Raw genomic sequence first — 72,089 nt, 5'->3', positions numbered from 1 at the left:
GGGGTCTCAGGTTCGATACCTGGTGGAGGCACATGGCCCAGTGGTTCGGATCCCACTTTAAACCGTAGATGTAGTCCCGATTAGCGTTACGGTGCATAAATTGGACTTAAATCACCAACTCACACATTGCAGTGCTTTTTGCAACAATGCGACCTGGGCTTAAGCAGTAACTAACACATTGTAAATGGCATGCCTGTTGAGTTGAAACTGTACCTATCTGCAAGATTTAGAGTATTTTTTCTGAAATAATTTTAAGTTTAATGTATGACAGTGATGACAGTATTGAGTGTCAGTGAAATGGCGAAGCCAGGTAAAAGCAAGCTATGGAATGCAGTAAGTTGTTCCAAGGAAGATTTCATCGAAATGGATGGTAAGATTACTCGCTGCATTTTACCTTCAAGAAAAGGAAATGAAAAAGGGCTATAGTTTATTTTTGCACTACACTATAAAAATATTTGAAAGCACAATATCATTCACATTCTTCCACTGAGATATCTCCACTTTTGTCCTTGTCCACTGCCTGCAAAAGAAAATCCGGTCTCTGCTTATTTCATTGTTCCAGTTTGCCTGCAGATGACTTGACCATGAAAAACACTGCATAAAAATTATTCCAACTCCTACATTAGCTTTTGTTTTTAACACCATATGCTCAGGGCTGGATTGAGATGAAATTGGGCCTGATGCTTGAAATCTTCGGTGAACTATAAACACAACAACGTTATAGTTACGTCACAGCGCAAAGAATAATAGTAACTGTATAATAAGTAACGCTGTGTCTAGGCGTCCGAAATTGGGGCTCCAAATTTCATTCTAAGATTTATTTTCAGGTGAATATAGCAAAAGAAAACTGTTCAGCTTTCGGAAAATTCTTGTTCGTTTTCATCTGGGCCTATGTCAGGAATGGGCCTAATGCTGCAGCATCAATAGCACCCACCTTAATTCGGCCCTGCATATGCTTAATTTGTACTTGTACTCCCTCTGTCCCATAATTATAGTCCGGTATGCCAAAATGGTAGTACAGGAATGACAGACAAATGGGCAGATGGAAAGCACAATTTGTACTGATCCTTGAGTAATAAAGTTGTATGACTCATTCCTGTGTTTCATGTTCTTCTGTATACACCAGTGTCACAGTTTGAATATCGGGCAATTATTATGAGACAACAAACAAAGGTGTACCGGACAATAATTATGGGACAGAGGGAGTAATTACTTTGTTGCGTACCTTTAATGTGGAGATAAATTCCTGTTGTTGTGTCGAAGATAAGTGTCCAAGATCTACAAAGCGGTCAGCCATGAGCTTAAAATCATCCCACGAGACTACTCCATCTTTGTTCACATCAAGCAATGCGTGAACAGTTCTCATCTTTTGCCGCCAAAATGGACTGATTCCCTAAAATAATTCAAGTACTTATTTAGTACATTATAGTAGTAAGTTATATTTTTATACCCTCAGTGATTTTATCCACACACACACCCATAAAATTTTACTCAAAGGCCCAATTTAGTTACACTTTCTCTAAATATATCCTTACACCCAACATGATCTTAGGCACCCGAAATGAAAAATTCTGGATAAGTCCTTGGTTTATTAATTGTAACCAAATCTGAAAGTACTGCAAGTTTCGTTGAACCTCAGAGAACCCATTGTATTTTGCAAGTCTAGCCACCGTGGAGTTTTCCATGCCCTTTTAATCAAAGGCGTATGGAAGAAAATATGTAAATAAATAAATAAATGTCAGTCTATATCTTAACAAAAGAGAAGTAGTGCTTGAAGTGGGAAACCCAAGGGAAAGGGGTGGGGCGACTGAGCTGTTTGATTCTTCCGACTCTCATTTTGGTACATGGTACCAATTTAGTATCAGATGTCCTTGTATCACTTTTTGGAATTTATTGGCTGTCGGCTCTCAGAAGAAAGAAGGATGGTAGTTTATACGCAACACTTCAGTGTAACTGACGTCACAAAAGTTATTTTGTATTTTCTGTTGTTTTTTTCTCTATTCCTCTCATTTTATACAATATTATTCATACTGACAAGCAGAAGAAGTGATTGGGTGCCAAAACTGAGGAGTGGAAGAACAGTTTACTTTCTCTTTATACACACAGGGCTCGTTCCGAAAGTCGCACGACTTGAACGCGTTAAACGAGTCATGGTAACTGGCTGTCCCATAAGTGCTTCCGTGCGTTTCGTGTGTTTCATTATGCTGTCCCAAAAGTCGCATCCCCTGCATTTCGTGCAAGAACGAGATTAACCAAACGCACTTGCCAGGAGGCTGGTTTGTTCGGTGAGAATCGTCTGCTGCTTTCAGACATGGCGCGTTCTGATGGATTCAAACTGCACTGGTTTGGAAAATATATCATAATTTTAACAGATAGCGATATGAAGCGACATGCACAAGATGAGTATGCCTTAACCGTTCTTAGAATGTGATAAAAATGAGTAAGAGTGTCCACAGTAGAGTTTATTTTTGCTGTAAAGACAATCCTTCCACTGGACGCCACGAGGAAACTTTCTCTAAACAATTCGCTGCGCCTGCGCTTTCGCCTAGTGTCCCATAAGTCTGTAAATATCTGGTTTCACCAGATTCACGAGCCCAGTTATTTTCGTTGAATGCGTTCGTTTCGTTAAAACTTTCGGAACGTACCCAGACTTAGGATTATGACGTCATACTGTGGGGCGAAAGTAGCAAACAGTAGAGGGGAAACGGTCCCCCACAATCGCCGCCACTGCTTAGAAGGGTTTGTTGTAAGAACAGAATGCCCCTTGAGGCAGAGATGCGCACTAAAGGCAATTTGCTATTGCTTACTGAAGATTATTATTGATTTTAGACGTCTCTGGAGCAGTGGTGTCCGCAAAGGATTTTCGAAAGGGAGGGGTTACATAGCCTACGCATTTTTTTTTTTGGTAGTTGCCCCTCATTTTGTCATCTTTTTCTAGCTTTGACTTTTTTTTTTAGAAATGCTGGGGCAAAGGGGGTGTTATATACCCCCCACCAACCCGCCCTTTGGCACGCCACTGGTCATAACCCCCCCCCCCCTTTGGCCCAGTATTCCTTTACAAAAAAAGTTAAGGCAGGAAAAGAGGTAAAATGAGCCTGGGCACGCCACTGCCCACTTCTCTGGAGTGCGGTCGCCATGGTCAAAGGAGGGAAATAGTGAATTTTACAGGAAGACAACAAACCGGTGTGTGCGCCTGAGGGCAGACGAAGAAGTAAAGGGGAGAGGCACCTCTGCACGTGCCGCAGCCAGGCATGGATGACCTTGAACTACTTAACGTAAGAGGTCGCCCCGGGCCTAGACTGCACTTCTATCAGTTTCTCACCGTTACGTGGCGCTATCGATGCACGTTATAACACACGTCGGTATTACAGACGCTGTTCGTTAACTTAAGTGAAAGGAATTTGAAACCACGAATGCACGTTACGCACAGAGACTAATCGTGAACATAGACGCGCGCACCGGGGAATAATACTCTCACTTCGAACTTATTGCCGTTATTAAACAATATTATTCTCTTTTAAAAAATTAAATATTTTCAAGCCGACGAAATTTTCAAGAAACTAGGACGAGTTGATTTTCTACGTATTAAACTATCTCCAGGCCCGTAGCTAGAATTGATCTCGGGGGAGGGGGGCTTTGTAAACCAGGTCGACTTTTCAAAAGTTTAGCATTATTAAATCAAGTAACTTGGGGGGGGAGGTGGCATTATGTTATTATAAAACATAAAATTTAGAAATATGCAAATACTACAGTTTCTTCTAAAACATCTATTGCAGTGTTAATTGACTGCTACTGACACCATCCCTTAATACACATACTATTTTTGATGATAAAAGTAGAAATGCAAGATTCACTTCAATCAGTGCCTATCGTGTCCCGGCCAAAGCAATAAAACTCCCCTTCGTTCCCAAAACTATGGATCTGTTGGCATTTGACGCAGCTGTGGAAGAAATGTGGATGATGACGTTAAAAGTCCCAGATATTTGTCAAACGAGAGGCTGCAACAGGGGCAGGGAAGGTACAGATTAAGAAGCTCCCCTAGGAAATAACTTTCTAAAGTCTAGAGAATCTTCTAAACACTTGCCGGTACTTAGATTTCTGCTCACAAACACGATGAACAAATCGAATAGCTGCTGTTCATGTTCTGTGAATTTATCCGTCGCGAACTTGTGAACAAAATAATATTTGCTGTCTACATTTTCACTCTTCACCTCAAAGAAATTATAATACAAAATAGTTTATCTAATGTCAAGGGGGTTGGGGGCAGTGCCAGGGCGGGCTGAGCCCCCCTGGCCCCTCCCTGGCTACTGGCCTGTATCTCACTTTGTTCTCCAGCAAATTACTTGTTATTAAGACGTGCATTTTGTTCGTTAGCCTACTTGTGTTACACTTATGTGGTCGCAGACTAAATTGGTCACACATTGGGAATGAATAGGAATCTCTTGATTGGTCATGGAGGCACGAGTGGCAAAGTGATATTTGACCAGCTTTGGTGTTGTGGTTAGCCTCTGACATAGCGAAAGGTAAGGGACCTGGTTTCAACGTCAGGCACGAGATTTTCTTCATTCTTCTCCCAGCAGTAGATTAACTATACAGACTAAAACGTGGCTATTTATGTGAGCAGTACATTAAGGTTCAGAACAAACAATCACACTTACAAGTTCGTTGGTGGGTCTTTCGTCGTCAGAATCGGAGTCACTTGATGACTCGTATTTAAGGCCCTCATCCGGCCGTGGTCTGGCTTCTTTTGTGAACAGCATCATCTGAAAATCATGGTCGAAGAACCATTAGATCGTCACAACATCCGAAAACTAAGTTAAAGTGAATTTTGGCGAGAAGAGCCTCTATCTGGGGAGAAGTTGGGTGTAGTCTGTAAAACCCACTTTGATGTTCAGACACTGAATGTGTATACTTTGCGTATTTTGCGAAAGGTTATGCATATTCCCAAAATAAATATATTTGTACTGTACTTTTCCAATAGCCAAATTCATTCTGAGAAGTTACTTAGCAAAGTTGAGTAGGAGTGGCTTAAAACGCGTTTTCTGCTTGACATGCCATTTAAGGGAGCTTTCAGGCCGAAGCCACACGTGTCACTTGAAAACGAACCTTCAAAAATGAATGCAACCTTTCGTACCAAAGTGACACGGTCTTGCCTCTGTTCTGAAAGCTTCCTTTAATTCCTCCCCCCAAGTACCTGTCCAGTGTACCAATTAGAATACCGCGTACCTGCTGTGTCCAAGGTGAAATCCTGATCCAAAACGGTTGCTGCAGCTTCTCTCCATATCTCCACTGACAATTCTGAAAGGAGACAACAAAGTTTAAAATTAATAAAAAATGGATGCATTGCATATAAGCTCGATTCTGGACTGGGCATGATTCTTCTCTTCTAACCGTGAGTGTTCCTTCAGCAATTTATATGTATTTGTTACACACTCCTATCTATTTACATTACATATGATAGAAATAATACACCAATATAGGCATGCAAGTAAAATAAAATCTGGAGTCGGACAACTTCAAATTTTTCGGCATTTTCGATATTTTCATAAAATTTCCCTTTTCACCGATTTCACTTCACCACGGGAAATTTCCCTTCGTGTAGCAACACTGCTAGACATGGGTCTTGACCAGTGGCGGCGATAAGGGAGGCGAGGGGGGTCTGTTGGCCCACTCTATTCTAAACCTTACCTGCTAAGAGAAATATACTGTCTTTGCCCCCCCCCCCCCAGTTTTGGCATCTTGCCGCCCCTGTTTTGGAACCCAATCGCCGCCACTGGTCTTGACGTGTGGTTTCATGCAAACTTGTTCGAAGCTGTTGATAGTGAGGAAAGCGCATGAAGGGATTCTTATCATTCTGTGCACACAAAACATTCGTCCAACCAACGTTTCATCCATTAATCACGTGAATGATGAATCTGGTTCCAAATTCCACCAAGCGAACGTGGAAAGGGGGCTCATTCACCCACACACATTTATGCGTGTTTTTTTAAAAATTATGCTTCATGAGCATTTTAAAAATATATTGCCTACCCTTGATATTCTTATTCCATAAACTTAAGATCACTATTGGAACACGGTATTATCATTACCAACAAAATGATTCATATATTTTAAGGGATGATCTTCGAATTCTAATGAAACTGGAGATGTCCGTATTTGTTTGGCGTAGCCAAAGTTGAACGCTCGCCCCTCTGGTGCGACGGGCTCGGGTTCGACTCCCGGTTTCAGTCCACAAAATTTTGGCGTTGGTCCAGCGTCGTGAGGACAATTGGTGAGCTACTTGCAAAGAAGATAGCGGGCTCCGGTCTGGAAAGCCAAAAAACAGCGGCGATGAATTTCGATGCGCTGACCACGCTTCACAAGTGAAAAAAAACCGCTCTTGCAGCTGTCTCCTTGCCAGCAAGTTAAACCATAGGAGCACCCCCCACCCCTCAGCTAACCCCAAGGCTCGACCAAACATCCCCCAAGCACACATTTTCCACTTCAGTCGCTCATTTTACACACACACATACATACATACAGGATGGTACTTGAAAGAGGGTGAGAGGAAATTTCCCCTTCTGTTGCTAACGTTGGCACTTGGGGGGGGGGATATAAGGTTAGATGTGGACCCAAACCAAGGTAGCTTATATTCAGTGTTCAGACAACCTAATAATTTCGGTTACCTTTTTGTGGTCCACCCTGTATAATTATACCGATGCTTCAACAGTAGTTTCTGGAATTTCCCCCACTGGACATTTTTCATATATATCTACTCTTGGGGTGGATAGTGCTTAAATTCTGCATCAAAGGCGTAACTTGGCAAGGGCAAGGGGAGGCACTTGCCCCAACCCCTTAAAATACAGGCTTATTCATATTTTCAAGTTAATGGTGTTTTTGTTAACCTCCTCGGACCTGAGATGCAAAGTAATGAGTAATTTTTATGACTTAAAATTTAACAGTTATTCGGCAAAATAGTCTTGGATGCTATTTTTATGGGATAGAAAACTTGTTGATTCTGCCTCCCCCCCCCCCTTTCCACAGATGTTAAAAACCAAGTTTGATTCTGCTCCCCCACAGTGTTGTCACAATCTGAGGGCATAATTTCCCTTTCTAAGGTGCAAAATTTCCCTTTTTGCACTGTTTTTCCCTTCACTAAAAACCTTTAAAAATAATAGTAATAAATAGTACACAATCTACTATTTTTGAGTTAAGTGTCTTAAAATTTCCATGGAATTTTGGTATTTTTCATCCCATTTCGTTCAAAATTTGGTTCGAATTTCCCTTCAAGTGGCAACACTGCTCCACCAAAGTTAGGTCCCAAGTTACGCCCATGTTCTGTATGCTTCCAGGAATTGACACATTCTTGCATTTACGTTCGCAGGATTTTTTCCAAGGAGGGCCAAGGAAGGTTTTTTTTTTCCAGGGGGCGAACAAGACACATTTTCACCCCAAAATAGTGTTATTCCCTTAAAAACATTGCTTACATTTGAATTTATCGTGTTCATGCAATAATTAGCACATATTATTGTGGCTAAAATAAAATTATATGTGTGCAATGCATAATTTTTTGATGAACTTCCATTTTCCGGGGGGTGGGACACGGCCCTCCTTGACCCCCTTCCGAACGCCCATGCATACTTGCTATCAATTGTCCATAAATCCCCATGAGCGCGTCATGCCACCACTATGTGAGAAAATAGATGATGTTCATTTAATTAACAAAAGAACCTTAAATATTAACGTATTATGACCAGGCCCGTAGCCAGGAATTCTTATTAGGGGGGGCAAAGTCAATCCTAGAGGGGGCAAATTTTTAATATACTGTGTTGCATTGGCAGATATAGCAGGGTACAGACGGGCACTTGTCCCCCTCCTCCAAAAGTGATATTTAACAGGAAAGGGATGATATCTTGGAACTCCAATGAACAAAAAAAAGTTCGAGCAACATCAAATAACAATATTTCGATAATGACTTTTCGGAATACCAAAGAATACACAACTAAAGTTTAACATAAATAGCGACTGTATCTACTTTATAATTACAGGTCCAAAAGGTTAATAGACGATTAATATGTACCAACAGTTTTGGGCTTCTCTGCAGAACTGATTAAGGAAGTCCATTATAAATCGTCCTTCATAATGTTTCCCTCTAGTTTCCAGTATGTAAGATTTTTACGCACAAAGGAATCTAATGAGAATCCAACAACACCATTGTGTTGTGCTATGCAAGAAAATTCAAATTAATTAAATAATAATGGTTACATATTATCTACACTTTGATGAATTGTGTAGGTATTTAAAGTTTCTTTAATATATATATACGTACATGTGTTGCTATGAAGTTTGAACTGCTTAATCTTTAGTCACTTCGCTGTGCGAACAGTGATGCAAGCGGCAATACTTCTTTCATTCGGCACCAGAGTTCAGCATATACAAGGGATATATATATATATATATATATATATATATATATATATATTATTTAAATACATTACATGATCAATTCATACGCCAAATTGTCTCTCAAATATGCGCGCTCCTTTTCCTCAAAATAATTGTTCGTGCATTTAAGCAGCAACAATCTGAAGTATATATTTGGCCTTACTTCTCTCTCTGGTAATTTAGAATGCATTACAGAGAAGAATCATATTGAAATCGAAGCGAGCAGGAAAATCTTTAGATCAAAATATTTGCAAACTGAAAACAATATTGATTTAATAGGACGCAAATAATTTCACGAGGTGCCATGGCATCCTCTTTAACATGTTTTTTTCAATTAGATCGTTTTGGCTCCCAGAGCTTTGGACTATAAGAATAGCAGAATTCGCACTTGCGAGCGAAGCGAGCAAGAAAATTTTACGGAATGTACTTTTATTTGTATAAAATTTGAAAGCGAGGGGGCAATTGCCCCTCTGTGCCCCCTGCAACTGCCCTTTGGGCGTCTGGATGAAAAATTCAAGAAAAACTTGAAAACTAATTCCATCTTGAGTATCCATTTGTACTGCTATCTTAGATTCTGCTAGTCATGTTTTCTTACTTCAATGTTTGCCCCCCTAGATTGGAGTTCCGACCAAAATTGGGAGGGGGGGGATAATCCCCTTTCCCCCTGCTGTGGTTGCAGCACTGTTTGTGAGTGTCTCTTCATCAATTTCACGTCATCACTCATTGTCACGATTAGCTCGAAGTGGCAGAAAGGCAACGCTAAGTAACAAAAATCAAATATCCACTCCCTCTCTCTACCACATGAATCACTATTACCAATAGGTAGACTTCGGAAACTAAAGATTAAGCAGTTCAAACTTCATAGCAACACATCCAAGAAAAACATCCAAACACATTAGGCACCTTTCATACAAGACTTCTCAAAATGTCACAACTGTTCTAGATACTACAAATTACGAAATCATTTCCGGAAATCTGAATCAGGAAGAGATTTTCTCCCCCTAATCCTAGTACGACATTATTTGGAATCCCACACACCTTAATAAATCACAAAATCAATAAGTCTTTTTGTTATGTTGCTAGAGTAATAGAGGATATAATTGTAAAGATTAGTGAGAATTCCAGGTAGGAATATGTTCTGTATTTTTCACAGGGGGGGCAAAGCAGGCTCTCAGGGGGGGCAGTTGCCCCCCCTGAGAGCCTGCTTTGCCCCCCCTGTGAAAAATACAGAACATATTCCTACCTGGAATTCTCACTAATCTTTACAATTATATCCTCTATTACTCTAGCAACATAACAAAAAGACTTATTGATTTTGTGATTTATTAAGGTGTGTGGGATTCCAAATAATGTCGTACTAGGATTAGGGGGAGAAAATCTCTTCCTGATTCAGATTTCCGGAAATGATTTCGTAATTTGTAGTATCTAGAACAGTTATGACATTTTGAGAAGTCTTTTATTAAAGGTGCCTAATGTGTTTGGATGTTTTACTTGGATGTGTTGCTATGAAGTTTGAACTACTTAATTTCTTGTTTCCTAAGTCTACCATTGGTAATAGTGATTCATGCAGTAGAGAGAGGGAATGGATATTTAATTTTTGTTACTTAGCTTTGCTTTTCTGCCACTTCTAGCTAATCGCGACAATGAGTGATGACGTGAAATTGATGAAGAGGCACTCACAAACAGTGCCGCAACCACAGGGGGGCAGGGGGCATTGTCCTCCCAACCTTGAACGGAAGTCCATTCTAGGGGGGGCAAACATTTAAGTAAAAAAACAAGACTACCAGAATCTAAGAATAGTAGGACAAATGGATACTCAAGATGGAATTAGTTTTTTCTTCCAGACGGCCAAGGGAACTTGCAGGGGGGGACACAGAGGGTCAATTGACCCCATTGATTTCAAATTTTCGTAAACTTTTCTTCCTCGCTTCGCTCGCAATGTCTGCTATTGTTATAGTCCAAGTTCAGAGCCATAGCTATGGGGCCAAAACGGTCTAAATGAAATATAAAATGTGTTAAAGAAAATGCCATGGCGCCCCATGAAATTATTTGCACCCTATTAAGTCAATATGTTTTCAGTTTGAAAAATTTGGATCTAAAATTTTCTTGCTCGCATCGATCCCAACATGATTGTTTTCTGTAATGCATTCTAAATTACCCGAGAGAGAGAAGTAAGACCAAATATGTAGCTACTTCAGACTGTTGCTGCTAAAAAGTTTTGTTTCAAATGCACGAATAATTATTTTGAGGAAAAGGAGACAAAATTTGTATTCGTTTTACTGTTGATTTGTTACGAGGTGGATGAATTGATTATGTAATGTATTTAATGTATTCTCATAAATAATATATACATTAAAGAAACTTTGAATGCATACAATTTAGCGTTAACATGTTGCATACTTATGTATTTTCTTATTTTACGTCGTTCCATGTTGCATAAATAAAATATATGTTTTATACATGTCATACAGAGCATTCCCTGACATTCGCTACGAGACTCAGCGGCAAGTGGCCCGGCATCAGCGCTTCTCTCTCCCGGTAAACGGGTCCGCGACAGTCGCACGCTACAGTCTGTTTTTTTCGCTCCCCTCCCTGCCTTCGCTCTCTTTCCCTTTCTGTTGACATTTCAGACTGAAGTTGTGTTGTGTCGTGTCCGTGTGTTGAAAATTGTGGCTTAATATGGAACCACAAAAGTTTACATTCCAACAAAGGATTTATCTTGTCGAGTGTTACTTCAGAAAGAGGAATTGTGGAGAAGTGCGACGACGTTTTGCAACGAAATTTCCTGGTGTTCCCGTTCCACATAGGACCACTATATTAAACCTCGGAAGAAAAATGGGAAATCTAAAACATAAAGTATACAAAGACAATCCGCACCATCCGTGAGTTAAAATAGAGCATTGTACGAGAAATCGGGAGAATTACAGTAGACGAACTTGCACGTGTAAATGCCAATTTCCTTCGGAGATACCAGGAATGTGTTGCAGCAGAGGGACATCATTTTCAACTCCTTCTGTAGTCAAGGTTAGTACACAATATGAAAACTGTAATTTTAATAGCCGACTCTACCGACTGTCGCGGACCCCGTTCACCGGGAAAGACAAGCACTGATGACGGGCCGCTTGCCGCCGAGCCTCGTAGCGAATGTCAGGGAATGCTCTGTATATACACAAATAGAATTATGTTCATCATGCATTTTGTGTCTTTCAAAAATATAGTTGTGTGCTTGTTTTCCAGTATTAGCTAATGTGAAATTGAACGTGTTGGAAAAATATTTCCAAATCATTTGTTCCATCACAAATGCTTTAGCACCGACTTCTAACCCCTTCTTGCGTGATTTTTAATAACGTCTTTGATGGTACTATTATTACTACCACTACCACCATTATATTACAATTATTATTATTTGCATGTTTGTCCTGGTACTGGCCCCCCTCCAGACAAAAATTCGTGGTTGCGCCCACTGGCGTACGCAGGTTTTTTTTTCTGGATTGGCTGGAATTGTAAAGATGGATGCTTTCAGTGACGCAAACTTATAGGGATCAGTGGGAACATAGCGCACCTAATAATTTTTCGTGTTATTATTATTATATTTGTTATTGTTATATATTATCGTATTAAAATGAATAAATAATATTTTTAATATAGCGAGTATGGTGCGTATTAATATCATAATACATGGAAGGGAGAATTTGAGATTTTTTAAACTTATAAGAACCCAATGTTTTTCAAAATTTGGCATCCCTGTCTGCTTTCTAGTGGGCGGCATACACAATAAGATATATCGTATATTTACAACATTCCACTCTCAAAAATGTCACCTGGGGATAATTTTATAGGGCTTGAATTTTCCACTCTGGTTTATCCAGAATGGTGCTTTTACTTGAAAATGTCGATTTTTCAAAATTTATGAGGGGGCGGTAGCGTACGCCAGTGGTTGCGCCTCTGCTCAGGCACGTATCCAGAGGGGGGGCTTAGGGGGCTCGAGCCCCCCCCGAAAGTTTTAGTTTTTCACTAGATAAAAAGAGGTTTTTGATTTCTTGTGGTGTGAAATAAAATAATGTGACAATAATTAAAGGAGAGAAATAATTATCGAGGCAAGACGGAGAATGTTCCGTAACCCTGTTATTGATAATAGCACGTATCCAAGATGGGGCACAGGGGGCTAGACCCTTAACCCAGGAAATTTTTCAGTTTACGTTAGATAAAATTAGGTTTTTGGCTTCTTAAATAATGTGAAAATAATGTAAGGAAAGAAATAATTATCGAGGCAAGACGGAGCATGTTTTATACCCCTGTTATAGTTAATGGCTCGAGCCCCCCCCTCCCTCCCTCAGGAAATTTTTCAATTTACACGAGATAAAATTAGATTTTTGGCGTCTTGAATAATGTGAAAATAATAAATTTATAAATCTGAGAGAAATAATTATCGAGACAAAACGGAGAGTGTTCTATAACCCTATTATTGTCAATAGTACGTATCCAAGGTGGTAATCAGGAGGCTCGAGCCCCCCCCCAGGATTTTTTTTATTTTACACTAGATAAAATCAGGTTTTTGGCTTTTTGAATAATGTGACGATGATTTACGGAGATAGACAATTATTGAGGCAAGACGGAGAATGTTCTATAACCCTGTTGTTGATAATATTGCACGTACACTTTTCTTGTGCTTTCGGTGTTCTCGCAGCGCACTTGAGCACTATGTAGATACTTGTCAGCATTTGGAAGCTGCACAACAAAGGTAGCGCCACACTTAGGGCGATTCGTTGTAATTTCTAATCTCTGGAAGGCGGGAAGGTGTACGTTCTTGAATGAGAGAAGGAGTCAACTACTGGCGATATTAACGAATCGTTTTATCTGCGGAACGTTCTAGAATATAATGAGAATATAAATACGCGGATTCAATTTTTCGGTTGATCTGTACAAAGAATCGGTTAATGAGATTTCAGAGGTAAGTGTGACAATTCATACAGTAGTTGGTGATCAGATCAGTCAGCGTCCTCTTTGTAGTGCTAGTTCGGTTCGAGGGCCGAAGAGATCAAAGGTCTCTCTCTAAAGTGAATATTTCAGCAGTACCGGATATTGGAGTGGTTTATTAAAACAGAAATAAACTGCATAGATCAACTGAAAAGCAAAGCTTTGAGTGATGATTTAGTTTTGCCAGAACTAAATTTCGTATATGCAGTCCGAGAATTTCATGGTATAAAAAAATACTTTTGTTTAAGCCTACTGGGTTCAAAATACATTCAAACACTTAACTACCATAAAGAGACAACCGAAAATTGTATGAATGTTGAGAAGAGAAAGCAAGAAGATGTTGCATATGTAGACATTTTAGGCGGAAATTGCAGGCTCTACCAGGTCCCAAATCAGGGCTCTACCAACTGAGCCACCTAGCCATCCTTGACTTCAACCGATTTTTCGTTAAAATGTCTACATAGTACATGTCCTGTGTATATCAAATCGTAACAAGCACAGAAAATATAGGAGAGAGAAGAAAACTGAGGAGCATTATCACCGGTTGAGGATATTTTTTCTGTGGTCAACAAGAGCTACTACTTCGAGGTGACAATGACAGTGGCCTAATAAGGGAGATTTCACACCCTGTCGCCTGAGGATTTCACAAATCGAAATTATATTTGTGCGGCCTTTTGTGTCGCTACGGTGTGAAACGTTGCTGTTGATTGGCCCATTCCAATCGACATGTATCGCGTGTCCCTTCGGTCTGAAACCTTCCTAAGTCTTGAAAATCCAAGTCACAAGGATGGAAAATTAGGGTCTTGTTAAGGTTAGCTGTGAAAGCAGGCAGACAACAGCACCCTAAAGGATCATATCCAAACCTGCAGGAAGAACGCATCTTACTTCAATCTCCAATACGATGATAAAAACTTCTGGTGAGTTGATTTTAAAAAATGTCCGAGATAAAGAGAGGCGTGCCCAGGATTTTCGGAAGGGAGAGGGGGAATACTGGGTCAAATGGGGTTATTACCAGTGGCGTAGCATGGACATTTCGGGTGGGAACGCCAAGTCCGAAGGAAGAGTCGGCCCTTTCTTGCTTAATAATTTACTTATGGTATTAGTCGCCACAGGTATTATTTGCCTGAAGTAAGCTCGGTTTTCAATAAAACATCATCATTGCATGTTTTAGCTAGAAAATTAGATGCCTCACTATGCCACAGATGTTTTGAACTCTGGTGTTCTATACCTTTTTTTATATCTTTCTGCATGACGCAAGTCATTAAAAACCTACCTGAATCACAAGCGCCTCTGCACAACAGTAGACGTCATTGTTGTGGGCGATCCAACTACTGATTGATTTGGTTTATTTTATTTCGCTTTTCTACCACTTTTGGTTAATTGCGAATATGAAGATGAGTGATGATATTGATGAAGGAAGGGACACTGACAAAGAACACCCGTGCTCACGCCGGGATTCGAACCAGGGACCTCTGTCGTCTTGGCGCACTGTGAAAAGCAGAGTGGATGATCCAAATATCGTACACTCTACTGACGTAACAGTGCCGATTAGTAATTCAGACCACTGTTTATTACATCTTGAGAATGCTGATAAACATTTTAAAATAATTTTCTCCAGAGACCATTCGATGTTAAGAGTTTTCAAATGAATGCTAAACATTTCCATTCACACAATATTAAGTAGTTAGATAATAACGAAAAAATACAATAAAAAAATAATAGTTTTGCGGGTTAAGTGGTAGAGCAGCCACAGGCTGAATTTCTACCACGAGGACTTCACCAACTTATTTGACAAAAACTGTGTTGATCTTTTAGTTTCTAATACACATCGCTGTTCGTGCGATAAATTATACAATGCAGTGGCCATTAAGAAGCAGTATATTTGAGATTGGTAAAGTTACGTCAGTCAATATTGTGTATTGTAGCATCACATAGCACGCGTTGCATGAGCGCGAAGAGCGAAGAACGGGTAGGAATTCTGCCGCTGTCGTCTGCTTCAGAAGGCAGGAAGGGTCACATGAACCAATCACGGTAGACCTCTCGTACGCGGGCGTAAGAGAGGCCATTTACACACGTGCTGTAGAAATCGAAGCTTTCCCTCCATAAAGGCAGCAAGGAATATAGAGTTCTGTACGCCGAACCTGTTCGGCGTCCGGCCGGGAAAGGCATTGAAAAGAGATGCTAGAACGAGTGTTGAGAGTGGAGCGTTGCAAGAGGATCGCGAAAAATAGCTATTATAATGTCATGAAGGTCAAACATATATGAAATTAGTCACGTTTTACTTTATAATCACAGCATTTAAGCATTTTTGAAATTTTAAATCTGGGAACGCCGGGCGTACTATAACGCTACGGCACTGGTTATTACCTCACCAAACCTCCCTTGGGCATTACACTGGAGATATATGAGTAAGCATTTCATCATACTGGGAGACGAAACATTAGATGTGTTGGGAACGGAGGGGTTTTCACTGTGCATTAATTGTTTCGTGATCCACCTGTATTCGAGAAGACTTCCTTTGTTTCGTGCCGATATATGACAAGACAGCGGAAACTGTGACAGGCATTTTTGAACACTTGTGAGTGCTAAGGCCTGAATCTGAACAATTTGGTGGGTTTCGGCTTTTATAAGAGCTGAAAAAATGGGAGGGCAAGACACGTTAGTGGTGTTCAGGCTCGAATCAGAGAGAAATATTCGAGAGCTGTCTGCGTCCAGTTCGCAGCCCACAATTTGAATCTCGCGTTGTCGAGTGGATTGTCCATCCCGTGCATGTGTAACAGCTTAGTCAAAACACTCAAAGACACCATAGATGTTTTTATGTCTGATGAGATGAAATGGACAAACACACATATTGAGATGGTTCCGGCACAACAATATTAATGCATGGAAACAGAGAAGTCGAGTGGTAAAAAATGTTCCGATTTCACGTTCTGATTAAAATGACAGCCTTACAGTGACAACGATTTAAGAGATAGTTGTTCCCCATTTTTTATTTTTTTGCCTGAACATTATGACCTCTTAATGTTAAGCCTTGGCTACCAAAATAAAGTAAACTTTCCTTGCAACGCCCTCCGCACCCTCCCCCCTCCCCCGTTTTGGAACCCAATTGCCACCTCTGGTCTTAAACACACAATTGTGAGGTTCTTACTATACCCCTTAAAAAAATGGTGTTGAGCCCCCCCCGAAAGGAATTCCTGGATACGTGCCTGCCTCTGCTCACAAAGAACACTCATTCCCAGGTTCGAAACTGGGACCCTTGGCTTCGTAGTGTGTTGTGTAACCATCCCACCCTAGAGGTTGGCTGGTGAAAGATGTAGGACATCTTAGTTGGTCAAATTATTATCAAACATGATGAAAATGTGACAGTGTTTCAGATTTATTATTTTGGTTAAAAAGCGACAAAATTTGTAGTTGGATTCTCATTAGATTCCTTTGTGCGTAAAAATCTTGCATACTGGAAACTAGAGGGAAACATTATGAAGAACGATTTGTAAAGGGCTCCCTTAATCAGCTCTGCAGAGAGGCTCAAAGCTGCTGGTACATATTAATGGTCTATTAACATTATCGACCTGTAAATATCAAGTAGATACAGTCCCGACCAGACTTTATCTTTGTATTATTTGGCAGCCCGAAAAGGTCATTATCGAAATACTGTTATTTGATGTTGCTCGAACTTTTTCTGTTTCTTTGGAGTTTCAAGATATCATACCTTTCCTGTTACTTATAGCTTTTGGGGGAGGGGGGCAAGTGTACCCTGCTATATCTGCCAATGCGACACAATATATTAAAAATTTGCCCCCTCTGGGATTGACTTTGCCCCCCCTACTAAGAATTCCTGGCTACGGGCCTGACTCGAGTTCAGAACCTTTGGTATCGAGATCTTAATTCGAGTACTTGAAGCTTTGACATTTCTAGACCCGAGACATGAACAGAATTCGGCCTCGTTCATACTAATGTTTATTCTCTGCGTTTACTTTTCTTCACTTATTAAGACAAAACTGGCTTGGGGGGGGGGGGGGGAACAAATTTACATTGCTTGTAATCAATTACAAATTAAGCCCATGGCATCTTCTTAAACCATCTAATTTAACAGATCAAATGTTATCAATAATTACAATATTTTTATCCGTCTTTGAGCTTATCTTAATACATCCACATATTGATCTGCACAAAGCGTCTCTGGAGCTCATTCAGCCTCTAATCAGTAAGTATCTGGGCGTAAAGGCTCCCGGAGCGTAGTGCTGATCACATCTCCGAGGTTGGTAGCGCTGCCGATTTCCTCGCCTCAGAAATGAGATGAGAATGGTTTGCTGATTGTGTCCTGTTCTCAGGTGGATTAGTAAAGAAAAAAGATAGCGCTGTGCCGATAGCGATGCCCACCGATACGGATACTTGACAATTATAATAATTCATAATTATTCAAAATATTAGTGTGTAAGTATTCGATTCTAATTATATGCATCAATTTAACAAGATATTTGCTTTAAAATACTTAGTAATCACATCAGAATATTAAATTACTCGTACATGCTATCAGAATTCAGTTTTTCGCACAAAACTGCTGAAAGAAAAAAGATACTTCGACTTTTGCATAACTTCCAGGATATTTCTACTCCGCTAAAGTGTCGCGCGTCAATTTTGCGGAACCCATGAAGAACCAAAATGCCAGAAAAGCAGTGAGGACGATTATGGGGATCTTTATCGGCCCAGCCCTACATAAAACCTTGCCCTTCTATTGCTGTCTGACGGTAAGTGAAGAATCCCTTCCTGTATAACCTGTTTTGTTCTCGGTCCTATCTCAGTATGAAAACTCTACTCTCTTTGTTATCATGGCTAGATATTCATAACAACACATTCGAGCATGTTTTGAAAGTTCACATTAAAATAATTTGAGGTCAGCAAAGCATACCTAGGCGTTATTTACCCAGTTAATGAGCGGTGACAAGATAAGAAATTCACATTTGAATGTGACCAGGAAATTCAACAGGCTTATGAAAGTTTATGGTCCAGCAGTGGAGTTTGTCCTATTTTTAGCAATGTCAAGTTCAATGGATGGACGCGACATGGATTTGTACTTTCTGCATGGTGGGGTCAAGGGGTGGTTTTAAGGAAAAATTCGCAACTTCATCCTCCCTCTCTTCTATTCATATATTTCTATCCTTGTATCTTCTTTCGTCTTTGTTCCATGTTCACTTCCTCTCTTCTTGATAACTACTTTTCTATGTTTCTTGTCCGATTTTCTGTCTGTTTCTTCTTTACTCTCTTTTTTCAAGCGATATTCCGCTATTCCTCTACGTTCTCTTGATTCTGTCTCTTTTTCTTCTATATTGTTCCTTCTCTCGCTTGTTTCTTTTTTCCATTCGCGCTTCACTTTCTTTCTCTCTCTCTCTCTCTGTCTCCCGGCCGCCACTGCATGTAGTACGAAAACCCATTAGAAACAGCGTAGACTTATTGAGTAAATAATGCACCTAATTCCACAAAGATTGTCCCTCTCACTCCTTCCACAACAATGATGCCTCTCAAACTACCGTTTACGTCATCTAATTAGAATGTGATGAGGGCACTCGTGACACTGAAAGTCAGCTAGAGAACACAACAGGCCAATATTTTAAATACAGTGTGTCCGGATGAAAATATACCAATAACAAATTTGAATAATTCGGCAACAGTTGGTGATAGAAATGTCCGGTTACGTTTATTTGGAAGAGGGAATCATAGAATTTTATGATAAGCAAAAGAAAATTACAGTTTTACACAAATGCAATTCAATATTGTGTGTGGTTGCTAGCATTCAGGCAGCAAAACGGGATTTTTTTGAACGACTGTAGCGACGAAATGATGCACCAACAAGAAAAATGTTTCTGAGAAAAGTTGTTTGTTTTGGTGTCCTTTATATGTTTCCGTGGTCCGTGGGTGCCATTAAAATGACACCCTGTATATATGTATGTATATACTAATACCTGAAACCAATACTTCACAGAAATGAACATTTTTAATCTTCATTGACTGTCTGAACCCAATTTTATATCTATTATTACTTAGTTTAATTAATGAATGGCGCGAGACACTGGACAAAAAAAGCAATTCCCTAGTTGGATTAATTTCCCTGGACGTATGCAAAGCCTTCGATACCGTTGATCACAATTTGCTAATAGAAAAATTAAAGAACAGATTTGGTTTCAATACCAAAACAATTCTCTGGATGGAAAGTTTTCTCGCAAATAGAAAAATATCAACGAAAGTAGGATGTTCACTTTCCACCGAGCAGTCAGTGTCTGCAGGCATTCCACAAGGCTCTATACTTGGCCCAAAATTATTCAACCTATTTATTGACGATATCACACTAATAAATTCAGATTTATCGATTACTCTGTACGCAGATGACTGCCTTCTCGTCCATGTTGGAGATACGTACCAGGATGTAAAGGAGAAAATGGAAAACTCATTCCCCAAACTATTAACGTGGTACAACATGAACAACCTGAAACTTAACGTTGCAAAGACGAAGGCCATGGTGCTTCACACCGGTAAGGGAATCCCGGCTAACACGATAGATATTACCCTTAATGACGCCAGAGTACCTTTGAGCAATCATTTAAAATATCTCGGAATCATTATCGACCCTCAGCTAAATTTTAATTATCAAATAAATAACTATATTCGTAGAATCTATCACCATATTTGCATATTTCGAAAAATTCGTAAATATCTTAATAGAAATCTGAGTAGACATTTCTACCTTTCATTTATTCGTCCCGTATTCGAGTATGGTGCTAGTCTTATTTTTGGCGGTAACATAACTCATCTGAAGAAGCTTGAAACTATCCAAAGCAATTGCTTAAGAATCATACACATGCACCTCCAAGAATATAATTCCCAACAATTGCACAAGATTTACAATATACCTACAGTCACTTCGAGAATACATTACATCTACTTGAATAAGGTATTCCATAGCATACATAACAAATCATCTCCATTGCATAATAGGATTAAGCTCCGCTCAGAGTTCAGCACCCGAAACACCAGATCGTCCTTACATAGAGACCTAGTAATCCCCAAACCCAACAAAAGCAGATTTGGTCAGAAGTCTTTCTCGTACTTAGCAGGGGTAACCTGGAATTCACTCCCGACGAAGATCAAACTCAGTACCAGCAAAGCGCAGTTCTGTCGTCTTCTACGTTCACATGTCTATAAATTCTAACTCCAGTAATATTATTTTCAGTGCTTACCCCCCCCCCCTCCTCACCAACCCCATCCACACACATATATTTTAAAATTTTCATCCCTGTACTTCGAACAGCAATTCCATACACACTCATATCCAAACCCACACACCTTTACACTTTCATTTCTTCTAAATGTGTATAACTCTCAAACTTTCTTTATTTCATTGCTACTATAGAACACTATATATACTAATGTAAATTCATCACATTTTCCTTAGATGTAGCTTTTGCATATTTCTTTTTTAACTATATAGGGCATCAAGTCATTATTTGTATTAATTTTGTTCAAAATGAAATGTTGTATGGCTTAATTGTAACCCTATGGAAATAATAAATAATAATAATAATAATAATAATAATAATATATTTGGTCTAGGAATTAATTCGTGCAGTTGTTACACACACATTGAAGCTGTAGTTCAAACACAAAATACATAAATACCTTAAGAAAAATATTGTCCATCGCGAGCCACCACTTTCGCCCATCTGTCAGGCAAGTTACGGATTCCGTGGCGAAAGAAGTCCTCATCCTTTGAAGCGATCCAGTCAGAGACCCATTTTTCGATATCTTCTGAAGAAGTGAATCGCTGTCCAATCAAATTGTTATTCATGCAATCGAACAAGTAGTAGTCCGAAGGAGCAACGTCTGGTGAATACGGCGGGTGGGATAAAACTTCCCATCCGACATTTTCTAAATAGGTTTTGACCGGTTTTGCAACATGTGGGCGAGCGTTATCATGTTAAAAAATAAGTTTATCATGTCTGTTCCCCCCTTCTGGTCGTTTCCTGGCCAGAGCTTGCTTCAAACGCATTAATTGTCGTCGATAACGTTCTCCATTAATAGTTTCACCCGGTTGCAGCAGCTCATAGTACACCACACCTTTCATATCCCACCATATGCACAGCATAACCTTTGCACAGTGAATATCTCGTTTCGGTTGTGATGGAGCTGGTTCACCTGGCTTCACCCAGGCCTTTTTTCGGTTCGGGTTCTCGTAATGGATCCACTTCTCATCGCCGGTAACAATGCGATGCAAAAACCCCTTTCTTTTCTGTCTTTGAAGCAGCAATTCGCAAATGGTTTTTCGTCTTTCAACGTCTCTGTCTTTCAATTCATGTGGAACCCAATGTGACATCTTTTGAATCATTCCCATGGCTTTGAGGCATTTTGAAACTGTTGTTTGATCAACGCCTAATGCTTCTGCAAGTTCTTCCTGCGTTTGACACGAATCCTGATCGAGCAATGCTGTCAATTCTTCGTCTTCAAATTTTTTTGGCTGTCCAGGTCGCTCTTGGTCTTGAAGGCCGAAATCACCACTTCTACACCATGCAAACCACTTCTGACACGTTCACTCAGCTAGCGCATGGTCACCATACACTTCCACCAAAATACGATGACTTTCGGTAGCACTTTTCTGCATGTTAAAGTAATGAAGCAGAACACCCCGCAAAAACACTTTATCTGGCACGAACTGCGCCATGTTCAGTTGACTACAAAATGCTGTTGTTGACGCGTCAATCAACTGCCCTATACTACGAATGATGTGCGCTGACAGGAGTTTTCAACGCATGTGTGGCTACACGGAACTGTGGGACGATACGCTCGTTACGCCATCTCTTGTCCAGGCACACAAATTAATTCCTAGACCAAACACATATATAAAAATGGATGTGTGGGAGAACAGCCATACGCCCTTTAATAAAGAAAATTTGAATTGAATTGAATATGTATGTATGTTTGTTCCGGCATAACTCTTGAATGCCTGGAGCAATTTCAGCCAAACTTGGTACACACATGGCTTACAATCTGGAAAGAAATACTGTGGGAGTAAGACACCTCTGGCACCCCTAGGGTTGGGGGTGGGAAGGGGGTGACATGTAAAAATAATAAAAAAACGACCGATATTAGTGTGGAATCCATAGCTTTTGGGGTCGCTAAGATGAATAGTGACACTCCCAATGCTGTTCAATTAATTTATTCTTGCTCCTGGAGGTGAAACTAAAAATGTTGTTTATAATCAAGTTTTGAGTTAAATTAATATTATAATGAATTTGTAAAAGATTTTACTTTATAATATGTATACTGTACTTATACTTTTAAATACCTGTAAATAAAATTAGTTACATTTTACACTATAGTTAGAATCCATTATTTTCCTGTCTAATAGATAATTGGGATAAATAAATACCCGGGCAACGCTGGATAATCAGCTAGTTGAATAGAAACAGAGGCAGAAGAAACTAAATGCTTGGGGTATAAAGTCTTGTTCTTTGTCGAAAAAGGCTCCAAACATCTCAGATATTTGGGAACTGCACACTTTTGCATTAGTTTCTATGGATACAGCCACAATCCACAGTAAGAGGTGGTGGGGGGTTATTTGTAAAAAGCACATACTCTTCAAAAAAGATGAACATCAATATTTCCTATTCAGTATTTTAACACTAAGGCACATGCACTCCCTTTAATATAAAATACACATACCATGGATCATAAGAAAGAAAAAGATCAATTATATAATTCCAGTATTCTTTTATTTCAACACTGGTATGGGAAAATTGAATATTACAATGGAATGTTTCTTTTGTGTGATGGTATAATTTTTTATCATTGTCATTTGTTACCAGTTTCCATCAAAATTTCATTTAAATACACAATTAGGTCAATGTACCAGGGTCAAAGCATCACATCACCACACTCAGTCAGTATAAAAAGGGATTGACATGGCAATCGCAAGTAACATACATCATTACAAACTAATCTTGTTACTGAAAATTATCTCTGAATTAGATTTGAATCTCCTGATTATTCATAATTTGTAATGAATTAACATTTGATTTGTAACGAAAAAGGGAAGTAATTTAATCAAAAGGGCAATCAAGGAAATGCAAGAACACTACATTTGACGTTCCAGTTAATGACTATTACAAAACATCTTTCTCAATATTGTTATTGATATTTCAACTTCAACTTGACCAGAATTTATACACTTCATGCACAGTTCATTCACTTTAAACAATATCATCGTCATTGGGAAAAGATCTGAATTTCAAACATGTTCATGCACATGTATCAATAATTTTGTTTTTATTTGATCCATACCTTTACAAAACACACAAAAGTGTAATAAATGCCTAGCAGTCAACATCATATTGTAAATATAAGCTACTATTTAAATACATATATACACACATTTCCGTTTACGAGATATCCTCCGCACATTAAACTTAACAATGTTCCATTTCAAATGGCTCTTCTCAGTTCTTCTTGTACTCTATCCTTTCCACTTTTACTTCGTCCCCAACTAGCTGATACACGTATGTAACAACTGTCGAACTCTGAATGTCCATTAGTACAAAGGAGGGGATGATGGACCTGGAAAAGTTACAAGCACAGAATGAACAAACAAATGCATACGTATGGGAGGGAGCAAGTTTACTTATTGTAAATGTAAACAATAAAAATAAAGTTTCAATCTATGATTCATGTGTGACAAATGTTTTTCCTTCTTACCCTTACACTTTGACACTGCATAAATTCCAAACTTTGAGCAACCACCCCAGGAATCGAACCCAGGTCTCCTGCTTGACAGTCAGATGCCCTACCAAATACACACCACTCTGGCTCCCTTATGGTGCAGGAACGGGGGGGAAAGTTCAACAAGAGAGCTACTGAAATCAGTGGGGTGCCCAGGATTTTTGAAAGGGAGGGGTTATGTACACTTCGCAACATCTTATTTGACCACCCTGAAAAATTTTAAAGTCCGGAATTCGTAAATTTGGCAGCATAGCACTTCAGAGCCAACTAAGAGTAGCCAACTTTGCAACATTTCTTCTTCCTGAATGAAAACGCTCGTGATTTTTTTTTCATTCTTTCACATTCCATAAAGTAAAGATACCCTAAAGCAGTAATAAAATATATGAATAGACAAAAAAATGTTAAGTAGAAATACGAATGTTGAAAATATTTCAAGATTCTTCGTTCTGCATTTGAAAATAGGAAAATGTATGTGCATTGTGAAACACTGAAGAGGTTCTCAACCACCTGAAAAGAATTGCGGTCACATTTGAATGCAAGAAAGTAAATTTATGATGATTTTATGCGAAATGTTTAGTAAAGATACCTTGCATAACACCAAACGATTCCGCAAAGTGTGACTTTACCTTGGTTCTTGGTGAAAAATGGTTCGAAACTCCGACACAATGTTGCTTCAACTGAGATTAACGTGTTTTACTGAGCTTGCTGTTAGCAATCTCCTGGAGTAGTTGGTTAGATGACAGCACTTTAGTTTTTTTTACTGTTTTCGTCAAGATAGAAACATCGTAGGTTCAAATCCCACCCTTTCCTTTTTATTTACCGAGTACGAAGTGTTCTAATAATATTATATGATATTACTGTAAATATTTATGCGATGCATGCTCAGTGGCGGCGATTGGATATCAAAACTGATGGGGTAAAGTGGGGGAGGGCAAGGACAGTTTCTTTCCCTTGGTAGATAATGTTTAGCATAATGCTGGGTCATCTGAGCCTCCACACTCCTTAATCGTGCATGCCTCAAGTAATGCTTCTACTAATGTTTTTAATCTTTCAGTGATTGGCAGGATTTTAGGAAATACTTTTCCTTTCTTTCAGCTGTTATAAGTTAACACATATTAAGAACTTACATGTCAACTTTCTCCATCCGGAAATGCTGGACATAAATCGCATAAATATCAACGGAAATATCCAAGAAACGTAGATAAGCATTCTCGTCCAAAGCTGTTTACTTCCCGAAAATGATTTTGCAAAGAAGTAGGTTTGAACCCATGACCTTCCATTCCATAAGCAAACGATCCCCCTACTCCACACGGTTCACGTTATTTTATGCACTCGGTTCGGATCCCACTTAAACTGTAGGTCCAGTCCCGATTAGCCTTACTATGCATAAAGTTGACTTAAAACACCAAATCAACCAATTCATCTCCTTTCAGAGTGGGCCTTCTATGATACTGTAGTTGGCCAGCATCCGAAAATACAGTCCTGCTTCGCGTACACCAGAGTGTAATTGTATTTAATATTGTGACTAATTTTACATTAAAACTACAGATTAAAGCGATAATAGTGTCCAGAAAAGAACCTCAAAGTAGATCTTCACTCAAAGTATTTTAATCCATTGCCAAACATTTCAGTTAAGAATAATATTATGCTTTTCCATTCACCGTATTTTCGATTCATGGTGAATTTGCTAAATGGACCATGTCAAGAAATCTAAATATGTAAGTTTTACTAGTAAATGCATTTAAAATGCACGAAACAACAGGGGAAGAGAAAAATAAACCTAAAAAATAAGTAAAAATGCAACAAAAACTGTTAAAAATACTGACAAATAAACTAAAAGCCAAAAAAGTCCGAGAAATGCAAAACAAAAATGTAAAATAGAAAGTGTTTTCCGGCTCTAACTGAAGGGAAACGGACATGATATCAGGTTTAGCATTGTTTTTAAGGGTCAGAAAAAAAGTTGATTTTTCATCAACTTCCGGACCCTAATGAGTAATCATGAAAATTGAAAATGTTGGAGGTAGCTTACTTAAAATTTTCTTGCTGAGGGATCGTATCGTCCCATATCTCCACTTCATAATATAGAAAAACATCAAGTTCATATTTCGAAAATGACTTGGAGTTTTCCACCACGAAAATGTTTTTCATAGTTTGAAGTTCGTTAGTATTACCTTTCAAGGTTTCCATTGTTTTAATTTCACACATATTTTATATTTCATACGTTCCTCCCTCTTTTCATACAGTCTTTGGAAAAAAGCTGAAGTTTCTTGTCAAACGGGGTCTGGTTCAAATGACTCCTTTTCGCTCTCCTGTTCCTACTTTAAACAAACAACAAAATACTTCTCAAAACACGGAATTTTTACACAATTTACAAAATCTGACAAAACAACAATAGATATGTTCATCATTTTTCCCTTTCAGCGTTTCTCGATTTTATCTGAATTCGTTTCCTCATGAAAATTGCCATGAGGGAATTATAGATATGACATTATGTGTGAATTGGTTTCTTCAAACTGGTAGCAAATTTTAACATGAGCTACCTGGAGAAGAGGTAACGTGCTTGATTGTTACGAGGGAGATCGTAGGTTCGATTCTCCACCTAGGCAGTATTTTTTTCAGAAGTATATCGTTGGGTGTAAAGTTTATCCACCATGCTAAGAAGTTAACATTGGTCTTTGTATTTCACGAGGTGAAAGGAAATAGTAAGTGAAAGTTATTTCGATGATAGGAGGAAGTCACATGCCACGTGGAATGCGCAGAATCAAGTTACATAGAGTTAAGTCTGTAATGGTGGTTTTGAATATTGGAAAGTTAGTGCAGAAAGTTTGTTATATCTGATACTCGTACTTTCTGTTCAAAGAAGACAAACATTTTAGATACAAAGCAGTGAGGAATTAACGATAATTATGAGGTTTTGAATTTTTTGTTTGTCACTCACTATATAAATACTTATTAGTAGTTTCTTATCGAATCGGCCTCTGTCGCAATAACCATTTACTTATGTTAATTGGCGATTTACTATTATTTTTAGATGCATGGTAAGATGGTGGTGAGGGGATTGACAACAGTCATTCAGAAGGAACGGACATAAAATTACAAATCTTAGCAATTTGAACTCATTAAACGCTCTCCTTCGTTACAGTACTGCACTACATCACTGCTTAATATCGAAATCAAATAATCAATATTTTAGGTGTCAGTGAAAAACAAACAATACATAACTTAAATAACATTACATTTTGCATCCTGAATACATATATGTTATGTGTGAATTAATCATGATGTGTGTGTTAACAACAATAACTAAAAAAGAAAAGTTTTAACTTTAAATCCTGGAAATCTCCAACTTCTAAGGGGAAATATGTGTAGAAGGGACGTCCCTCAAGTGTGCATCGGATTCATTTTTTAAATATTCTAATATCAACGGTATCTGTTCAGCAAACAAAAAAAGAAAAAAAAAAGAAAGAGGAGAGGGTGGGATTTGAACCTGCTACCTTTCACGCTTGATGAAAAATAAGGATAGCAGTGCCTAACCGACTACCCTACGTTAACTTAATGACGTTATACCCTTAAAAACATGTTGACGTTATGAAGACTCCCACCATCATGTGTTTCAAGCTCATTTTCTCGACAAGTCGTGCAAAATATATGTTTTTGAGAACTGTTCGATATTATGCAAGGTATTGTAAATAAAATGTCGCATAAACTCCTCACAAATTTGCTTCTTTCTGCACAAACGTGATGAACTCTATTCAATGTTTCAAACCCCCCAAATTTCAAGTCGAGCAAGCAGAATCGTAAATATCCTTCAAGGTTCTTTTTCCAATTTATTATTTCTGTTTGATTGCGTATTATAATAGCGATTTGTAGTTTCTAAGTTCATGGAAAGTGTTAAATTGAAAACCTATCACCGCAGTGTTTTTCGTCTAGTGGAAGGACTTACTCAAAGTTGGTTAGTCTCACCTGGAGCTGAAGTGCAATGTTGATAAGTTTACGATTTTGGGACTTAGAATTCTTTCGGGGCGGTCAAATAAGATGTTGTGAAGTGAACACTTCTTCTAGTAGTCAGCCCTCATTTCGCAATCTTTTCCTACCTTTGATGTTCTTTTTAAAGAAATACTGGGCCAAAGGGGAGGGTTATAACCCTCACCAACCCCACCCCCCCTTGGGCACACCACTGACTGCAAATATATAAACATACTTTTGTGGGGGCCAGGGTGGCACTTGCTTTCCCAAAATTTTCAGATTTATGAATATTTGCAAATTAATTGTACTTTTGTCAACATCCTGAAACATGAACAGCAAAGTAACTAGTGATTTTTATGATTTTTCAAATGTAACAGTTACTTATCAAAATAATTGTGGATGATATTTTTATGGATTTCAAAACTTTTTCATTCTGCTGCTCCTCCAAGTTACACCTATGAAACATGCCCTACTTAATATTTATTTATGTATTTCTTAACACAATAAAGTATTTGTTTGTTGCCATCTATGGAATTCGACACCATCAGAAAGTAAAATTCGCCCATCACCTACAAATATTATATGTTAAAAGAAACAAGAATTCTAAGAAACAAACTTTACAAGTTCAGTTAATTCACCCAAAAAATGTTGTGGAACAACAGCGCAAACGGTAAAAACCAGAAATTGGTTTTGTACAATGCAGTAAGTTGTTAGGAATTTTTTTATCAGAAATAACTATCCTTACATGCAGTGCCAACTTCCATGGCAGAGTGGTTAGCACAGCATGCCATGATGTCCAGGGTCCCAGGTTCGAATCCCAGGATGGCCATGGGTGTTCCTTGTGAGCAGCCCTTCATTTCATCATATCATTACTCATCCTCATCTTCGGGATTAGCCAAAAGTGACAGAAATGCAAAGTCAAATATACCAAATCAATCAATGTACATGTGACAGAAATGCTGAAAATACAAGATGATTTACTTACGTGTCTAAAGGATTGTAGGCACCAGTAGCAGATCCAGGGTTGATGTAAAATTTATTCTCATGCTCGTATGCTTCAAACTTATGTGTGTGGCCAGAAATCAGGATATCCACATCAAGCTGTCGCTGGATGAGAGCTAGAGACTCAGGATCGCCCCACGGAACAACCTGATGCCCATGCGTCAGGCCTATGCGAAACTGACCCACCGTCACCACTTTCTGCTCTGGGTAATTGAGGTTCTGGAAGTGACAAGGTATTATTTCTTTTTCTTTCTATTCAATCATACTACAATACAATCTAATTTCAAATGAAATACGATAGAATGTAACTTGCACCACATGCCAACAATGGCACACAAGGAATGATTACCTTTTGACACGAACCTCTATCCCCCCCATCTTTCAGCTGAACAAGATTTATTTTAAGGGACATTCCATATCAAATCAACACAGTTAAACATAAAAATGTACATCACCATCTGAGATGATTATAAAATGTTGTATATTTGTAGGGTCTGACAAGAAAGTAAAAAAACACAACATTTTTCCATTCCCAAGTCTACTAGTTCTAGAGTTATGGTTCTTAAAAATAGTGATTTTTACAAAATCTTGTCTAATCTTGCATTTCAGACAACCCTTCTTGCAAATGTTAAAAATTGTTTACAACACCTCAACATCTTTCTGATTTTGCTGTAACAGCTACGCCAGCTGTTTCATATGCTTATATTCTTGTTGAAGAATATACTACTGAGGAACAGGTATGGGAAGCAAGAATGGGAGGATTGGATGCAAAGAGACCGAAAGGAAGACCACGTAGGACATGAAATGAGGGAATGAAGGATATCCTGAGCAGGAGGAACATCACGTGGAGTGAAGGAAGGAGGAACATCACGTGGAGTGAAGGAAGGAAGTTGGCAGAAGATTGTGACAGATGGCAAGCTCTCTACAAAACCTCGACACCAATCGGTAGAAGAGGATCGGAATAAGTAAAAAGTAAGTAAGTATATTCTTGTTGAAGAATATACTACTGAGGAATTATTCTTGTCATATCAATTGGATATGCACATATCTTTGGGTCTAGACAAGCGGCAACTGGTGTGTCTGACTTAGGTGAAGAGCTAGTAGGGGAGAAAATTATATCAATAGTTAATTAAATACCTATTAGAAAATGTATCTAACAAAACACCCCATTTTTCCATTTTTTCCTGTTAGGTCTTCACCTAATTCAGAGCCACCGGCCGCCGCTGTTCTAGATATGTGAAACGTTGGTGCAAACGTAACTTGTCCTGGAGTTTAGATTCAGCATGCTCCTGTTGAAATCGAAACAAAATACAAGACGCAGGTTTCAACCCGCAATGAATAACTTTTGCTTTGTGTGAATGAGTATGGTCTCCATTGCTGAAATATTTAGTAGGGATAAATGTAATTCAATGCATGTATGTATCATAGTAGTACTGTATTTTTTGATTGAATGTGCAAGTTTTGCAGGTTAAGTGGTACAGCACCCACAGGCTTAACTTTGCCCATGAATACAGAATTTCTAATTCTAATTTCTAATAACAAAAAGAGAAAGAGGTGTATTTGCGAATAAGATTCATACCAATCCAGATACCCGGGGCATTTGGTAATTTTGAATTAGCCTGAATTGTTTTAGCCTATCCATATTGCAGCATAAAAATATCATTCGTTGCTTCTACAAGAAAGTACTCAAATTTTCATCAATTGGCCTTTCTTGGTCTCAAGTGTTAACCCAAAAAATAAAATTACAAGTCATGTTTATGTAAAAATTCATAATGTTTGGCTTACCTCATCAAAATCTCCCCGCACGACATGCACATCACTTGCCAAAGTCTTTAAATAATCATAGGATTCTTTGGTACACAAATTTCCAGTACACAGAATATGCTGGATTCTACCTGGTACAAGCAACTTCTTGAACTTAGGAGGCAGATTGCTGCAGCGATGGGGAACATGAAGATCGCCAAGGACAAGCACCAACTGAATGGAAAGATAAAAACAGACATAAACACTTTTATTTAATTCACTGTTAATTTGCACTGTAAATACACAACAAAAATTGTGCTGTGATGTTTATGCTATTAATTTAGAATCGTCTCAGCATACTGCACAAAAGCACATTCTCACAAACAGGACTTTTAATAAGTAATAATAATACTGTAATAAGTATTAATATTCAATATTTCAGACCTCTTTGACTCATGGTATATCCACAAGTTTTACAATATTCTGGACATGAAACAAAAAATCCTAATCAACATAACAGCTAGCAAGTCTCATCTGTAAAGTAAAGCACCACGCCATGAAGTCGTATAAGGGGTGTGGGGGTAACGCCCCACACTTTCTTGATCCGGTCATGAGTGGGGGTGAAGTGATCAGCATCATGCCCCTGACCGCCTATACCCCCCAGGGTTTCCCCCAGGTACCCATGTCATTCGATGCTGGGGTAGGCGCTGGGGCCCCTTCCAACGTTAGAAAAGTTCCCGGATTTGAACTGGCCGGGGATCGAACCCGGGACCTTTAGCATGGTAGTCAGCCACGTTACTGACTGAGCCACCGCGGCCACTCATCTGTAAGAGTACAAATTTTACCTGCAGGAAATCCAGTATTTCGCCCAGGTAGGCATTTCAGCATATACAGTAGTTTAATATCGTAAGTTTGCAATTGAGACTATTTTCCTCATTTTAGTGTGTTTTGTCCATACAGACTTTCCACCTTGCGGTATTTTTCTCAAGGATGGTCTCCAGCCATTTAAAACCTAGCATAGATTTTAGTAGTGGGGAATTTCCCCGAATCTTAAACGAGTACCAACGAACCCATATATGTACATTATAATATCAAAATACACTAAGTAGTCAATTCATTGTTTTTACCATTATAGCCTGCTTCAATCTTACACCGTTTTGTATTGCGAAGAACCACTATAGTTTTTCACGTATGATGTGATGCTAAGCTACGTGAAATCCACCAATCTTGTCTATAAATTACTGGGAATCATAATTAGTAAAATACGTCTACTAGTTAATCACAACAAAAACAAAACACCACCACCCTAAGTGTGATAGTGTTAGTGGTTGTGGTAATTCTTTTCACACTCTTCCCAAATCATTATCTGCGAGTCACAGACTGTGACTCTACTTTGAACATCGTGATAGCATGTCTTAAGTATCTATTTCTTTTCTATAAAACGCCTTTTTGAATTATGCGTATGATACAATAGTTACGATCATTATTTTACGATTTGCATCGCATGGTATTTACTACATAATTTGTTGATCGGAACGCCAGTGTGAAAGTTATTTTTTATTTACATCACAATCACCTTCTTTGTAAATAAAATGCTGCTGCTGCTGAATTTGAATGGCGCACTGACAAGTTCAAGTTTAGTTTTGCAATTTGCTTTCATAAATATTCAAGAGAGAGCGAACGAAGACACTTTATAATCATCGTTTCGGTCTGTACATACATGTCATGCTCTGTTCGTATGATATTATACGGAAAAATATTTGTGTAACATTGTCGTGGAAAGAGGAGATCCAACTTTCCATCGACATGTCGAAGTGAGCTAATAATTTTAATTAAAATGAAGTGTTTAATTCCTGGGTTGAACGTAAAAGGTACGTGTTATGATTACTTTGTTGTAGTGTATAATATCAGTTTCCTTGTTAGTGAGCTGTGCAAAAATTTCAGAAAAAAAATTTGACATTAATCATATTTTAATCCTGAGTGTACTAAGATGATATGAATTATGTGTAGGCATATGTACATGTATGTATGCCAGTCTTCAAGTAGTATATTCTAAAATACAACAATTCTTTTCAAATTATAAAAATAGTAAAAAGTACACAAATGAATTACACAGGGGTCCATGTTCCGATAGTTTACTGCCGAACTAATCACGGCACACACACATTTTTTACATTGTTCGATTTTTTTAATAACGCATACTTAAGAGTCTTACTGATTACTTTCAACGTGTTGGTAAGACTCTACTTTACGTCCTTTTCCTAAGGAACACGTGTCATATATCGTTGGAAAGCTTATTTTATAAGGAATTCAACAACGTAAATCCCAAAGCGAGGAAATATTTCCTGGAGGAGTAAATCGAGAAAAACCGATGTTGTCCGGATATGCGTAATTTAACGTACTGAGGAATTTTTTCGATGATTAAGCACATATTTAGGGGTGAATGAGTACTAATGGAACCTAACCTAACAGGCCTAACCTAACCTCGTAGGCATACCTCGTCCCCGTGAATAGTTAGTGGCGCTATCGTGAACAGAAAGTGTAAAAAGAAAAAGGTACTTAACCGAAGAGATGCCGGCTGCCGCACCACGAACGTGCACCGCGAACACGAAGAAGCAATCACCATGCAGATAAGGACGTAAAGTAGAGTCTAGCCAACGTGTTTTCTGGGAACGACTTTTCCTTCCATGTGATTCTTTGTTTGCCAGTAGTCATTAGTTTATTGTCATCTTAGATAGGGTCGTAGGGACTACTGCTGCTATCTACTCATGTGCGTGAGGTGCGAAGCGGGGTTTTGTTTGTAGATTCTTTTGTTGTTAGGTTGGAACGATTTTACAATACCGGACACTTCCCCAATTTCGTGCATATTTTGCACACTCAATAATTTAGGGCTCCTAATCACGAATCTGCAGTTAAAATTTGGCGCTCATGTGTGGAACATGCAAAAGAAGGGGGTCAGTGGTGGCAACCGACAATGCACAACTGTTCATTATTTATCGCAAGATTTTGCGTTTCGAATACTTAAAGAACGAAATATATGTTCCTGATATTACTACGGCCCCAAATTTTAACTATGTTTGCCTAACCTAACCTTGCCATGAATTGTATGTGGGGCTACGTGTGCATGGTTTGTGAGGCTACCCGTGCATCGTGAGAGGGGTTTAAGGCTAATTGCGACCAGGCACCATCAAAAAATGTCAGTTTCGTAGCACTTGAGTGACAAATTTCATCCACAGAATCTTGATCAAGTGTCCTAAAATAGTGAGAATGCGAAATTTGAATGAATGCCCCTGTATTATTAATATTTACACAACTGAAACTAACTTAAGAATGGCTTTTTCCAAAGCAAAACTTAACGGAAAAAAGACATTACTTCTTTCCTTCAAAAGACGCCATCTTCCTCACATGAACAACTGAGGGTCTCATTTATCGCACAACACTTTAGCAACCTTGTGTACTGAACGCAACGTAACGAATTGCAAACGTCACTTGTTCATAAAGAGAAAAATGGCTCCCATCATTGTTTATGTATCGAGAATCAGAGTGGTTATTCACAATGTTATTTACAACTTCTACACGTTAATTTACAATTTCTACACATGACCACCAAATCTTAACTGCAGATACATCATCAGGACTCCATAATTAGTGAGTATTCAAATTATTAACGAAATTATGCCTTTTTTTTATTGTAAAATTGCAACCTTCTACACATTATTTTGCAAGTTCAACATGTGAGCGCCAAATTTTAACTGCAGATTCGTGATTACGAACCCTAAATTATTGAGTATGTGAAATATGAAAGAAATTGGGAAAGTGTCCGGTATTGTAAAATCATACCGCTGTAATAAAACATCCCTAAATGCCTTTGTTATTATATTAGGTAGGTCAGGTTTAGGGCTCTTAGCATTAAAATAATGTCATTAAGTGCTTCCAACACCTCAACATGTAATATCTGGTCTCAAGCACGAAACCTTCGTCAATCCTTGCATGAAAATCTGCTGCAACTGCAAGAACGGCTGCTTGCTACAAAGCATGGTTTCTCATGTAAGCTACTTCTCAAATCGTAATTTCTCCAGTAAGCAAAATTTAGTGCAGCTGTGCTAATTTGTTTCTCCTTGCTTTGAACTTCCTTCTATAATTGTTTCCAGTGTTCTAAAGCACTTCCTAATTCTCCTATAAAATTTTCAAAGAAAAGCCATTAAACATTCGGAACTGTTACCACTGGAGCTCCTAAGACATGTTAGTTTATAGTGTAATTACTTTATCCTACCAATTAAAATGTTTTGTTAGTTCTAGCTCGTGCCATTCATTCACTGGCAAAAATTGGTGATGAAATGTATGTGGAACCTCAAGATGAAGGACTCTCTTTCCGAACTGTCAACTGTGCTCGATCAGCTTATGCAGCATTTACATTCACACCTAGTTTCTTCTCTTACTATGAGAACGATGCAAGCAGTTCAGAAGATGTGGATGATGATTCGACTAAATGTAAAGTAACAATGAGGGTAAGCTCAAATTACATCACCCAATTTCTGATTTCTGAATGTTAATCTTGTCATTATGAATGGATCCATTCTACATCATACAAATTTGTTATACACTAGACTCTCGCTAATCCGGCCATTCCTTGTACATATGCGTGCCGGATTATTGAGAGGGTCGGAAATTACGTACTACTATGTAGTTTAAATACATAGGGACTATAGGCTACAGGCTGTACTTTATGTGTTTCCTTTTAGAAGCCATAGTATGTACTGAACTTTACTGTAAGAAAGTCACAATTTCAAATACTGTACGTATGTATAACATTGTTTAACATTTTTAACTAACAACATTGTTGATCAGGATAATTCATTGTTGTGCGCTTCATTTCTGCTTGAGTGGCTACAGGCCGGATATGGACCGGACTACTGAGATGGCGGACTATTGAGGGCCGGATTAGCGAGAGTCTAGTGTATTTTACATGCACGTAGGGCCGTATCAAGGTTTGTGGAGGCCCCCCATTTTTTTATTATTTTTTTTACTATGAGCTTTATTAGCTCAATATGTTAACCACCAATTTTCAGCAGTTGAAATAGTAGGCCTGATTTTAGAATCACTAGTCATTCACAATCGAACATATCGCAGATAGGTTTGCAGGGAGAATAGCGCAGGAAAATAAAGTTACAGGACGAAAATTGTAGCGCTATAGCAGCAGTAAAATTCTGCATCTAAATGTCTACAGTATATTATGAAGAGTGAACACCGTAACTACAACATATGGTAAATACTAAGGGGGTTCAGGCAGAAACAGAGAACTGAGCAGTAGACTGTACTTATGTACATAATTTATTATAAATGATATTATTTACAATTAAGAGTAAATATGTCATTACATATGCACAGTCCATCTACTGGACAATTACCGACAGGTTCATTGTGGAAATTGTAGTAACTACACTTTCTTCAAGAAAATTCCCAAGGGCTTAATTATAGTATACACACTTTTCTTGCCTTTTTCGCCAAAAATTCATCTACTATACCAGCTGATTTACGAAGAAGTTCATGTTCAATGCTTAATAAAGATTTGATTGGATAAGCGATCCTGTCACGTGGCAGCACGAAGCCTGTTTTTCACTAATTTCATTTTTGAGAAAGATCTTTTTCCCCGCTGCAGTTTGTTACCATTAAGACGAAATACATTCTAAAGAGAATTTCGACATTGGGAAATGCACTGCAGAACGGGTCCTTACATACAATATTATACATAGGCAGTTCCATTGGGATGTCTTCCTGATGTTTGACATTGCTACTGCTTACTAGGTGTGCAAACTGTATCAGCTCATTCTCTAGCGAGGGTTCCAGATCCTCCTCGTAGATGCTCATAAGCTCGCGAGCTGCAGATATAATGTGTTGCCACTGCAAGTTCATTTAGAATACTGAACCTCTTTGCAAAAGTTTTGTAGGGGGAAATCCTGTCTGTGAGTGATGAAATGACTTGATCAATCACTGGTAGAAAACTTTCCACTCTGAAATGTTCACTAGGCGAGAGGTGGATTTGAGGTTGAGAATTGATTGTTTGAATAAGTGTGCCTTATTTCCACACCACAGACAAATCAATCCATGGTATAAAGTATTCTGAGCTTCAGATATCTACAAACAGATCGACTGAGAGCTGTGCTACAATTGGATCAAGAAGAGTGTAGACATACGACAATATTGAAGTTTTTTTGATTTTTAAAATACAACTTCTTATGTAATTTTTCACACGCATAGACAGCTGGTTAAAACATTTTTTTTTTGGTGGAGGCCCTTAACAGCTTCCTTTTGATGGGGGCCCCGGGGCAATTGCCCCAGTTGCCCATAGGTTAATCCAGCTGCATGCACGTACTAAAGAGGCTTAATGAGCACCGATTGTCGTGCAGAAAAGAGCCATTTTCTCCATGTTACGTGGTTTACCACCAGTAAACCCAACTTACTTCATCGACATAGAAATTGCTGGAAAACTGGAATTTATCAGACATCTGTTTTTGTTTTACTTGCATGCATACATTTTGTGTTCTATTTCTGTTAATGTAATTAATATATAATAAATAAGAATTATTGTGGTCAAATTTTCTGAATATGTCACAGTTGCAGTTGGGAAAAATGTTGCCCTTGGTTGCTCCACAGCAACAATTAAAGGCAGGATTATGCTTGACATTGTAGCTGCTGCAGAATATTGTCCTCACAACTGAAATTGCCACTTGCTGCAGCACATATGCCTTCGAAGATGATTGACAGATGAAAATAGCTCCAAAGGTGGCTATTGCCTGTAAAAGAGATACAAATAAATGCTTATGATAGTAGGGTAGGCAGGTTTTGTCATTTCCTTTAGTGTGTGTGTTTTTGGGAGGGGGCCTTCTGATGGGATTTTTTTTTAATGTGTGATGTTGGAAATGAAAAATGTTTAGAATTTCAGAATTACCAACCATAAAGATGTATTGGGCTGTCTAACTTGCAATTTGGGGGCCGTTGAACCAACTGTACCCCCTTGAAAATTACGTCTATTTGTTTTTTTTTTAATAGACAGATTTCAACGTTTTACCTCACATAAAAGTGGTTCCAGCGTTAGGAAACCACAAATAACGGAGATATTTGATCGCAAAATATGACCCGCATAAGCACAAGAAACTCCTATTTCGGACTACTATCACTCATTTTTTCCTGTAAAAAATTCCCAAACAGCAGCAAAACTAACACTCCTGGCGTATCCTTGCATTACTACGACCCCAAATTTTAACTGTTTGCCTAACCTTACCTTACCGTGCATGGTTCGTGCGGCTATCCGTGAATGGTTTGTGGGCTGCCTGTGCATGACGTCAGCACCAGATTTTAACGGGGCCATCAACTCACTGTACCCTCTCAAGAATTACGTCGATTTTTTTATGCCCACTACCGTATTTTTAACTTCATCCACACTTTCCTGTGATATCGTCCACTGCATTTGACACATTTCTTTTTTTCCGGGTCACTAAACCATCCTCCTGCAACTCACGGATATACCCCTCTGGCTCCCGAAGAGAGCCACGATACTGAAAATGTCGATACACTCCCCAATATGCATTTTCAATGAATAGCACTTACCATACTAAAAATGCTCGCCCACCTTGCAAACAAAATCCCAGTACCATGTGACATGAACCGAAACATCGTCTGCAGTAAATCTCGTGCGGCCTGACGTAACACCAGGATTACCAACCTGCATTTTCAGATATTTCCAACATGGCTCCAAGTTACAAAACACAAATAACGTAACAACATGTTCCTTCATATTACATGCAGATGGCAACAATGAAAATGACGTCATAAAGAGTCCCATCAAGAAAACTCTCATTACTCCACTATAATACATCTCCTAAAGCTAAAAACAACACAAATTGTTCGTATAGAGCATTATCTTCATAAATGACACAAAAATCATCACCTTATCATGGGGGTACGAACCGTCGATGGTACCGCAATATGTTTGAAATTCGCAGCAGCTGTAGCTATAGACAAGTCCTCTTATATTGTACCAAGCTTTTTGCCATTTTTACTAGAAAAAAGTAGTTTCTCACTTCTCAGTGACTAGGAAAGTAGCAGCACATAATTGGAATAAAAGCCATGTTTATAATGTACATTTCTTCTACAATCATAACATCTTTCTTTGTAGCCACTGTTGTTGAGGATGATTTCAATGTGACTAATGATTTGTCATTGTATATAGAATTGGTTTTTGACAGAAAGGTTACCTATGAGTAGGGGTGTGCGATATACCGAAAAGTCGGGACCGGGATCAGGATAAAATATTCCCGTCCCGATCATGACTTCAGGAAATGACTTCCCGACTTTTCGGGATCCCGAACAGTAGGGAAATATCGAATGGTAATTTTAAAAAGTCATTAATTCTCAAAGTTTTCTGCATTGTAAGTGTTCGGAACTTCTCGGAAATTGTTAGTTCTTATTCCAGAAATGCGAAATCAATCACTTAAGGTGAAAATTAAGTGTAGAGCTTGAGATTTCCAGAGCTTTGGGAAATATCGAACATTTTCCGTCCCGAAAATTTCCCGACTTAGTTGGGAAATCGTGAATTTTTCCCATCCCGACCAAAAAAAAATCTGTCCCGCACACTCCTACTTATGAGACATATTTTTTCTTCCTCTTCTTTTCTTCAGAATTTAGCTTGTGTTAGTTTAGTATGCTGTGAGACCATAGTTACTGAGTACCAGTGGCAGATTAAATGTCTTGTCAGTGACATGGCCTTCTTTTAACTGTTATTTTAATTAAAAATTCATTGTTAGTTTTACATGTTCCTGGTTAAAATGTTATGTACCCACACATTAATTGGAAATGAACTAAAACAACAGTCGCAACATGTCCTTCTGGTTATGCAAATTATCCAGACTAACCTTTAATTGTGTATTGTCCTTCACTTTTCCTGCTCTGTCTTGTGTCTATATTGTCTTACTTCATTTGGAGCTGTTCGGGGCACATGGCATGAAATGCGAGCATTTTTATCATATTTTTAGTTTTGGGTAGCAAAGAGAGATGAGCTACCATACATTCTAAATTTTACTTGAAGGGCAAAAAAGGACTTAACAAGAAAGACACAGTCGTAATTCTCCAACTAAAGCAAATATTCAGTTCATTCAAAATGGAAATTTCATAAGAACTCATGGAATTTATGAAGTGGTGTATTCCATGTGAGACAGGTAATCACATGATTAAGTCGGCATACAAAATTAGCCACCACAGATGCTCACCCACTACACTTCCAATTTGTTTGTTATGTTGGTCCCACTTTCACACCATACTTGGTGCAGAATGGTCTTTGGTTCTTCTCCGTGTCGTTGACTGTTTTTGTAATATTCTTTCGCCAAAAGGATCCTTCCTTGAATTCTTTAGGGTGCCATATTTGCAAGATACACCCTACTGCAGTCTGAAAACTAACAAATCTACAATTTAAAGTCCACAGAGTAGTGAAGTTTGTAGCCGGTATCTCTGACGACACAGAAAATATATTAGTTTATTTTCGTTAAAGGTTTTTTTTTACAACCTGTATCAAGGCAATGACAATAGTTCCCTAGGCCAGTCCCTTCATCTGCTTATACTATATACAACAAGCTAAGGTGCTATTCTGAATTAAATTAAATAATTGGGATTTTATTTCATTCGCAATTTCAGTCATGTTTGGCAGTTTTCCGCTCGCCAAACAGTCTTGATCGACAAGTTGAAACATGCCAGCTGAAATTGGAATCTGATGCGTCAAAACTTGTCTTTCAGTTGAGATGCAAACATGGAATTGTGAAAACTCACAGCATTCCTGTTATAGAATGTGAAACACTTCAGGTAATGTACTAAATCTTAGAAGTTTTTTTCTGATTTGATTAGTCCTTATATTTGTGTGGAAACTAGCAATTGTGTACTTTTAGATGAGAGAAATTGTGGTATGTGTTAAATATTGCAGTATAGAGTTCTATTAAAAGGCCATTTTTCGTTTATACAGGGTGGTCCAAAAAGGACTGGACTACTTTGTAAGTGTATAAAAATTTATTCAGAAACATTACAGAACTGGTTGTCAATGGATAGGTCGAGATGGGCCAATTGCTTGCCCACCTCATTCACCTGATCTGACACCACTTGGTTTTTTCCCGTTCCGATGCTGTTTTTTCAAGTGCGGTCATGGCAGAAAAGTGCCTTTTCACAACTTTAGAGGAAAGATATCGCCAAGCCCCAACTTTTGAATTTTTTTACTTTACGGCAGGCCGATAGCCAGGATTTTATTGGGGGGGGGTCATCTCTTATCAACAGAGGCGTCGCCAGGTGAGGTCATTGATTACTAGAAATAATAATGACAATAATAATTATTACCATGGTTATAATTGATATGTTACATTAATAACTATTGTAAGTTAATAAACCAAATTTATTGTTATTATTATTATATAAATGCAAGGACTTTGCTACTCAATTCACAGTAAAAGTGACATTATTTTTCTATCATTTTGTACAGTTAGTGTACTAAAATTCATAGCTATTGTATTTTGTTATTAACTTTTCCGCATTCCGTTCAAAAAAAGACTTTTAGAGTTAGGAACAAATTTTACTCATAAAGTTTATATTATGTGACCTGTCACAAAGAAAACTATACATTTTGGGAGCTGTAAAAAAAAAAAAAAAGTAAAGTGCTCCCCTGTGCTTAGCACCACGCCATGAAGGCATATAGGGGGTGTGGGGGTAACGCCCCACACTTTCTTGATCCGGTCATGAGTGGGGGTGATGTGATCAGCATCACGCCCCTGACCGCCTTTACCCCCCAGGGTTTCCCCCAGGCACCCGTGTCATTTGACGCTGGGTGGGCGCCGGGGCCGCTTCCAACGTTAGAAAAGTTCCCGGATTTGAACTGGCCGGGGATCTGTGGATCCATTTATTCTTTGGATTAAATGGTAGAATATTAAAATATAAGTTGATTGCTACGACACTTTTTTCAATCTAATGTATAATTTTGCTAAGGAAGTAAAATTAATTACCAGTATACACTATTTAAATTAGATATTTGTATGATTTCAGGAGAAGGGCTTCAGCCCCTTTAGCCCTCTACCTGGCTATGTGCCTGCTTTTGGGGTTCATTCATTGACCTGGAAATCAGTTATTGTACTTCAGTGAGGTGGTGCACCATCTTGTTGGAAGTGGATGTGGCCAAAACACAGAGCGGGATTGCTCTTGACCTGTGAAAGCAGCAATTTGTAATGAAACTCCCTTTGGCGCTTCCGAGAATTCGGTACTATTCAACAACACTAGTCAAACTTGATGTATTTCTTTACAAAATCACACCACAACCAGTTCTGTAACATTTCCGAATAAATTTTTATACATTTACAAAGTTGTAAAGTCATTTTTGGACCACCCTATATTTGAGCCATGAATGTGCAGGGTGTTCATAAAGTCTCGGTACCATTACCAGCAACATTTACTACCACATGCTTGTACAGTACCTTCTTCCTCGGTTGGAGGAATTCCAGCTAACCATAATTTTTCAACAAGATGGGGCACCTCCTCATTGCTCCAAGGATGTTCCAGGTCTTCTGGATATGCCGTGATGGACCTATTCCATGGCCATCGTGCTCTCCTGATGTCACACCCTTAGATTTCTTCTTCGGTGTTTACCGCACTCCTGTTCCAGATGTTGCTACTCTTCGAAGAAGAATAACAGAGAGTTTCCTAACTGTTACTGGTGATATGCTGGGGCGTGTATGGGCAGAAGTGGATTACCACCTTGATGTTCTGAGAGCAACTAGAGGGGTGCACATTGAGGTGTATGGCATATAAATGTGGAGAGTTTAACTCATTTTGCAATCAACAACATTGTTCTATTGCATGTAGTTTCCGAGCTATGTTTTTTTGTAATGGTACCGGGACTTTATGAACACCCTGTAGTACCAAGAGCAGTTGCAATCTACCCTTGTATGATATCAAAACTACTCTGAACTCCCAGTTTTGTTTTCAAGTACTTCATTCACATCTTTCATGGAGACCAGAGATACAGTTAATATCAATTCATCAATATGGCCTATCTTAGTAACAGTAGAAATGCTGTTACTGCAGTGGAAAATTAATTATTGTTTGAATGTGTTCTTTTTCATACTTTGTAATTGTAGCCTTAGTAGCACAACGCATTAAGTGTTAGGTGCATGATCTTACCTTCAAAGGTTCTGTGTTTGAGTCCTGGTTAGGTCATTGATGTTCCTTTGTGTTCGTTCTCTGATTTCCATTGAATTAATTGAAAGTGTGTGTGATGGTGCAAGATTTTCCATCTGGAAACACATAAATGATGGTAACGTACACCACATGCCATCATTTCAGTAAGTAGCTGTAGCCCAGTTAAGGCATGTACTTACTCTTGTAGTTACTCTAGCTTTCACCACATCATGTGGTTTCTTCTGGAGTTACAGCAAGAATAATCAAAGTTTAAAACTTATTTTAAATTTTAACCATTCTTGCGTTAACCCTTGAAAAAGCCACATGATATGGCGAAAGCTAGAGTACGTTCATGCCTAAACTGAACTTCAGTTCAGCTACTTGTATAATTTTTAATTTCAAAAGAAGAAATAAGAGTGGCAATTACAGAATTCACACACACACACACACACAAACACATATATATATATAATGTATAGTTTTGATTAATGATTATGTTTTGTTTTGTTCTACCAAGTTGGCCGCGGTGGCTCAGTCGGTAACGCGTCTGACTACCATGCTCAAGGTCCCGGGTTCGATCCCCAGCCGGTTCAAATCCGGGAACTTTTCTAACGATGGAAGCGGCCCCGGCGCCCACCCAGCGTCGAATAACATGGGTACCTGGGGGAAACCCTGGGGGGTAAAGGCGGTCAGGGGCGTGATGCTGATCACATCACCCCCACTCACGACCGGATCAAGAAAGTGTGGGGCGTTACCCCCACACCCCCTATACGCCTTCATGGCGTGGTGCTAAGCACAGGGGAGCACTTTACCTTTTTTTTTTTTTTTTTTTTTTGTTCTACCAAGGTCCAAAATATGCATGTCAATATGTTTAACATAATAGGTGAAAGAAATACGTTTAGGATACTGAGATAAATTGGTCTGCTAAAAATTTTTGCGTGATGATAAATTAGTCCTATTACTGAAGTAACATTTTTTTTTTATTATTATTATTTACAAATTTTGTGAAGATTCCTTCTTTTTCCATATACATTTTCAATATACTTTTTCTTCACAGGCAGTTTACACTAAGGACATGGCCCCAAACAGACTGACTGCTCAGTCAAAAATGTTCAGTGATGCAGTCATGAACTTTCATCAGAATCTGGAGGAAATCACATTATCTGTTTCTGCACAGAAAGCATACCTGAAAAATTACACAGAAAATGCACCAGGTAGGGCCATTGGTATCTTGCATGATAAATGCACAGGGTGTACACTGTGAATATCCAGGTTTCATTTCATTTGAAGAAATGGGTTGCATGTATACGATAATCTGGTCATTGTTCTTTGCTTTCATAAGTTTATGTCCATTTTTTGGTTTTTTTATCCTAGTTCACATGAGTATTGTGAGGCACCACTTTTGTACACGTGGCATCATTTCAAGAAAAAGCACAAAATGTTGGTTTGCAGACAAAATCTATTGTTATGGTTCATTGTAACTTTCATTGTGTGTGGCACAGTAAAAATGAATATGTACCATGTAGCAGATGAAGTGGCATGGACGGTTAAAATAAAACTGAAATTGCTATATGTAACAAAATTGATGGAAAAGTGTGGTGTTTGAGCCACTTTTTTAGAAGCTTGAACTTCATTTGACTGTAACTTTAAAACAGCATGATTTGAAATAATCTCTTGTGCACAACTTACAGAACGACGTTTATCTTATTTTCAGTTTGCCTCTTTGTTGTTATATTGTTATAATTCACTCTTTATTCATATCTTTATGATAACACATTTATGTTACTTTGTCTAAATTTCCTAATGTTTTTCATAACTTATTTCCTCAGTACTCGTTATTAAATGAACATCAAATTATGATTGACAGGTCAAAGGGCTCTGGTCATTTATTTTTTGGGAAAAAATTGTGAACTGGAGATCTCAAACGTTGTCGATTGGTCATCTGAGACTATCTCTGCTTATTTAAGAAACAATAGTTTCGGACGGTATTTCTTTTTAAGCCAGTTTACTTATTGTCTGTTATTTTTACCACTCGGTCATTCAGAAGTTACCTTCACTGATTGTGATATGCAGTTTCTGATGCCTTGCTCTTCCTTTACTTAAACGTATATACTTGTGGTTGAAACCATGGACTTTTCTGCACTTACGAAATTAAAAATGCATTCCAGTTCACCGAATTGGTAACAAAAGTTTTCTTAGTATGCAGAAACTGCAACATTTCTCCTCTCCCTACGGTATCTACAAACGCTACTTTCTTCGATGAATTGTCACATGATTTTCAACAACCTTTTATCCTTTATTTTTGTAGATCCCTCCAGGGTGATTCACACGGAGCTTTGCCTGCAGCCGGATGAATTTGATAGCTATAGCATTGGGGCGGACACGTCACTTACATTTTGTTTGAAGGAGCTTCGGGCAATTCTGTCTTTCACAGATGCCGTCAATTTACCAGTGACAGCTAACTTCGAGGTTGGAGGACGGTAAGGTGAAGCAAGCATTGTTGCTAGTTTTATTATGTTCATAATGTAATATCTAGGTATAAGATTATACTGATAACTGGATGTCAAGAGTATTGTCATGTGCTTCATCCAGATTTTTTGTAGGGAAGGTTAGTACAGGATTCTCTTTTTGTTTCTTTTCAAGACAGTCGTAATAATTACAATGTCGAGACTGCATTTTATGTAGCTTGTGTAGTATCTTATATTATTAAGAAGGTAAATTGTTACGTTTTAAGTCCACGTTTAACTCCATATTTTGGTGAAAATAACTAAATATGTATTTACTGTAATAGTAAGAATAATTGTTATTAGTATTATAATATCTTTGTGGAGTCTTTTCTACGCAATCCACCAGATGAGTGGATTTACAGCATTACTGTTTTATTTTGTTATTACACACCTCATTAAAAAAAAGCTTTAAAAGTTAGGGGGAATTTTACTCATAAAGTGCATGTTGTGTGACCTCTCACATAAAACTCTAATTTTTGTAGTTTTGAAAACTTTGGACCTGTTTATTCTTTGGTTTTTAATACTAGAATATGAAAACAACCTGTATTTTACATTCGATTTTTTCAATCTAATGCAATTTTTATTTTGGTTACTCTGTTTGAATACTTACTAATTAAATTTTATTTATGTTATTAACAACAACAATAATAATTTTTTTTTGTAACAATGACAATACCAAAATCCAGGGAAGGGTTAATTGACAAGCTGTGCCCCCCCCCCCTTTCCAGATGCCCATGTTATTTTGAATTTAAGAAGTAGTAATTTTCTTCTTCTTCTTCTGTACTCTAATGTTGATTGATTGATTTATTTGCTTTATTTCACTTCACCTTTTGTGCCACTTTTGGCTAATTTGCGAAGATGGGGATGAATGATGACATGACGAAATTAATGAATGGACACTCACAAACATCCATGCCTAGCCCAGGATTCGAACCTGGGACCCCTTATAACCAGATAGGTTATACTGCTTCTTAGTGTTAGTAATATTTTAGATATAAAAAGAGAAAAGAATTTCGAATAGAACCTGGCAACACTCGAGAGTGCCAATGGAGGATGGAGGAGAGACGGTTGTGTGAAATGTTTCGAGTCATGGACTTTTTTCTAAAATAGTTATTTCTTCATGTGTAATCTTCTGTGCAAGTTATCTGTTACTTTTATATGTGTTCAGTGCATCAATACATTAATCTTCTGTACCACAGAAGACTTATTTCTTGTGACATTAGTGTTTTGCCGTCCATGTGTGTGCTGATGTACTTTCGCCATTCACCTCCTACTCTCTGTTCCGAGGTGAGATAATCCGGTACGATTTGGTTAAATATTACGTTTGTTTGTACTGTGTCTCTCAAAAGTTTTAGGACGACGACATTTTAAACTAGGCAACCCAATTTACACAAGGCGTTGGTGGGTTGCATGTAGAGTTAGGCTCAATTTCAGGGTTGCCACATGCACATTAGGTATTTATAAAATACGCGAAAGAAAGATATCCAAATATTATTGCATAAAACTAGAAAAAAATCAGAATATTATTGCATAAAACTAGAAAAAAATCAGTATTACATTTGTTGCAATACTCTCAGAAAGAAACAACATCGATTTTATAGTATTTCATTGTTGATGAGTCTACACAAAGGAAAAGTGGAGAAAGGAAACGAAAGGGAACAAAGGAGAGGAGAAAAGAGAAAGCAAAAGGAGAAGAGGAAAAGTAAAGAAGGGAAGAAAATAGAGGACAGAGGAAGTGGATAGGAGAAGTAATGAGGAGAAAGGAAAAAGATGCGAGGAGAGATGATGAATATGGAGCAAAGAGGAGAGAAGAGAGGAAGGAAAGCGAGGTGATAGAAGACGAGGAAAGGAGTTTGGAGAGGAGAGCAGTAGACGATAAGAGGGGAGTGGAGAGTAGAGTAAAGGAGAGAAAAAGAGAAGAACGAAAAGAAGAGGAGAAGAGTGCAGAGTGCAGTCGGAAATATAAGACAGGAGAGGAGATAAGAGGAGTGGAGAAGAGTGGGATGGAGACAAGACGCGAGGAAAGTAGGGAAGGCGGTATGAGATAAAAATAGAGGAGAAGGATGGGAGAGAAGAAGGAGAAGGAGAAGTTAAGAACAGAATGGACTGGAGACGAGAGGTGAGAAGGGGTAGTTGCAGAAAATACGTCTCGGCGTCAAGAACTGATGAATTGATAAAATTATCGACATGAAACATTCATTAACATTTTATAATGTATTGGAGAATGTATTAGATCGGTGCGAAATTCCTTTTGGCCGAGTTCAGAGCAAGATAAAATCTTCCCTGTAAGATCTTTGATTTTACCTGCGATTATACCACTAAAAACATGAATGTAATTTTCATATTTATCCAATTTTTCTCCTCTTCTCGGTTCGTTGAAATTTTGTTATTTAACATTTCCCCTGCTCCCATCGTTAATTCCAATCTGAATCATTCCGTTTCATACGGCGTGGACAATGAACGCAATGGGATATGTCTAAAACATACGAAAAGTTTCTGCCACCGGAGGGGTTTGAACCTACGACCATCAGATTATCAATCCTTAACGGTAACCACTACCCCACAAGCTTTCGCTCCTGAACACAGGTAGAAGGAGCTGACCAATGTGAAAAGTAGATCCAACCCCCCTCCTACATGTCATGTGCAAAGAACACTTGTTTGTAACAAAGAAAACGAAGGTAATACGACTGGGCGAAAACATTTAATGGAGAATTCCACATGATGGAAACTTTTCAGTCGATATTTGTGAAGGTATCTCTGCATTGAACTCGAGTGGAAAAAGGGGTAATATTAGTGTGTCCTGAATTGCCACAAATATAAATGGTTATTTCATTAATATTTGTCAATGTCTTTGAAGCAGACCACAATTATCGTTAGAGTATCATAATTCAAGATCTGATACGTGAAAATATCCCTTTAATCGTGTGTCAATTCATTTATTTGTTTATTTTTTTAGTAAATTCCAGTTTTAGGACAATCTAGCCACTATACACTATTATTACAAATAATGTTGTCATGCTCTTGTTTAATGGAAGGAGAATTAAATAAAAGAGAACACCTCGTAAGGAGGATCGAACCTGGGACCGCTAGCAGCCTATATCATTTCATTCAATTCTCAATTTCAGGACAGACAATCACAAACATCAATGCCCAAGCCGGGATTCGAACCCGGGACCCCCGGCATTGTAGCGCGATGTGCTAACCACTCCACCACGGAGGCCGACACCACTACACCACGCCGTTACCTTCCGTTGAATCAACAATGTTTAAGTATTCTGTTCCTCCAATATTGTAAATGTCCTTGGATATACATATAGTTGAATTTTAATTTAATTTTGAATTGTTTCTTGTGGTATAGCAGCTATCTTGGAGAATATATTTTGGAAGTGATGAAGAAAAACAAGAATATTGGTATTTGTTGTGAAAATGCTAGTTACTTCTTCTAAGTTATTATGTTGATTAGACATTATTAATTAAAAATTTCTTGAGCCTTGAACATTGCAGTTCGATGTTCTCTTCTTGTGATACTGCAACATATGAAATGCTTGTTCTCTGACGCAAGTCTCGTGTCCAGAACAGTCTTATGAAATGTATTTGCTGTTACGTATGGTAACATGAAATAATTACAGCGTTTGCAAAAACGTTTGCGAACTGCTAAATGTGCGAGACGTTATACGTAAACAGGCGGAAAATTGTATTCATAAAATCACATCACATTTGACAGTGTTAGTCAATAGAGAGTAGTTGAACAGTGTGTTAAGGTGTTGGATTAAATCCTTCTTATTTTACTATTTCGAAGAACAACAATTTTTAAGGTAGAACAACAGTTATTCCGTTCCGCTCTTTATTTCTTTTAAATTCTTACACATTCCTTTAATTGATTTAAATAATAAATAAAAGTATTGCTTGCTTTTCTGTCATTGGCCTAGACAGTGGAATTATGCGTGCAAAGTTCCTGATAGCTCAGATAGGTTAAACCGTTTATTGACAATCGTGAACTTTTCGTTTAATAGATAATATTTGGTTTTATACGACGGGAGAAGATTGGTTGAATTTCCTTTCTTGCTCTTTTGAGATAATATATATATACTTCTACAGTAGCAATCGCTTTCGGGAAAGGTTAAAAAATGACTTGGTATTCAAAGGCAGATAAGCTTGGTAACCTAGCTTGTTCGCGTTCATGAGTCACGCTTCACAAGGCCGCTTCTTATCGCAAAACATTGTGCGTCGATGCCCAGCATCTACACCTAGCAAATTACAAGTGACCAGAGTCGAATTTTAAAGAAAATCTGAAGAATAATAGATTTCATCAGAGGCGGCTATGTGGGCACTATCTCAACATGCAATAAGTAATGATTCCTGCAAACAAAAATGCTTATTGAATGAGTATTCGGATAGTAATATGTGCTTTATCGTGTAAAATGTAAGATACTTATTGGAATTACCGGGTAGTAGGGCAACCGATCCATGAAAAACAAAATAAAATTGAATGGTTGGTTTAATATAGATAAATATTTTTTTATTAATTTTTCCTCATTCCCTTGTTTTTCTTATTTTAATAATAACAATAACGCATGGCTCAAGAACTCTCGAAGGGCCTTGGCCTATCTCCCGACTGCTAGTCCCCCTCACACAAACCTTCCTAGTGATCTTCAACCAGATGGGGTGACGTGGGATCAGCACGTCGAACCCTCAACCATTATGGTGGTTATTCACCTGATGTTTACATTTTCGTTCCTGTTCGGCACGGTCGGGACCCTACTTCTGGTTTTGAAAGAGTAACATGGATTATAAAAATGCAAGGATAATATCTTGCAGAAAAGACGACAATCATTGCGTGGCTGTTGGTTGCAATATGAGGTCCAGAACGAATAATTTTTCTCAAGTATCTGTGAATCTTTTTTCGACACACCAGATACGAAAACTCAGTGGATCCAAGCAGTAATGCAAAAAGACTACGAACCACGACATGAGAAACTACTCCCTAGACACGTCACTTCATCGTTGTTAAATAAACCCAATGAAATATTTAAGTGTTTTTAAATTATAATTTTCTAACGGACATATGTTGGCATAACAAATTTAAAACGTAAATTTTTACAACCATGCATGTTATTATCTGTGGAAGAAAGAACAATTAAGAGAGCTGTGTTCTAGTAGATACACAATGTCGAAAAATTATCCATTCTGATATAATCAGAATACATTTAATTTGTTTTTGTTATAAGTACACTTTATGCACAGTAAGGCTATTCGGGACTCAACCTAGAGTTTGTCACATTGTGCCTCCACCAGATATCGAATCCTGGAACACCTTGATTACAAGGCAGCAACGTTAGAGCTACGCCATCGAGAGGCTTCGAAGTATTTGAATGTTTATAAACAATGTAAGCTTTATTTCAACCTGCCGAATCCTCCAACTTCCTGCATATTCGTATCATGTGTGGAATTGCCTGTTTTATTTCGTTTTCGTGGAATTAAAAATCAACTGGCGTAGCTATATATATTAATGATTAATTAGAATGATAATTATAAAGAATGAGAAGTGGCCAAACATAAATTAGAACCAACTTAAAATACACGTTTATGTAAAAATTGATCTGTGGTTTTATTAATGAGAAATAAAATGTGCACTTTATAACTATTAGGTTAAATATTTTGTTTTTCGTCGGTGTATTTAATCTTCCTTTTACCTTTAAGAATTTATTATTATTTACTTCTTCTTTAATATAAGAAATCTGTAGCTTAATTTATAGGCGAATAAACGTTCTTGTTTAATGTATATACCAACGAAACCATTGGGTTCGATACCCGGTGGAGGCACATAGTGGTTCGGATTCCACTTTAAACTGTAGATCCAGTCCCGATTAGCCTTACTGTGCACAAAGTGAACTTAAAACATCAACTCAAAAAAAAAAAAAAAAAAAAAAACATTGGTATAGAGGATCAACATTGTCTCAGTAAAGATTTCTATTGTTCCATAATAGAATCATCCAATGACTGCGGGAACTGGTCAATTTCTTCGAGGTATCTTTAATTCTCTGTCACTTAAAAATTTCAAGTGATCCATTTTGTATCCGCTCCTTTTTAACAAAGTAAGCTCGAAGACAATCTATATTCCACTAACTTATATTGAAAACTTGGACTAACCGGAAGTTATTTTATCGCCTTCGATAATCGAATTGTCTGATCGACTATTTTTTTGTTTACGCAGGAACACCCCCCCTAGGAGATTTACGAGACCGGGTTACGCTACTCACTCGTAGCTCCCCAATTTCCTCACGATAGTGGGTTGCCACCGGTCCTATAGGCTATACAGACCGAGAACCCAGAGACTTAACCCAGGCGGACTCGAACACATGCCGTCCCGCAGTCGGAGTCCAAAGCACAGCACCTTAGACCGCACGATCACGGAAGAGGACTTTTCTTATTTTACTTTTGGCTAATCGCGAGGATGAGGATGAATAATGAATAGAAAAAAAATAGGAAAATAAAAAGAAGGTCACGCACAAAGAACAGGACGGGTCTTCAACCTCTTAGGTGACGAGTTCAAGCCCTAAATATGAGGATTTCAATTTTTTTTTAAAAAAAAAAGATATAAACAAAATTACTATTTACACTAAATTTATTATCAAGGCCAAAATAGTTTGTAACTGTGAAACTACCCTCTGAATGTAAATTGACATTTTTTTTTTTTCTTCATGTGAGTAAGAATAAAATGTGTGGCACACAGAGATACTTCTTGCGAAAACAATTAACTGTGCCCTGTCCCAGCATGTCTGGAGCAAAGCCGCGCATAGTGGAAGAGAAGGGGGAAGAGGGGAAGGGAATCGAGTGGAAAGAGCGAGGCAGTACACGCTGCTGGAAAGGCTGGCAACTGCAGTGGATCTCCTCCCTCCACGCAATTCCGTTCCTCTCATGTGTTCATCGCTGCTCAGATACTTGTTTTGTTCACCTGCTCCAGAGATAAGTGGGACAGAGTGTAGTTTGCATACATGCAGCAAGTAAGGCAACTTATCTCAGAATGAAAATTCCACAGAGTTTTCAAACGTTTGTTTCAGCAATGATGACTGGACACGGATCTAGTGGTCTAAAATCCTTTGAAAACTTGAATGTATCTCTTTACAGATACCAAGTTACAAGGAACCATTTCGTAGATGTTCATGTAACCGTTATAAAATTTATATTCACAACCTTAGATATACTAATATGAAGGAAGAAATTCAGAGTAAGATTTCAAATGCATGTGTATAAAGTAATTATAGAAGTATAGAGCAATATGAGAGTATTGAACTTTTTTTTTTTTTTTTGCAGGATAACGTTTACAATATTGAGGCCAAAGAATAATTAAGGACGTAGTGTATTGGTTAGAGTTCTTGAGAGCATTGTAAGCGGTCCGAGGTTTGATCCTCCATACGAGGTGTTCTTTCTTTTTCTTTTTAAAAATATTTCTTCTTCTATTAAACAAGAGCATGGTAACATTATTTGTAATAATAGTGTATAGTGGCTAGATTGTCCTAAAACTGGAATTTACTAAAAAAAAATAAACAAATAAATGAATTGACACACGATTAAAGGGATATTTTCACGTATCAGATCTTGAATTATGATACTCTAACGATAATTGTGGTCTGCTTCAAAGACATTGACAAATATTAATGAAATAACCATTTATATTTGTGGCAATTCAGGACACACTAATATTACCCCTTTTTCCACTCGAGTTCAATGCAAAGATACCTTCACAAATATCGACTGAAAAGTTTCCATCATGTGGAATTCTCCATTAAATGTTTTCGCCCAGTCGTATTACCTTCGTTTTCTTTGTTACAAACAAGTGTTCTTTGCGCATGACATGTATGAGGGGGGTTGGATCTACATTTCACATTGGTCAGCTCCTTCTACCTGTGTTCAGGAGCGAAAGCTTGTGGGGTAGTGGTTACCGTTAAGGATTGATAATCTGATGGTCGTAGGTTCAAACCCCTCCGGTGGCAGAAACTTTTCGTACATTTTAGACATATCCCATTTCGTTCATTGTCCACGCCGTATGAAACGGAATGATTCAGATTGGAATTAACGATGGGAGCAGGGGAAATGTTAAATAACAAAATTTCAACGAACTGAGAAGAGGAGGAAAATTGGATAAATATGAAAATTACATTCATGTTTTTAGTGGTATAATCGCAGGTAAAATCAAAGATCTTACAGGGAAGATTTTATCTTGCTCTGAACTCGGCCAAAAGGAATTTCGCACCGATCTAATACATTCTCCAATACATTATAAAATGTTAATGAATGTTTCATGTCGATAATTTTATCAATTCATCAGTTCTTGACGCCGAGACGTATTTTCTGCAACTACCCCTTCTCACCTCTCGTCTCCAGTCCATTCTGTTCTTAACTTCTCCTTCTCCTTCTTCTCTCCTGTCCTTCTCCTCTATTTTTATCTCATACCGCCTTCCCTACTTTTCTCGCGTCTTGTCTCCATCCCACTCTTCTCCACTCCTCTTATCTCCTCTCCTGTCTTATATTTCCGACTCCACTGCACTCTTCTCCTCTTCTTTTCGTTCTTCTCTTTTTCTCTCCTTTACTCTACTCTCCACTCCCCTCTTATCGTCTACTCCTCTCCTCTCCAAACTCCTTTCCTCGTCTTCTATCACCTCGCTTTCCTTCCTCTCTTCTCTCCTCTTTGCTCCATTTTCCTCATCTCTCCTTGCATCATTTTCCTTTCTCCTCATTACTTCTCCTATCCTCTTCCTCTGTCCTCTATTTTCTTCCCTTCTTTACTTTTCCTCTTCTCCTTTTGCTTTCTCTTTTCTCCTCTCCTTTGTTCCCTTTCGTCTCCTCTCTCCACTTTTCCTTTGTGTAGACTCATCAACAATGAAATACTATAAAATCGATGTTGTTTCTTTCTAAGAGTATTGCAACAAATGTAATACTGATTTTTTTCTAGTTTTATGCAATAATATTCTGATTTTTTTCTAGTTTTATGCAATAATATTTGGATATCTTTCTTTCGCGTATTTTATAAATACCTAATGTGCATGTGGCAACCCTGAAATTGAGCCTAACTCTACATGCAACCCACCAACGCCTTGTGTAAATTGGGTTGCCTAGTTTAAAATGTCGTTGTCCTAAAACTTTTGAGAGACACTGTACCTGTATCCAGCTACGCCCTAACAACATAGCGTGATGTGCTAACAACTCCATAATGGTGGCCGGCTGCACTGTACTGTGAAAACTCCCATTATCTCATCTTCACATGTTGTGGGGGGAGGTACCTGACAATCAGCAAGTGCCTGCTCAAAAATATGTTCCTTTTAGAATTTTTTTCTCTAAAATGTTTTCTTTTGTTGTTGTCTAAATACAGTTGTATACGAGGGTGAATCAAATATGAACGAGCCTTGTGTGGGAAAACAAAATTTATTGAAGGAAACAGAGACATTGCCACATCCTATTTTTCTACATAGTCTCCGCCCTTAGTGATACATTTTTCCCAACGTTGTGGTAGGTTCTTGATGCCGTTCTCGTAGAATGAAGCTGGGCGGGTAGCCAACCAGTTGCGCACAAAGGTTTCCACCTGATCGTTGGTCGCAAATCGCTCGCCCCCAAGTGCTTCTTTGAGGGGTCCGAACAGGTGAAAATCTCATGGTGAAAGGTCTGGGCTGTACAGTGGATGCGGAAGTAGTTCCCAGTGCATTTCCACCAGTTTCTGCCACGTAACACCTGCTGTATGGGGTCTGGTGTTTGTCGTGGAGGAACAAGACCTGGCGGATGGGACAGCCTCGTCGTTTGCGTCGATACTGCACCTTAACTTGATCCAGGAGGCTGCAGTAGTAGGGTGCGTTGATGGTCCGACGTTCGTGTAAGAAACCCACCAGTAGGATCCCCCTCCAGTCCCAAAACACCGTGGCCAACACCTTCCCCGCAGACAACCGAACTTTGGCCTTCACGGGGTTTCCTTCGCCTTTCCTCCTCCACTCCATGCTGGCAGGCTTGGATGCTGGGGTGTAATGATGCACCCATGTCTCATCACAGGTAAGGATGTGATGCAAAAACGCTCCCCCTTCCACGTCAAAACGAGTGTGAAGCTGGCGAGCAATGTGAACTCGGTCATCATTTTGAGCAACATTCAGCAGCTTGGGAACCCATCGAGCTGTGATTTTGTGGAAGCCCAAGTGCTTTGTGATGATTGACTGGACACTTCCATAGCTCACACCAAGTTCTGCCGCAATTTGCTTCACAGTGACTCGGCGATCCTGTTCGACAAGCTCACGAACACGAGCCATGTTGTAATTCGTCACACTGGTGCGAGGACGACTGGGGTGCACTTCATTTGCAACACGTTCACGGCCTTGCTGGAATTCCTTACACCACACCTTCACTCTTGCCCACGAGAGGGTACCATTCCCAAACTGGACCTGCAGTCTCCGGTAAATTTCGGCCGGTTTGACATTTTCCTGGGTGAGGAACTTGATGATTATGCGTTGCGGAACAGACACTGGCACACTGCTCACTCATCGTGAGAGCTACTAAACGAAGCATGCGACACGCCGGCTATTGTGGTTCCTGACTCACGGCAGCCCCACCTACCGGCCGCACATGCCCAATCACACCCTGCTACCCATTCCGACGCTTAGCCAATCAAGGCTCGTTCAGATTTGATTCACCCTCGTATTATTCACAAGTGAGGTTATTGTAGGATTTCCTTTTACCGATGAGTACAAACAATATTTACCTCAGCACTTCATGAACTTAAAATTAGAATTCCCTCATTCTGTACTTTCATAGCAATTGGTAACTCTACATAGCCTGCCAGATTACAATTTATTGTACCTCACTGGTATATTTGCCCTATTTGAAAACAAATGTTCGTATTTTTTGGTTAAATATTAATGGCACATTACATCCAGGAATGGTAGAATACTGTATGATTAGAGCCATGCAAATTTCATGTTTCTGAAAGGTGTGAGGTGCGTTTTTCTACCATGTTTTGTCACGAAATAATACGAAATGAACTGCAAAATGCGAAATATACTCTTCAACACGAAATTTACTGTTTATATACCGACCCGTCACTTTCTGAAGTCTGAAGTATCCTGTGAGTTATGCAATTCACGGAAAATTGATTAATTCTGCTGTAAATATTTGAGAAGCAAAAATGGACCGCTTTACACAGGAATAAACTTAATACTCTGGTAACTACATAAATGTGCTACTAGAAGGGGTAAGTTCATTTTGTGTAATAACTGCAGTTTTTAAATCAAATTTAGGATTATATTCACAATTTTAAAACCAAAATGTCATTTTATATAGCACTTTTGATGTGATTATTCACTGCTTTTGAACCCGAAATCGACTGTTTTTGTACCGAAATTTTGCTTTTTTATTTACCAAAAATATGTGCCCCTATGTATGATACATACACAATTTTTATGATTCAAACTATTACAAGTTATAAGACTCGTGTGTCCTATAATAATTGAGTAATGATATAGAAAAAAAGGTAAAATCTCACTTCACATGTCCTTGACATAAATATGTAGGAGACTTTTGCCTAGATGTGTACCTTTGAATTTTCCAAATTTTCGAACCCACCTAGTTTTTGCCATTAGGAAATAGAGAAGATTAAATGTACATGAGTTAAAACAGGGTTGAAAGTTACAAGTTACGGGTGCAAGCCATTAATGACGGGATCGTGGTAGTCACGTAATCATACAGCTCTGAATAGCTACATGTAAAGGGGCACAAAATATAAAAAACAAGATATGTTTCTGAAATGTGGTAAAAATGTAAAAATATGTTAGTAATCATTTTACATAAGTTGGCCTAAAAGTTATAACTGAAATTGTATGACTTCCACACATATAAATCTGAACCTGGCAAATACTTGTGCATGCATCTTTATTATAATCTGGTGAACATGTACCCAGCTCTTCCTTGGATGTATTAATATTTTATGATCATAACAAATTAATATCTCAATGCTAATGAATGAAGTATTATCGGAAACAAATGCCTCTGTTTTCTCCTCAGACCAATTGTGTTTGTTGTTAGCAATGTTCCCACATTTGAAGCCACCTTTGTGCTGGCCACAATGACAGATGAACCAGGTGATTCCCAAAGTATTGCAACTCAAGACGCTGTTCGGAGGGAACCTCGAGTCAATGGCAAAAGTGATGGAGAGAAAGGGACCTCCAAGAGAAAAGCTTCTTATTCATTGAGCAAAGGCTTGAATGCCCCAAGTAAGTATTAACCTATTTATGATGTATGTGTAATGCATTCTTTTCTTAATATTAAAACTATTGCTGGAGTACAGTTAAAACGTTAGTCACAGTTACATAAAAGAAACAATGTGAGGTTGAACTTATATTAATGCGCCATTTCTTGAAAACTACACATGATATTTCATTTCTGTCTGTCTTGTTCATTAGTATGCATATGAAGGTATGACATACTCGAATGACAAAACATTATATTCATTATTAACAAGTGGAGTTTGAAAAAGTTTTTTTGTTCCCCTCCAATTACAGGGTGATTATAAAGTTTTGATCCATTTCTGTGAAAAACAGATATTAGAATAAAATCAATAATGAGAATGAAAAACCTAGCACTTAGTAACACATAATCTACCAAAACTTCTACCGATAATGTAAACCCACCCTCAGAGTAACGCATAATCCATCACTGGTTGCACTGAGTCTTATTTCAAATGACCACCCTGCACGTCCACACAAAACTCCCAGCGATGCACCGCTGCACGAAACACCTTTTCTAGCAATGTACAATGCACGAAACACCTTTTCTAGCAATGTACAATGCACGAAACATCTTTTCTAGCAATGTACCATGCTAGAAAAGGTGTTTCGTGCAGCGGTGCATCGCTGGGAGTTTTGTGTGGACGTGCAGGGTGGTCATTTGAAATAAGACTCAGTGCAACCTGTGATGGATTATGCGTTACTCTGAGGGTGGGTTTACATTATCTGTAGAAGTTTTGGTAGATTATGTGTTACTAAGTGTTAGGTTTTTCATTCTCATTATTGGTTTGATTCTAATATCTGTTTTTCACAGAAATGGATCGAAACTTTATAATCACCCTGTATTATGGGATAGGTTTTATAAAAATTGTTTTAATTCCTTAATCACCAATTTATCTTTTATGTTACATTTTTACATGTAATAATGAGAACAAAAGAATACTTTAACGTGCTGAATGCAAGTATAATCAGTGTTGCCAACAAAATTCATCAAGATATCTCCTTTAGAAAAGAAGTTTTGGGCAAATTGTACAAACTTTTTTGTCATAGTATTTTCAAAGAAATTACTGAATTTCATCGTCAAAATATTTCTCGCTGCATTCTTCACAACAGCCAGAATGTTAATTCAGTCAGTGGTAAAACAGAAATATTTTACATTGTTGAGATGTTTAAGTACTGGCAATGATACCAGAAAAATGTATTGTATATCATCCCAGCTCTAATTACTTTCTTTATTAAATTGCAAAGTAGTATGAGACTTAATTTTATTGCAAAGTTGACTCAGTTAATGGAAGCATGCATTTCAAATATACCTGGAGTTTTTTTTATTATTATTGTTTTTTTAGTTCTTACTAAGTTATATTAACTGTCATAGGGTTATACTTTGATTTTCTAAAACACTTATTGAGTTGTCCTCGTGCCTTTTTAAACTAGATCCAGCCCAAATCCACTAGAAAAACCTGCTTCCACCACAGAGATTTTGACATTGAATTCGAAAATTGTGGCCTCTGAAAAACTGAGATTGTATTTGATTTTTGCCATTGAGTTAATACAGATGACAGTGCTTCGAGTGGAAATTACTAGGTGTGTGTGTGTGGGGGGGGGGGGTTTGAGCCTTGAGTGTAGCTGGTGGGATGTTTTGTTGAGTCTTGGGTGTAGCTGGTGGAATGGTTGGTTGAGCCTTGAGTGTAGCTGGTGGGATGTTTGGTTGAGCCTTGGGTGTAGCTGGTGGAATGTTTGGTTGAGCCTTGAGTGTAGCTGGTAAGATTTTTTGTTGAGCCTTGTGTGTAACTGACAGGATGTTGGGCCTTGGCTGTAGCTGACGCGATGCTCCCATACTTTAGTAAGGAGCAAAGAGACAGCTGGGAGAATGCTTTGTGAGAACTTTGCTAGCTGGCCCTCCAAAATCCCCAACCTTACTTTGAGCACTGCTGTTAAGGGTGAATAATGAAGTATATGATGGGATAAACATAAAGATACATTGATGCCTCAACCAGGGTTTGAACCTGGGATCTGTAGGTAAAGAAAAAAAAACTTCCATTTTATTTTACCCTCACACCTCACCCAAGGAAGAGAAACATTATACGTTTGCATCATCTACTAGGGAGTTTTCAGACGAGCCAGAAACCACACTTGTTACTTGGAAAGAACCTACAAAAATAAATGTAATCTTTTGTACCGAAGTGACATGATTAGCTGCAAATGTTGTTCGCATGTTACTTGGACTGGACCACTTTGTCGTGCATGCACAGTGAATACTTCTCATTCATGACTTTGGTCCGAAAGCTTCCTTCGAGTATTTAAGTTTCATATATCAATTTGTTTTTGTTTTTTTTACGCCACAGGCACTTCGGAGGATAATACTGAAGAGGACCTAACTGTAGCCTATGAAGACATGTCGGTAAATGAAGCTGATGAAACCAATGGACAAATGGGCAAACCAGCCAGTTTGAGACATCTGGACAGTAACTGTGACGAAGAGGACACCGTGCCCTCAACTCCTCCTCCTCGTAAAAGAGCACGGTTCTTTTTCCAAAGATGCTTTGAATCTACGTTTGACCCTGATAGAATGCCAGGGCACGAAAAGGTCTTGGCTCCTGACTCTGATGAAGAGAGCTGATGTATAAACAATAGTTTCCAGTGAAATGACTTTTATGGAGCACGAGAATAAAAATGCTGTAAATACTATTTTTGATGAATTGGAATGTTTAAGAATTAAACAAGATGCTTTGTAACTATTTTGATAAATATAGTATTTTGTTACAGGTTACTGTTTTTAGTTCCAAGACATGTATTAAGTTCACCTTATGCACAGAAAGGCTAATCGCGATGTATCTGATAGTATAAGATTTCTTAATGTCTTGGATGTCTGTTTATTTGGAATAATTACTGGAGTATTAAATATGTTAGAAATGATAAATATATGTACTGTTTTTATTGGTGTTTCTGTAGCATAATAGTTGTTATTCACCATTTCATTCTTCATACAGAGAGTAGCAACATCTGAGTTAGCATTTTTGTTTCTACTCCCCACATGAAGACAGAAATAGTCCAAATATTATGTCCAAAAACACCAATAAAATGCAATGGAGTGTTTTAGTATACGGTGGACACTCGATTTTACATTTTTCAGGGGACCAAGCTCAAACTTAAAATGCGGAAAAATGTAAAATTTCATGTTGGTTTGCAATGTTTGGACCATCAAGATTGAATGTATAATGCCGTACAATGTAAAACCGGGAAACGTAAAATCAAGGTTCCACTGTATTTATTTCAACAAATCACTGCCGTAAGTCTTGCTTCAATTGCATATGTCAGAAACCTACATGAGAAGACTTCAAAGCAGGTTTTTGAAATAACTAAGAATGTTAAGCATTCAGGGACCCAGAAACCCCTGGCACAAAATAGTCAAATGCAGTATAAAAATTTACAATTGTGAATTTTGAAAAAGTTATTCAGTGATGCCAATCCCCAATTTTCCTATTTCACCTTTTAAATTCATTTGTTGTGGTATTTTTATACAGGGCATTGAGAGATGGAACTGCAGGGAACACCTGCCATACAGTATAAACCTACGACTTTACTCATTCAAGTTACTTGCTTGTAAGTAGCACCTATTGTAACATGAACATTTTGTACATAGATCCAGTGAACTTAGTCACCTTAGTTGGGTGCGGTTCACAACAGGAAGCACTGTGGATTTCATCATCAAAAGTCATCACTAGGCTTCGGATAAGCATATGCAAATGCAAATTTTACAGATTTTTTCTTACAAATGCACATTCTGCTGTTTGTCTGAAAATTTGTAGTTTCCTTTCCTTTGGAGCAATTGAGAAACATGATTCAGTATGTGTTCACAAAGAATTCTGGCTACAAGCTCCTAAAGGACATTTGCTCTATTCATGAAGAGTAACAAAATGTGGACGGTATTACAAGTGAACTGCAAATTTCCGATTTGTTGAAATTACAAGATGCGCCTATTGTTTCTTGTGATGTGGGGTGTGTCTACGCCTACAGAAAACCCCCAACATCTGAGCCATGTTACCGTAACAGTTTGCTTGGGGAATCACAGACCCCAGCTGCCCGTTACACTATTTACCTTTTTCTTATTGTAGATCAAAGATTATGCAAATATTCAAGAATGTTAAATTTTATTTTTACAGATTGTGGCTAACCTATTTCACTTTCGGTGTCAGTTAAGGGTTTAGAGGTTAGTAATGTCATATGTTTGAATTAGCTACATAATTTTACATGGTGTAGCAGCCAAAAGACACACATTTGCAATTTCTTCTACAGGGTGTCCAAAAAGTCAAGCAACAGAGACTGTAACCAACCCATGAACCAAATAAATTATAACCTGTGGTGCAACAGCCTGTGAGGACCAGCACTTACCTACTGACTGCCAGCCTCACTCCCACCTCATGCAACCAATTACAGGATGACGTATTCAGTAGTAGTCTTAAGTTTCCGTCACCAGGCTACGCTACTCTTTCGTAGCTCTCAAATTTCCTCACGATGGTGGATGGCCACCGGTCCCATACAAAGACCGGAATCTTAGGAGAAAAGTTATGCTTCCCCCAGGAGACACGGAACTTCATGTGTCCCGTAGTCCAAAGCATGATGCCTTAGAAAACATGACTACGGTGCAGGACTATTCTCATGGTATGGAGGACACAAAAGATCGCACCAGTGCTGTTTCTCTATGATTCCTCTAAATGAATAAATGTTTAGAAATGGATAACAAAGCATCACACATTCTAAAAAAAACCAAAAAAACAATACTTTGCAAAAAAAATTCTTTGGAAACTTTCTTACAGCAAAACACAATGTTTTCTCGTTGACAAGATTATTTAAGAAATATATGTTCTGTTTATGCTACAAAGAATATTTGTGGTAAGTTTTTCTAAAAGTTTGTCATTCGTTAAAGAGTGCAATTGTGGACCACCACGAAACAGCATTTTGTTAAAGAGTAAAGTTTACACATTTAGGCATGCACGTGCACTCCAGTACAGCAAGGCCAGTAGTGGTGGCACACAGCATAACTGTTACAAATTAATTCTTTAACTTTTGGTTTCTCATCATTTCTTCCGGGTTGCCTCAACAGAATATCAACCTGCAAGCCCCAAGGTTCATCCTTTTCCGATATGGGGCCATCAACGCCCTCTTGCGGCATGTCCCTGGCCATCCTTTAGCTTACAATCCCCCGGCAACCTTGAAGGATCCAATGGGAGGGTAGGTTGTGTGGAGGCAAATTTTATTTTTCAACCAGTAAACCTGAAAGGAAGCCAGTGTGCCATTGGATCAGTCTACTGATGGCCTCAATGTTGCGAACTGCACAATTAAATGTCCAAGTGTACTGTATACTGTTAGTGATGTAGCATATCCACCAAGCTAGTTAAAATTTACATTTCTTAAATAAACTATAAAGTTTCAAAACACAAAAATTTGATAGCTGACATATGGATGACATATTCTATCTGAAGATAAATGTTTCCAAGCATTCTGTCTATGAAGACAGATAACATGTCCATGGACACATCTGCCAAATAGAGTTGGTAAAACTCGCTGGCCGCAGTCACACTTTTTTCAATTGCTTTGAGAGGTGAAAAGTTACGGTTTTTTAGGCAGGTGAATTTCTATTTGTTTACTTCAAAAACTTTAGTGTTGGCATTGTTTACTATTTACTACGGAAAGAACTACGTGGTGCCAAAGTGGATTTGTGAATATTGCAATGTGTGAAAATCTTGAAAATTGTTTCAATCATCCACGATCGTCTGTTGCATTAAATACGTTTGACAACAGACCAACTAAAATTCGAAAAAATGAACAACTGGGCCAGGACATTCATCTTTCTCTTAGAGACGTTGTGGAAACAGTACCAGGTAGAGTGCTAATTTCTTCATTATTAACGTACCATGTAGAAGCAATGAATTCTTGGTTTTCTTAATTTTTCGGGATCTGCTTCCCAACGAAAAATGTCACCACACGCCACTGCATTTAGGTTATGAAAAAGTTAAGAGGGCATAGTCGCCAGAAGAAAGTTATGCATGCATTTACACTTAGATGAAGTACTTTTTGGTGTGGAACTTGGGTTACTTACAGGATATCCATTGCCAGCAGTGGCATAGCGGCCACTTATTTTAAAAAATGTATTTACGAAACAGAAATCTGGTTCCCAGTAACATAACATGTATGACGACATCTGCGATAATGAGGAGTAACAAAGGGGTCCAGGCAACTTGACATATTGGTCTCCTTTGAAATTCACAATTACCTTAATTGCTAACAAATGACCATTGATATAAAAGGATCCCCTCATACCTTTATACTTTTAAACTACTCAGTTTGTCATAAAGTTAGTGTACTGTAGTACATTTATTAATCCAGTAGAAATATTCAGTTGCTCAACCAGTCGATGCCTTATTGCTGCACAATAAACAAACTTGATAAAACATGACCTTTTACTAGTAATATTAGTTTTACACCCGATATTTAAAATGTAACTTCCCACCAAATATGTATTTTCAAGGGGGCCCCAAGCCTCAATATGAAATTGAAATAAGATCTGAGCTATATTTCCAACATTGTCCACAATGTTAAGTTTTACTTCTGTGACATCACGTCCCTAATTCCAGGCGGGTGGTGGCTGTGGTCAGGCCCGTACCCAGGGGGGTATGCCCCACCTACCCTCGAGCCGTAACTGCAGCTATAGCATTCAATCAAAGATGGAGATGACGACTATGTTCATTATTTTTCAATTTAACTTCGTCTTTTACTTCACGATCCATATTTGAGGACCCACTATCATAAACAAATGACTCAAATACATACTAATAGGTTTCGAAAGTTGAGTGTATTCTGCTCATTTGAACGTTTTTCGCTCGAGCGGAAGAACTATATCAATTCTTTATGCCATCTAGCACTGCCCATGTGAACTATATTTGCCATTTGAGCAAAAAAATGCTGATCGCAGCACTCTAGTGGAAACTGTTTAATTCCAGCAATTTTTACCTTTTCCTTTCCGTTTGTATCCAGTGAGGGAGGAGGAGATATCTGTGAAACAAAAAAACAAATTTGTGGGCTTTTATTTCCATATGCCTGTATCTTGATTTTAATAAAAGTACCACAATACTTTTCTGCAAGTGTCTTCTTGGATTTGAAACAATATTATACCTCTGGGTGAAAAGTAATGAGCTATGGTACGACAGGTCTTACAAAATACCACTTTCAAGTAGTTTCTAAATATTTTTTTCCCATAATATGCATACATGCGATCATACTATGTGAGAATGACTACACTCATTACAGAAAGAAAAATGGGGAATAATTTTAAAGTACAAAATATATGATTTAAATATAAATAGTAGATGACATTGGAATCTTCTATTCATACTAACATGAACTTTGTGCTATATAATACAATTTCATACATGCTTTATAATTAAACCAATATATACAAAAAGAATGTGGGTAAATTTACAATATTACTACAAAAACATTATCAAATTGGAACATTCTTGAGCTTGTAGTCCCATCAGCTGCACTAGTGTTTCAGTAAGTATATGTACAAGTTTGAGAATCGTGTATGAGTGGAAACTTTCACCTGTCACTTTCGCAGTTGGCTTACATGTACCCAGACTTGCTTACAATGCCTATCAATCATTTTCATCACTTCTTCAGTATCCTGGTCATTTCTTTGTTCTGTTTGCGCACTGTAATGTCACACCTGTCTGCTTTGTCTGTGATGTTATCAAGTAAATCATTTTGCGATTCAATTTCCTCTCCTAACCCTCGGGCCAAGCCTTTTAATCTTGTTAATGAACCACACATTTCATCTGAAATGGAAAAAAATAAATATTCACAAGTCTGTTAATAACAACAGTACCAGTTTAAATTAGGTACACTTTTAACATTACCTTTTTAATATTTTTTGGGATTTAACCCTCTGCTCAGGGTCTTGTGTCTGCTGAACCTCAAGCAGAACTTGAATCGCTCAGTTCTAGCATTTTCAGGTCATATCAAACATTTTTTTATATATTTTTAAATCTAGAGAATGTATTTAAATCAATTTTTCAGAGCTATTCACTGTCAGAGTCCTCTAGGGATGGACAATATCAGAAATTTGATATTGTTATATTGTCCCAGACGATATGATACAATGTTTTTTCTGTATTGTGATATCGGCAATATATCTTCTCCACAATGTATACAGCAGAATATTGTGACGATATATTGCTGACATGATCGCTAAAATATTGTGACGATATATCGCCAACATTATACAGGGTCAGGCAGAAACAATGTCCCAGTTTATTATACTAGTTCCTACAGTAACACTACATAGGGAATGTAAAGGACGAGAGTGGTAATTGATAAATAACATAATGCCATTTTATGACAATAATAATTTTTTGAAAATCACATCTGTGAGATAACCACCGTCCTTTGTGATGCACTGACGGGAGTCGACGAACGAAACTGTCCATTACTTTCACCAGCATTTCAGGTGGAATTGCCTTGACCTTTTCACTGATGCGACGCTTCAGAATCTCTAAGTTGGGGACACGTGATGCAAACACTCGGCTCTTGAGGTACCCCCACAGAAAGAAATCGCAAGCACTCAGATCTGGGGATTTCGCTAGCCACTGTATGTCCCCAAAACGTGAGATGATTCTGCCCGCGAACACCGTACATAACGTTGTCATCGTTTCTCCAGCGGTATGTGCAGTTGCACCATCTTGCTGGAAATAAACTGTTGAAAAATCAATGCCCTGTCTCTGTAATTCAGGAATCAGGAAAGTCGTCAGTAGGCCTCTGTAACGTTCCAAATTGACTGTGACTGCATTTCCGTTATGATCCTCACAAAAGTAGTGTCCAATAATCCTGGAAGCCGAAACACCGCACCAAACCGTGACCTTTTCACTATGGAGTGGTTTTTCATGGAATTCCTGTCGATTCACATTACTCCAGTATCACATGTTTTGTTTGTTGACATGGACTGTCAGTTCAAAGTGTGCCTCATCCGACATAATCAGGTTGGGAAGAATGTTCCTATTCTCGTCCAATAGGTCGATAAGGTCTGTACTTAATTGTTTCCAGGAGGCATAGTCACACTCGGATAACTTATGGGTCACCTGTATTTTGTACGGATGATAACTTAAATCGCTGTGGAGAATGCGGCGCACACTTCTGTCTGACAAGTGTAAAACTGCAGCATGTTTGTTTACTGAACGCCTAGGACTCCTGTCAATAGCATTCCATACCCTCTCAATGTTTTCTGGTATCCGCACTGTCCTCTGCTTTCCCGGTGGCTTCTTATTTGTGGTACTTGCGGTGGCACAAACTGATCAACCCACCTCCGAATTGTGTGCCGTTATGGTACTCTTCCATGTCTCCAAATGTTGAATTGCTGTCGAAAACTTCTGCTGCGTAGCTACCACAATGTCACCACTTTTGAAATACGCTTCAATCACAAAAGCGCGATGCATCTTGGTCCAACGCTCCATTGTAACTAAAATGGCATCCTTCCTGCTACACTCTACCCTGCTCAGTTTTATGCTCACTGCGGGGCCGTACGAGCTACCAACCGTTGAAAGTGGTAGATTGTTTCTGGCGGACCCTTTATATATTGCCAAAATATCATGATGATAAGTCCTCTAGTTGATATCGCCTGGCTGTTATTTTGTCAATATCGTGATATATTGACTGATGATATATCGCCCAACACTAGTGCCCTCACACATCTTGATCAGTGTGTACTTTATTGATTCAAGCATTTTGCATGTATTCTAGATGCATTGTTTATGACTATAATATTTTGAAAGTAATTAACATTTTCGCTCTTATTACAGCTTTTATTCCACTAACACAGTGGTTCCCAAAGTGTGCACTGTGGCTGGCTTACAGGGGCGCCATGAAATGTTCCAATATTTTCACAAAAATAATATGAATACGGAGAAACTAGTACTCACTTTTATCCGCGAAGCTGTTTTTTCTTTTTCGATTAATTTCATTAATAGTTGGAACTTGGTTGGTGGCAGTGGCCACTGCAATTAATCTAAAAAGAAAAACAGCTTCACGGATAAAAGTGAGTACTAGTTTATCCGTATTTATATACTATCGCGTCTCTCTTTTCCCAATTATGAAACAATATGATTGTTCCAAATATGTGCTTATTTAGTACTTTCCACACATAAAATATTTCTGAATTTGAAATGTGTGTTTATTTTTTTAACTGAAATCAAGGAACGTAACCTGACTTAGTGAGCGTTGCAAGTGTTCGATAGGGCTACATCCTGACTTGGGCATTGTGGAAAAATCTTGAAACAGGGTGCCATGAAACAAAAATGTTTGTGAACTCCTGCATAAAAAATTATGAAAACTAACACTTGGCATTACAAATAACTTGAAAAATTACTACACATTTGTAGGCGAGTGTCACTCGAAAATTTGCAATTTGGTCTTTCTGTGGTATTCTTCCACAATGCTTACCAGTTCAGACAACCCAGCCATTGTCAATATTCGACTGACAAAAAGAACATTGTGCAAGTTTTCTTATTTCCCTGTAGATGGCAGCATTCAAGACTAACACTTTTTTGATCAACTGGTAAAAACAGTTCATGTCTACCGCCAATAGATGTCAACTAAGAGCAGTACGACATCGACCATGCAGCTAATGTACACGAGTATGTTGTTCCACCTTGAGGAGTTAATGAAAAAAAAAACTAGAAAAATGTTATATCTTACCAAGGTTTTCATCCAGCACTTTCTGCACATTCCCATATCTATTGTCTGGAGGTTCATCCCATATATTTTCGTCAAGGCCACGAACTCTCAGCCCTAAAAATACAAGAAAACAATTTGTTTTATACAACAGATAAAAAGGTTTGATTTATTTGGTTTACTTTACTTCACATTTCAGCCATTTTTGGCTAATCGCGAAAATGAGAATGAGTGATATTATAATGAAATTGATGAAGGAACACTCATACCTGGGTCAGGATTCGAACCTGGGACCCCTGACATCGAAGCATGCTGTGCTAACCACTTCACTACTGAGGTCAACCAGATTAAATGGAAATGCACTATGAACTATAAAATAATTTGAAATTCACATGTTTCAAAATATCATCATGATCCCCAAGTAAAAAAAAAAAAAAAAATGTAAAGTTCCCTGGCATGTAGCACAGTGCCATGAAGGCAGGTGTTATTAGGGAATGTGGGGGTAGGGCCACACACATTCTTGATCTCAGCCATTCTGGAGGTGATGTGATCAGCACCATGGTCTGGCTACCTTTATCCCCCCACCACAGGTATTCATTTGAGGCTAGGTGAACCCCAGAGCCGTATTTTGTAGGGACAAAGCTGGAAAAATTCCAACATTCGATCACGCACCCTGGGAATCAATCCCTAAAGGTTTGAGTTGGTGTTTTAAGTCCACTTTATGCACAGTAAGGCTAATCGGGACTGGACCTACAGTTTAAAGTGGGATCCAAACCACTTGTGCCTCCACCGAGTATCGAACCCGGGACCCCTTGATTACAAGGCAATGACGATAAATCCCTAAAGTATGGCATATTAAATGTTAACTTTCAGCAACTATAACTTTCTGACCTGATTGATACAAAGTAAAGCTGAATCAACCTCACGAAAAATGAGGCTAAAAAATAATAATAATAATTCAAATCTGGGACGATGCATAATTGCTAACACTGTACCATCAAGTCAAATCAGATTTCACAACTTTTCTACATATCATGGTTAGCTTTGAGGAGTGGAGAGTGAAGGTGGTGCATGTACAGAGATGAAGAGGAGGAATTTTGAGTGTGTCTCCTTCCTACCCACATTCGAGACCACGAGGTTATGGTAAAAAATAATTTCAGCAATTAAAAGTCAGTCTTGTTGTAACACATCACCAGGTATGCCAATTAGGTATCCTCGACAATAATTATTCTATACAACTTCTCATTTATCATTGGTAATTAGACAGTTTCTGTAGAAACTAGATTTTTCATCTGCAGAATAAATTTTTTTCAGGATATTTAATAACCATTTACTCATTAATTAAAGCACTTAGGAACTCCACCAACCTAATTACAGCAAGTCAAATGTTCTATGTATTATCTGATGGCACGCATTTTATTCTTAAAATCTCAGGTGAAGGGAAACTAGAAGCAAAAGGCTTTTGAGACTAAAGTGAAAATATCAAACATGAATGTCAAACCCTACTGTCTGACACACAGGGTATGTAGCATGGAGAAATTTCACTGAAAAATGTGGACTCAGCCAAGGCCTGAAATTCTGGCATACCATGCCATTGGTCTACCACCGGAGCTACCAAGCCAACCCACACAGGGTGTCTACCGGTCAAGAATGACGAGAAAGTTACGAAAAGTCAAGAAATCAACAGGTAGGTCAAGAAAAAGTCGAGATATTATGCTTGGGGAAACCTGAATATGCTGACCAAGGCAGAAATTTATTTTATTATAAAACAAACTAAACATAACGTTTCAACCTTCTAGCAAGGTCTTCTTCTTTGTACAAATGTACTTGGTGCAGAGTCTGAAGACGACCTTGCTAGAAGGTTGAAACATTATGTTTAGTTTATGTTTTATAATAACATAAATTTCTGCCTTGGTCAGCATATTCAGTTTTTTTTCATATCATGGAAACAAGGGTTAATGGTGTTATGCTTGTGGTCAACTTTTTTTCTATTTTTTACAGTATAGTGAATTTACATTATTATATACCTTACTGGGATTTGAAAAAAAAAATGAAAATTTGGAAATTACAATTGTATTGAGTTGTGCTGAAGATTTTTTTCACATTGTTTCTTAAGAATTACATTCTTGTATCAGTGTTTTGTAAAAATATTAAATAATGAAACTCACCATTTAGGATGAAATCTGAAGCATTAATTTTTACATGCATAATTTGTGGTAGAGGTCCTTCATTGAATAAAAATATATATTTTCTTAAATTTCCGACTATACCTAAGTAGGCAGGCGATTAAATACATAAGAAATAAGTAAAAAAAAAGTCAAGAATAAGGAGAGAGAGGTCAAGAATTTTGGATTTGTTTTTGTTAGACACCCTGCCACAGTTTCCATACTTTAATAGACATCATGGTAGTGACTGAACGTGCAGTGTTGTCACCTTCAACACACAAATTTACTCCGTTGACTGATTGATTTGGTGTTTTAAGTCCACTTTATGCACAGTAAGGCTCATCGGGACTTGACCTACTGTTTGAAGTGGAATCCGAACCACTATGTGCCTCCACAGGGTATCGAACGCAGGACCCCTTGATTACAAGACGACGACACTACCGTGCCATCGGCAAGGTCCTTTATTCTGTTGGATAAAGATCTGTATAAAATAGGTTTCACAATGTGAATTGACAATGATAATGGCTTTTAAAAACAGCTCCAAGACCAATATTGTATTTGTAGGACTACCCAATACTAAGAAAAAAATGTTTCACAAAATTGATGTCTTTTTTTAGCCAATTTAAAAACTTTGAAAATGAAGAATTGTGTTTAAAACCTTTCTACCTGCACTGTATTTAAATTTCATCATGATCAGATGACAAGTTTTTTTATTTATAGAATTTTAAAGAGAGCGGTCATTGGGAAAACACCAAAAAACCACCGCTCATGATGATAAAAAATAGAAGGCATACTCAAAAAAAAATGGTTATCATAGATTAACCCAGATTGAATAAGCTAAATTTTAATGTAGGTCTACTGGTTAATTTTTAATTAAGAGTCCAAACTCAGGTGTCCATAATACTTAATCAGACAGTAGTTTCTACTAGTTTAGAGTTGTAAACGGTCTTACAATTTGGCCCATACAGGTAAAACAGCACCAGCAAAAAATCAGGCAAAGTCAGGACTGTCTTGGTGACCCAGATGTTGGAGAAATGTCACTGTATGCTAGAGACCCAGGTTTGAGTCTTGGTGGAAACTGCATTTTTTCGCTAAAATTTCTACGAACATCACAGTTCATTATCCGATAGATTGATTTAGTTTATTTTACTTCGCTTTTCTGCCACTTTTGGCTAATCACGAAAATAAGGATGGATGATGGGACAATCACAAACACATATGGACAGGACAGAACACAATCCCATAGAACAGTGGTTCTCAAACTGTGGTACGCATACTCTAAGGGGTTACGTGATCAGCTCGGAAGAGAAATGTCGAGAATAACCACATATTAAGATTTTTGCTGCAGGTGTGTACAGCAG

At 38.2% G+C, this 72,089-nt stretch overlaps 4 protein-coding genes across 4 annotated transcripts in view; 1 reads left to right on the top strand and 3 right to left on the bottom strand.

Annotated features, from left to right (window-relative positions):
* CBP (sarcoplasmic calcium-binding protein) overlaps positions 1-5,294 on the bottom strand; it is a 16,128-nt gene extending 10,834 nt beyond the window's left edge. The window contains exons 1-3 of the mRNA XM_083128592.1: positions 5,227-5,294; positions 4,659-4,763; positions 1,226-1,393 (exon numbers count right to left, since the gene is read on the bottom strand). Coding sequence (XP_082984718.1) covers positions 1,226-1,393; positions 4,659-4,763 — 273 coding nt within the window. The 5' untranslated portion in view covers positions 5,227-5,294. The remainder of the gene's footprint in view (positions 1-1,225; positions 1,394-4,658; positions 4,764-5,226) is intronic.
* Positions 5,295-23,140: 17,846 nt separating this feature from the next.
* Vps29 (vacuolar protein sorting 29) lies at positions 23,141-32,182 on the bottom strand. Its single transcript, XM_083129215.1, has 4 exons — positions 32,004-32,182; positions 30,919-31,110; positions 29,117-29,352; positions 23,141-24,003 (listed from the first exon to the last, which is right to left on the bottom strand). Exons 1-4 carry the CDS (start codon positions 32,004-32,006, stop codon positions 23,886-23,888), a joined length of 549 nt encoding a protein of 182 aa, XP_082985341.1. The 5' UTR covers positions 32,007-32,182; the 3' UTR covers positions 23,141-23,885.
* A 275-nt stretch (positions 32,183-32,457) lies between these two features.
* On the top strand, positions 32,458-60,529 carry Rad9 (cell cycle checkpoint control protein Rad9). Its single transcript, XM_083129214.1, has 7 exons — positions 32,458-32,747; positions 35,170-35,384; positions 40,564-40,728; positions 44,135-44,291; positions 45,386-45,557; positions 57,621-57,829; positions 60,187-60,529. Exons 1-7 carry the CDS (start codon positions 32,714-32,716, stop codon positions 60,459-60,461), a joined length of 1,227 nt encoding a protein of 408 aa, XP_082985340.1. The 5' UTR covers positions 32,458-32,713; the 3' UTR covers positions 60,462-60,529.
* A 4,377-nt stretch (positions 60,530-64,906) lies between these two features.
* The window catches only part of Snap29 (Synaptosomal-associated protein 29kDa), an 18,624-nt gene continuing 11,441 nt past the window's right edge, over positions 64,907-72,089 (bottom strand). The window contains exons 4-5 of the mRNA XM_083129213.1: positions 68,588-68,680; positions 64,907-65,676 (exon numbers count right to left, since the gene is read on the bottom strand). Of these exons, the coding sequence (XP_082985339.1) occupies positions 65,510-65,676; positions 68,588-68,680 (260 nt within the window). The 3' untranslated portion in view covers positions 64,907-65,509. The remainder of the gene's footprint in view (positions 65,677-68,587; positions 68,681-72,089) is intronic.

Source organism: Lepisma saccharinum, chromosome 9 (genome assembly GCF_977018435.1).
Source record: "Lepisma saccharinum chromosome 9, izLepSacc3.1, whole genome shotgun sequence".
In the NCBI taxonomy this organism is placed as follows: domain Eukaryota; kingdom Metazoa; phylum Arthropoda; class Insecta; order Zygentoma; family Lepismatidae; genus Lepisma; species Lepisma saccharinum.
The sequence above is the reverse complement of the archived record's forward strand: the minus strand, read 5'-3'. Positions and strand labels throughout refer to the sequence as shown.

Bases quoted from the DNA above. Each gene is read 5' to 3' on its own strand.
- Vps29 (XM_083129215.1), bottom strand. The intron at 29,353-30,918 runs GTAAGCCAAACA...TGTCACTTCCAG, and splicing joins TGCGGGGAGATTTTGATGAG to AACCTCAATTACCCAGAGCA. The intron at 24,004-29,116 runs GTAAGTAAATCA...TAACTTTTCCAG, and splicing joins GCCTACAATCCTTTAGACAC to GTCCATCATCCCCTCCTTTG.
- Rad9 (XM_083129214.1), top strand. From the start codon at position 32,714: ATGAAGTGTTTAATTCCTGGGTTGAACGTAAAAG. The intron at 32,748-35,169 runs GTACGTGTTATG...ATGTTTTGTTAG, and splicing joins TCCTGGGTTGAACGTAAAAG to TTCTAGCTCGTGCCATTCAT. The intron at 44,292-45,385 runs GTAGGGCCATTG...TTATTTTTGTAG, and splicing joins TTACACAGAAAATGCACCAG to ATCCCTCCAGGGTGATTCAC.